Source organism: Ambystoma mexicanum, chromosome 10, assembly GCF_040938575.1.
Source record: "Ambystoma mexicanum isolate Mex_15411 chromosome 10, UKY_AmexF1_1, whole genome shotgun sequence".
Taxonomy (NCBI): domain Eukaryota; kingdom Metazoa; phylum Chordata; class Amphibia; order Caudata; family Ambystomatidae; genus Ambystoma; species Ambystoma mexicanum.
Window position 1 is genome coordinate 1,545,358,732 of NC_090932.1, and position 72,089 is coordinate 1,545,430,820.

Here is a 72,089-nt window from a genome sequence, read left to right on the forward strand (position 1 = left end):
AAATGTGAAATGGACGCAGGTAAATCCGTCATGCTAACAAATTGGCAAAGAGACAACAAAGACCTACTTCACCTAATTGCAGCAGACGAGGAAGAACTAATACACAATCCGTGTAAAGTTCTGAACAAACTAAAGGATAAAGATTGGATAAAGACCCTAGACACAGCGGCAAAACTACATCTGACTTCACATCTCCCACCCAACACGAGAAAACGAAATGAACTGCAACATCTATTAAAGAAATTTCCGAACAGACAGGCTCGCAACCTAATACTGAGAGCGCGCCTCAATCTATTCAAAACAAACGAAATTCTATACATCAGAGGGATTACGCAAACCGACAAATGTCGATTTTGCCATGATATAGCGCCGCCTGCACAAGAGACCATCCAGCACCTACTAATGGTATGTCCCGCAACTCGCACAATAAGACAACGATATCTTGCAGACTTTGCAGGAACAGACATATTACAAGAGGAAGAAACCTGGTGGTGCAGGCTCATCGGAGGCGATAGAACAAACTGGCAAATAGCAACGGCAAAAATTCTGGAATACATCACTGCAAATCTACTCGATATGTAGCCGTGTTGAGAAACTCAAGTCTATTGATCAATCATGTGAATAGACTACAATATTGTAAAAATCTCTTTTTGATTAAACAATAAAAAAACAAATTATGTTCAGAAGTCCAAAATTGGGAGTGTAGGCTTTGGCAGGAACCAAAACACTGTCCTGTGCAGCGCCACATAATTCATGTTACAGTGTTTGTTTGAACTAGAATGGGTTTTATCGTATGCCCCGCTGAGTGCCGTTGTTTCAACAATTCCCATGATGATTATTTTTGGGAGCTGTCCCAGAAACAGTTTGTCTTCACTGGTACCACGGTTACCGGTAAGATTTAAAAGTAACTCTCTCCTCAGGATACTTTATGTTAGATATCTGAAGCACTTCTGCATGCGCCAGTCTACTAGTCGGAGAGACGCTTACACGTTTAACAAATAAACTGGCCGATATGATGACTAGTTTGTATTGCTCAGCATCCCCGCTCATGAGGCAAAAAGCGTCTGTGTTTCTGGATAGTTTCACTTTAAGATCAAGGCTGGTGATCAATAGTTTATCCTGGAAGAAAAGACCAACGTGTAGATGGCCTAGCATATCGAATTCTCTACTGGTTCTGGCATGAAGGGCTCTCTTGGCGAACCCCTTGTTTTCGCCGTCCAGAGCGGTGTTGTCAAAATGCATTGTCGCAATAAAAGAGGCCTGCCGAGAGCTGCTTATGCAGGACATTGTGGCAATTATTTAATATGCTCTCTGTATAGGCCCGGTAGGCATACATATTATCACCCAACGTGGTGGAACATGGTGGCTATCGGGTGAGCGATTGTGCATGCTCGTGCAGTACCCGCAATGTCAGTTCCATCCGCCTTTGCTATTTTACAGGTTAGATGTAGCAGCGTATTGTTCAAATTTAGATACATATGGGGTGAGCCCGATGGGGGCTAGTGGTGATAGAGCCGCCAGAGGCGAGACCTCGATAAAGAAACTGTTATCGATGCTGGTTTGGGTCAGGCTATGGTAAAGAAATCGAGCTCCACCTTTACACATTCTCCGGAGGATCCGTGTAAGAAGGCGATTGTTCTTTAAAAAATATCACTGTCCTTGTGTCTTTTAGAAATAACACGCTTCTTCTATTTACTCGGCGTTGTGCATCAGGCTTTTGATCTGTTTTTCCTGGTGGGTTTCGGGGGACCGTGCAGCAGAGATGCTGACCTCTTCCTCTAAACGCTCCTATGTGGTTTATAAATAAGTGGTGACAACCGCCAAAGTTACGCTTCGCACAACGTCTTTTGAAATATTGATGGCTGTTATTTTCACATGCAGTTTAGCTAGTTCAAAGCCATGTCATAGAAAGGGCATTGCATGTCTAAAAAAGACTTTTAAAGATACCACAAGACCCGCCCCATACATTACGGGTGTTCTGCTAAAATATGGCTGACCGCCATAACCAGCCTGGTTCATATAATATTCCATATAGGCCTCGGGGTCTCCATAGTTCTTTACCACAGCCATTGTACCGCTGTTTTATTAGTCTTCCAGCTGGAGCAGTCTAAAGTGCAACCACAGCCAGATTTTTCCGTATTTAAATGATACAAACTTTCCTTTGTTGTCTCTTATCTGTATGTTGATTCTGTCAAAATGTTTTTTGCACACAGGGCAATAATCGGGTTTGTTGTATTGAATGTTCACAATATAATTGTTGTTCCCTGTAATCTCTATGGTTCTATGTAGCGGAGGTAGCTATCCCCCACCCTTTAGTACTCCACAATATTGCTGTAAAGCAATAAGATATAAAAATCCATTTTAATGTCGGTGCATGTTTTATCCCATGGTTCTTTACTTCTAATGTGTTGCGCAGTCCCCAATATGTTGCACAGTCTCCCCGCTGTTGAAAACCTAACAGATGGGTCTGGTCCCTGAAAAAACATTCCTCTGTTGTGTGTCTAGGTGTAGTGTTGTATCGCCGTACTTTATTTGATACAGATTTGTTGATGACTCTCACAAGTTCCTGTATATTTGGGTAATGCCCTTCGGGAAATCCACCCAGCCAGAGCTGCAGAAGGTTTGTTAGTTTTATGATAACGGTGGCTTCTCCCAGGGCTAGAGTATGCCACGATCATACGTCCTGAACTTCAGTGAGTGGCACCGCCCATTGACCATCCAAATGTATGGGCTTGGACAGTTTCACAGTAAAGTTGGATATTTTGTTGCCTGGAAATGTCTTGGCTGAGGCGTTGCTGGGAAGCATAATATAAAAAGCTGCAGATTCCATTTTGAAACCATCGTTACACACCCATGGTCTCTAGGGATCCGGCTGGCACCCAACTGTTGAATTTGGCAGGCCATACAAGCCATTTAACTAGATAGTGCGTCTTGATACCACAACATTTACGCTTTATGATTTTTCTGATTTTATAAACTTGTTGCTGGTTTTTACTGACTTTTTGGATCTCTTCCCTGTAAAAAAACACCTTGAACAGACTACTCCGAATAATCAAATAATCTGTGTATATAAAGACCCTCCAGGTGAGCCACTCCATCTATAATAAAAATCTTGTCGCTGGAGTTCTGCTCATACCCTTTTGAAAAGACTGCCTTGTGTTTTGAGATCTGCACATGATGCCACTTTTGAAGGTGTGTACAATTTGTCTTTTTAAAAAGTCTTTCGCTGTATAGTTTTTTCCAGACTTCCAAAGAATTCACAGGCGTTACACCAGCTAGGGTGGTTTTACTAGATCTATGATGCGTGTTGTTATATACATTTATAAATGCGGGTAGCACCTCCACATATCTATGGGTGTTTTAAGCTGTAACAAAATCGACAGAGTCGTGTTTCAAAGTTGCGAATAAAATGTTCTACAATAGAGGCTTTAACTTCAGAGTGTTTAACAAAGTGTTGCACCCAGTGCTGCTTTAGAAGATTCTGCAGCAGCTTATTTAAAAACTCCCGACCAGCGTCCGTCTGTAGTTTAGTGGGGACTCTGCCTTTGTTAAATATGTGCTTATAAGCCATCGCCACGCTGTGGCCCGTCTTGTTCTTTGAGGCTACAATATAGGCTTATTTTGATAGAACGTCAATGATAGCAAGAATATAGAGAATACCATTGTTATCTTCGCTAAACTGACTCAAATCTATAATATCTGCCTGACATTGTTGATTGATATCACATACCACAGTCATTTGCCATTTCAAATGTTTGTGGGCCGGTTTATGTAGGTTATACGCTTCCTCCCCTGCCAGCCACGTCTTGATGGCTCCCCGTGACACCTTCTCACCATCGCTTGCAGTTTACGGCAAAGTCTGTCAAGCCCTCCATAAGTACAAGCACCTCCTTCATCATAATATATTTCTGACAGCTCCAGGCCAGGCATGTTTGCTCATAACATCTCAACATAAAGACACAATACATTTTTTTAAACGACAGATTTTTATTCACATGTAAAACAACAATCTGTATTCAAAATATATTCACAATAAAACACTAAAGCAATCGGCCCTGTTCTAGATTTCATAATACATGTGAATACCGCACAAGCAAGCATGTTACACTCCATTAGGTGCCAATTTATATATACTTTATCCCCGGTCAGTTGGGAATGTTTTTTTTCAATTATGTTTCTGACACCAATCGGACACATGCGTCTAAACTGCTTCTTTTTTAAAAGAGGTTTAATCGCTGATGCTATAGCCCATAATGTTTTAGATATGCATCGTTCAATTCCTGCACTGAACCTTATCTCTGTCAGCAGTTGCGTCAAACACATAATTTCTACAATGCATTTAGGGAGAATGCAAGACATATTTCACATAGAGAATTATCTGCATAAGATATTGCGAAACATTCATGAGCATCCTGCTGGGGATCATTAATTTTATGCCCGTAGCACCATCTGTAAAAGTGGTGTTTTAAACACGCCCTAGACACCAGGCCATAATCCCCTGGGTGGCACAAATATCAACATGAATAGGAGCCGTTGTGGCCATATCAGACTCCATTAGCGTAATACATTCCTTACACAGACTGTTATCCCCCGGCCTTTCAATTCGTTTGAACAACAAGCACGATAAATAATAGCAGTGCCTTGAAGGCAATCGGTCTCCATCAGTGAAAGACAGGCCATACACAGACTACTTTCAAAATACCCAGGGTTTTCAAGTTGGTTTGAACAGCAAGCACAATAAATATTAATAGTCTCTGCCGTAGTCTGGTTCTCCTCACCCCTGCACAGATGATCCTGTTTTTCATCAAGGCTCAAGGGTGCGAATCAGTCTCTGTCGTCATCGCTGCATCCGCCTGTAGAACCATAGCTCCTCCGTCCTTGGACCTCATTACGAGACCAGCGGTAAACCTGCCGTACCATTTTACCAGCACCTAGCTTCCCCATGCCACCGGGACATTACAAGCCCCGGCAGACCGGGAAGCTAGGTGCCGGAAAACGTCAGTCCCCATTCCCGTGTCGGAGTCCACGGGAATGGGTTCACAGAAGCACCAGCACTATTAATAACTGTGCCAGTGCTTCCGTGATGAGTCTGTCTAACGGGGCCGCTGTCAGACCAGGGTCAGACCTGTCAGGCGCAGCGGCCCCGGTAGGCAGACTCGGAGTGTGATGGTCCGGAAACAAGTAAGCTTACCGGCACCCTTGTTACTGGACCGCCACACGCCCTTTGTCTTCAGAGCTTGCATCAGCCGCAAATGGCTACCACATTGTCATTGTCCCACAACTCTTCGGGTTCACAGTTGGCCATCAAATCCTCAGCATCCTCCATCCCATCATGCACCATAAAATCCACAGGGCTTTCTGGGGTTGTTCTCCCCTCGTCGTAACTGTAGCGGTTCATAATAGCTGTTTCCTCAATAGCCCCTGTTAAGCTCAAGAAGTGCTGTTTTCCAGCTCACTGCAGAAAGCTATATATCCGGGTTGTAAAGCCTGTCCTGTGATGCCATCACAGCCTTAAGTCGGACCTTTCAAACAAATATTATATCAAAATTATACAAACATTATTAAGATCGTATCAAATGCACGCTAACTTTATATAAAAATATAAAGTTTATATAAACATTATACAAGTTCTTATCAAAATGTGCACCAACTTTGTATACAAATAATATAAAGTTTATTTAAGCATTATTCAAAGTCTTATCAAATGTACGCCAATTTTATATAACAATAATATAAAGCATATATAACGTTTAAATAAAATAATTAAGGTTCTTACCAAATGCACTCCAACTTTACGTACAAATAATATAGCACTATTAAAATCCATAAAATAAATATCAAATACTTTAAAGGGCTTATCAATAATATGTACAAAGCCAAACCCACTCCCGTGTCATCAACGCATCACCACGACAAAACACTAACATTCACAGTCTATCTCCTCACAACTCACTTCGACCTCCAACATCAGGCATCAGCACACATGCATGCTCACAGCCCACATTTTTATATAAAATTTATATTCACTTTACATCAAATTATCTCAACATCATATCAAACTATGAAAACACTTTATATCAAGAAATATACATAGATATCATCTTTGATATACATTTTATATTACATTTATATTAAATTGATATAGAAAATTATAATAAAAAATTGGAAGGCGGGACTAATGCCGGAAGCAAGGGGCGTACCCACCTGTCAAAAATGTAAAATTGTAAAAAAGGGGGCCCCATATACTACTAACATGACATACTGCCCAATATGCACACGATTGATCACCTGTCACTGCATCACAAGACAGCCAACCAATGTCCTGCTTTTTCACCAGATTTAACCCTATTTGCTGCTTTTACATATTTTCATGGATGCAAAACATACATCCTACATGAGTTTACACATTCGAAATGCTACACATGTAGAATATTGCACACTGCTGAACAACACAAGACACCCAGGACCCTGCAGGTATTTGGCGGAATGAAGTCTATGTGAGCTGATTTGTTTACTGCTCCTGCACTGTAATTATGGAAGTGGTACCTGGACTTTGCTGTCGCTGTACTGTATGTTGCACTTAGTGCTTCTCAGCTGCTGGGAGGGGTTACAAATGTGTTTGAATTTTGTGGGGCAAACGGAATACTCTGCATAGAGAGCAATGCAGGGGACTAATCTATCTACTTCTCCTTCGTGCTCTGAATCCCCCCATACCCCTCCCTTCTCTAAAATCTATATAAATTGTAGATGTTTGCTTCTGAAGTTTATTATGGAGCATACCTGGAAGGGAAATACAGATTATGGGTCTTAAATCGGGCAAGCAAATGATGAAACTTCTGTCTTTTCAGAATCTCCATCTATTCAATGGCCGGGAATCTAACAGCGAGCAAATGAACCCATTGATAAGTGCCGGCAATTACAAAAGGGAAGGTGGGCGCCATTCACAGATGCAACAATATTGCTACTTGCTAACAGTGCCTACTTCCCTCACTGCACTCACCTCCCTCGGAGTGACCTTTGCTTAAAAATACAATTAACTTTCCAAAACTACTCAGTAAGAGCTCTGTGCCTTGTATTGTTGTGTCACAGAGGGAGTCTGGATTTATGGCATGTGTGCTTCGAGCACACAGTGAGCTTTATGGAGGAGGCACACAGTTTACTGTGCATGAACATATGGGAGTGCGCTTTGTACTGCATCAAGTAGCCCAGTCAGTGTGAATAATATGTCAACACAGTACGAAGTGCGGTGCTCAGCCCCGCCTCCAAAATATGTGCCGGCAATGCTGGGGCTGAGTACCTCCAAACATTGGCACAAATTAAGGACTGAACCAAACACGGGACATACGCATGTGATTTCAGGAGCTTTCTTGGGCAGGCGGGATGTTTACAAACAAAAGCATGACATTACTTTTTTGAAACGCTGCCATGATATCCCACACAGCACCTTACTTAAATCAGGTGCGGACACTACACAGTGGAATAGAACACCTTTATTTCTCCATGCTCTCAACGTAACTGAACTCTTCCCTACTCCTTCCAGCCTCTCCCTTTTTCCGCCCGCCCTGCACCCTGTGCTGGTAGGCTGCCTCCATTGTCACATGACTCCCCCCGGCTGGGCTCCTTTACAACATCACAACTTCCCTCCTTTTTAAACATAATTTCACATTTCACTCATCAGTCCATTTCCTCAATTAGCCTATGTGGTCTATTTCTCGCTCTCCGAGACCTGCCAGTGCCACTCACTGGCCCAAGTCAGGGCTCGGTCTGCTCAGGGACAACCCCATCTCATAATTCGAGCCTTCGCTGTCACCGTCGTACAAAGTGTCGCCCCATTCCGAATCTCCCTGGGAGTCTTCTCATTATGATCTCTGGCATCCTCTTGAAGCGTGAGGATATTCAAGTCATATTTCTTCTTTCACCCTCTGCAGTGATGAGGGACCCATTTACTTTGGTTACTGTCAACGGGGCACTGTCAAAAGCAGATGTGTGTTTGTGAGTCTGTGGTGGTCGTACTACCACAACGTCCCCAGGCAGTAAGCCACCTTCACGCCACTTCATGTTCTCCTTGGCTGGAATATCTTGCTCAGGCATTTCTCAATCTCCCACGTAGGCTTATTCAGGGACTGTGAGATGAGGTAGCCTTGTCCAGAGTTTGCAGCCAAACATGACCTCCGATGGGGCTTTACCTGTGGTGCTGTGTGGGGTGTTTCCGATAATCTTGCAGTAGTTGATAGAGTATCTTTTCAACTGGCTCTCCAGTCAAATGGGCAATCTGGAAATTGTGCTGGATGTTGCTCATGGAACGTTGCACTGTCCCATTGGTCTGTGGCCACAAAGAAGTCACTCGCAGGTGCTTGAACCGCATGTATTCAGCGAGTGTTTCAAAGTCCTGTCCTGTGAACGGGGGTCCATCATCTTATTTCGCTATTCTTGGTACCCCATGAGTAGTGAACATCCTATCTAGTGCCGATATGGTGTGATATGAAGCTATCAAGCTCACCAGTTGGAGGTCCAAGAGTACTCGTCCATAGCTACTAGTATGTATTCGTCGGAAGCGGCTGTAATGCTTTGTTGCAGTGCGGCTTGATGTGCTCTGTATGTTTTTCGCTGGGTCATTTCCTCTAATCTGCTTTCACGCCAACTGACTGTGATGCTTGAGCTAAAACATGGCGCTGGTGTGCAATGCAGTCTGGGGGCACTCAGAGCCATACTGGATATTTATTCCATGCCTCAGTGGAAGCTGCACTTGCTGAAAAACATGTTTTCAATGTTATTCGTTGCTGAGACTCGTATGCATGCCTCAGGCAAGGACACAGCACTGGGAAAGCTAGGATCCACAGGTGGCGGCTGGTACCCGATAAGGTTTGTTATGCCCACGCCAAGGTTTCAAGATGAGTTATGGAATTGTTTTCCGTGGTGCTGTAGGAGAGAGAAGCGCTTTGCTCCTTGGGGTTACTGTCAGTTGACCCGGCCGGCAACCAACGGTCACTCATCAACGTGCAAGCGCTAATGCCAGAAGGTTCGAGAAATTTCCACCCGTTTTGAGGAGGGCATATATGCAGAGCTCTGGAAAGGTCAGATGGGAAAAAGCACAAAGACCTCAGTCGGAGGGGGGACACCTTGTTCCGAAATCCCTGTGGGTTGTTGTGCTCTCGGCCTGGCTGTTACCGGGGTCTTTCAGCCGCTTCTGGCGAGATGAGGAATTCAGTTACGCCCATGGTGATGTATTCTTGCTAACTTACTATCTTTTCTGTGATTTATTTCTGTGTTATCACTTATTGGTTATGTATGTTTAACTATGAATAAATAGCCGTATAAGTTCTACTTATCCTCTAATTTGCACATGTGGGTGTAAGTCATTGCTTCGACTATCTGCGTTCAAACTATTTGCTCTGCAAATGCACTGGTGATAAATAACTGTCCGTGCACTCTTGACGAGCAATACATTTGGCGCTGTGAGCAGGGTATTTGTGATGAATTACTCCAAATATTAAAGAATCTGTTTGAACGCAGATAGGCTTCGCTTACATTGCAAGCAAAAGTTTGTTTTCATTTGGCAGTGAGTGTCAGACTGTATTAATCTGTTTTTTTTGTGTGTATGTGCTTGCGCGAGTGAAGCAGTGACTGCAGAGGAGAAACAAAAAGAAAAGAGGTTTTGCAAATGATTGTAATGATGAATAGTTTGTTCAGAAAAAAGGGCGTTCCCGCTGGCGGTGAATGTCCCGATGTTATGATCCCAGGGTGGGCTAAGGGCCCATATGATAAGTTGGCCCAAGTGTGGGCATGTGGCGCTGGCTTGAGTGAAACATGGGATGATGGCTTAGGGGAAGCCACTCCATCAGAAGTAATGTTTTGTTTACAACAGATTTCAGTAGAGAGAGGAAAGGAATGCGCCGCGTTAGGCAGGCGGGGTTGGGTTCTCCTGCATACATACAGAAAAATACATCAGAAAAATGTGGAAATGAAAGAGCATATTTTGCGATTAGAAAAAGAGTTGGCTGCTGAGCAGCAGATTGCGTTAATGCAGCAATTACAAATTAAGCTTTTTAAAGCCAAGGCTGATATCAGGCTGTGGCAGAGAGGGCAGCAGTTAGAGTGGCCCGTTATAAATATAGGAAAAGATGAGGGGGGGGGTCAACCAAAGAAAAGTGGCAGCTCTAATTGCTACCAAAGGTGTGGATAGGGACCCTGATAAGTGGGATGGAGACATTTTTGACTCAACAAGCCCAGAGAGCAGCTCGGCAAGTGAGTCAGATTCCAAAGCAGAACTTAATCAAAAGACAGTGGCGGCTAAGACGGTTAGAAGATGGCGTGCCAGACCCCACCCGCAGAATCCTGCAGGCGGGGTTGTGGATTTAACCACACTGGAAGATTACACTCAGCAGGAGGTTGTGGAAATCATTACTCGTTTGAGGCAAAAGTCAGGGGAACCTTTACTGACATGGATGATGAGATTGCTAGATGGGGGTGCCGCAGGGTTGTTGGTAGATGCCACAGACTCACCAGGCTTTTTGCCTTTGTCAACTGACACCAGTATAAAGGAGGTCTTAAGGGCAGGGCCACCCCCTGAGGATGATGGGCAAGCTTCAAAGGTGTCTTTGTTGCACCCAGCAGCCCAGCCATGTAACTGCAAGTATCCTATTACCACAGACTGTCCCAGTGAGGAAAAGAAGTGGTACACTTTGAAAGAAGCGATTCAAAAGGTCGGATAGCATGCTATCAAGGAGGCAATTCATGTAGATGCACCAGGACACATGGGGGCCGTCCCGCTTTCAGTTTCAACCAGGAATATGGTGATCAGAACTGCCCCACCCGCATACAAAAGTGTCTTTATGTCATTGCTAGTAGGTATGACGGGCAAACCCACTGATGAAGTAGTGGATGTCATCCGGCAACTGGCAGACTTAGGGGAGTGGGACAAGAGTGAAGACAAGCCAGTGGAGAGAGAGGGGCGTAGTGAGAGAAGAACTGAAGGCAGGAGGCAAGATAGTAGAGACTCCCTAGTGTCCAAGAAGGACATGTTTTTGGCCTTGTTAAAAGATGGTGTGCCACGAGAAGAGATTGATAGCATTGAAACCAGGGTAACGTATGAACTGTACAAAAAGAGACGGCTTGCAGCCAAAGAGTGCTATAAACAGGTCAAGAAACAGGTGGTGACTAAGCCACAGAGAGACACCTCACCTTCAGCCACTCCTGAGGAAGAACAGGAAGAAGGGTCTATGGGGATTCCTTCCCCGTACCAGCCAACATATGCTGATTTGAGGAAGGTGGTGAGTACGATGTTAGATGCAGAGTCAGGGTACACTCATTCAAAATTTGACTAGGGTTATGGCCAAGCTCCGGCAGCGTCCACTCGCATAAAAGTTGACAGGCGGCCCCATGTTAATGTTAACATTTTTTGGGGGCCGGGAAATACGCAGGGGGTGCGAGCATTGATAGACACCGGGGCGGAGGCCTTTCTGATTCATGGAAATCCAACACGATTCAAAGGTAGACACTTTACCATTACAGGTCTAGGGGGGAAAGAGACCCCCGCAGTACAAACTGAAGTGGAGATGAAAATAGGCAATATGACTAAGCAGAAATACCAAGTGTTGATTGTCCCGATACCGGAGTACATAATTGGCTTTGACATTCTAGAAGGATTGACTTTGGGACTTGGAGGTAAAACGTATCCGTTTGGGGTGAGTCCATTGACCTGCACACCCATTACCGTAGGCAAATTGAAGATGCCCCCAGTGCAAGTGCCTGTGGCGACCAAGCGGGTAGCAATGAAACAATATTGCATTCCCAGGGGGGAACAAGGACATTTCAAACACCATCAAAGGGTACGTGGAGGCGTGTGTTATGCCCTATTACTGCCGCGTGGAACAACCCTCTCTGGCCTGTCAAAAAATGGGACGGGTCTTGGAGGATGACCGTGGATTACCACGAGTTAAATAAACACACTCCTCCCTTAGTGGCCGCAGTCCCAGATGCCATTACCTTAATTGAGAATGTCCAAAGGTTTGAGGGGACCTGGTATGCAGTGGTAGATTTAGCCAATGCATTTTTCTCTGTGCCAATTGCTGAAGAGTGCCAAGAGCAGTTTGCATTTTCTTGGAGCGGGTGTCAGTACACATTCACGAGGTTACCTATGGGGTACATACATAGTCCGACTATCTGTCACCGGCTGGTTGCAGAGCACTTAGACAAGATACCGTGTAAACCTGACATACAAATCTCTCACTACATTGATGATATTGTGATTCAGGGCAAGGATGAGCGAAGTGTGCAAAACCAGTTAGAAATTATTATGGAAGGATTGAAGAAGGAAGGGTGGGAGATTAACCCGAACAAAATTCAAGGGCCAGCTCAGACAGTGATATTCCTAGGGTTTCAGTGGCATAATGGGCATCGAGAGATGGTGCCGAAGGCCCGACAGAAAATACTTGAGTTCACCACTCCAATGAACAAAAAGCAAGCTCAGCAGTTCATAGGGCTGCTTTGGGTTTTGGAGACAGCACATTCCCCATTTAGATACTGGCCCCCCTCTGAAACGTGACACGAAAGAAATACGAGTTTCAGTAGACGGAGGAGCAGCAAAAAGCATTTGATTTGGCGAAAGACACCGTGCAGCAGGTGCTTGATTTATGGCCATTGAAGGAAGTCGAAGTGGAATTGAATGTGTCTGTGCAAGGCAATCACGCTAACTGGAGTGTGTGGCAGAAACAGGACAGAAAACATGTGCCATTGGGGTTCTGGAGTCGTAAGTTGCCCGATGCTGGTAACTCATACACTCCGTTCGAGAAGCAGTTGCTGGCATGTTACTGGGCCCTTGTCGATACTGAGCAAATGACAGTGGGGCATGATGTATTGATGAGGCCGGAAATCCTGATTATGCAGTGGGTGTTGAGCTCTCCTAAAACACACAGAATAGGACACGCTCAAGAAGCTAGCATAACTAAATGGAAATGGGAAATTCAAGACAGAGCTAAATCAGGGAAGGGTGGGGTTGCAAAATTACATGAGCAAGTAGCCAACATACCAGCCTCAGATTACATACCAATGGAAGTGTCTGAGAAACGTGAATCTCCCATGAAATGGGGAGTACCTTATGGCGATCTCACCGTAGAGCAGACAGAGCATGCCTGGTTTACAGATGGCTTGGCTAGATATGTAGGAACTGAGCAATACTGGAAAGCGGTGTCATACAATCCCAACACTAAAAAGATTTAAACAACGTCAGGGAAAGGGAAGAGTAGTCAGTTTGCAGAACTTCACGCAGTTTACCAAGCATTGAAAGAAGAGACCCCTGGTCGATATCACTTGTACACAGATTCATGGTCAGTGGCGAATGAGTTGGCGGTGTGGCTGCCAACCTGGCAAAATAATGGGTGGAAGATTAATTCAAAAGAGTTGTGGGGAAAAGAACTGTGGCAAGATATTGCGGAAATGTTATCACAAAGTGATATCACTGTGTATCCTGTGGATGCGCAGTGTGCTACGGATTTATTAGAACGCTGGTTTAATTCTGTTGCAGATGAACACACCAAGATTTCTTCTGTGGATGCGGAGGCTCAGGAAGACGATTTGAAGAGTTTGGCCAAGTGGGCTCACCGGAAATGTGGGCACCTTGGAGAAAAGGCTACTATCAGGAAGGCACGAGCTTGACGAATCAGTAATCCTTTAGAGGTAGTGAAAACAATCATTTTGCAATGTCCGGTGTGCCAACAGCATAGGCCTATCCCTCAGATTGTCCAGGGCACGTTGCGAAGAGGAAAGTTACCAGGTTAAATTTGGCAGATCGATTATATCGGTCCTCTGCCAATCAGCAAAGGCTGTCAGTATGCATGCACCATTGTGGATACATTCTCTGGATATATGATGGTTTTTCGGTGCAAACATGCTACACAACTGAACACCATTAGGTTGTTAGATCAGATCACGTTGCATTACGGAGTGCCTTTGCAAATCCAAAGTGACAATGGTTCACACTTCAAAGGCAAATTAATTCAGGAATATTGTCAGGAAAAAAGTATTGAGTGGCTTTACCATGTCCCCTATTACTCCGAAGCGTCAGAATGAATTGAAAGGACCAATGGGTTGCTCTTGGTGAGCAATACACTGACGGAAAGCAAGCTTCAAAGACTGAAGTTGCAGCATCCCGCATCCCTGGCGCCATGTTTTGATACATTGGTGTCCGGTTACTTGCATGCTCTTTGACCTGGTGAGGCAAGCATTCTGGATGGTAGAATAATTGGCTTGCAGGTACTCCTTGCTCTGAATAGCGAAGTGTTATGCTCTGCTAAATTGTTACCTTAAAAGTGGCTGTGTTTTTTACACAATATGTCCGTATCGAGTATGCCTGTTCGAAAAAAGCCTTTGAAACACTTAATTAATTCCATACCTGTTTCGACCTCTCCAGAGTATGGTTCTATGACATCTGCTCCAGTGGCTATATCCCCAGTTTCTAACAGGGATCACTTATCTGAGGTTTTGGCGCTAAGCTCAGGGCGCAGAGACACCATGTTGGGAGAATTGAGATGCTTTTCTGATGCGAGCAGAATCCCTAATGGGGTCACTGATATGTATAAAATAAGCAAGGAACCAGCTCGACAAGTAAATAACCTGCCAACTGTAGGGGCCATTAATCCTGAAAATTATTCGGAAAGTAGTCACGACTTAATTACGTCTGGTGAAGAGGGGACTATCTATACTACAGTCTTTGTTAGACTCAGCGAGAAACTCTGGAGTTTGGAGACAATTCAAGGACATCATCAAGCAGCTAAATAAGTGCGACAGATTCACAGATTTTGACATATAGATGGAACTTTTGGATAAATATGTTAAGACACATCGTCTGTTTAAAACAGAATTTTCAAACAGGCCCCCAAAATCCACCTGTTGTATGTTTGAATGCCGATAAAGTAGACAATTCCGGTCAAATAGATTCACTATTTGAGAAAGTTGCTAAGTACTCACAAACTATACTGGAAAAGTCAGATTGCTCAAGTTCTGAACTTACTTCTTCTTTGAAGGTAATGCCATTCTCTATATCCTCTGTAACGAGTGAGTGACTACAGACCTTTGACTTTGTACCATCTACTAATATAGATAAAGCAGTGCCAGGTCTGGTCGGTTTTCACCGGTCTATGAATACCATATCTAAACGGGCTAATTTATGAAGTCTGCGAATAAGGAAATCTCATATGACAGTACCTAAGGACAAAACTATCAGAGATCTCGTTATGGCTCATAGGAGCTTCATCATTACTAACATTGAGAGGCCACGTGAGAAAGAACCAAGAGAAGCTCTATGCAACATTTTTTGCCATGGCTTTGTCAAAGAACAGGACATGGGGTCATTAAAAGCTTGGATCTGAAGATTCTACGTAGGATAGAAATTGAGGATTGGTCTTTCCAGAAGAATAGGGATTACGTACTGGTGGGGTGTGGAATTAGTAATCTGCCTTCTATTTTAAGTATGTGTCAATATTTGCCTATGGATTCCTCAAATCTAGGATTTATAGTGGACTAGTTAGAGATCTAGTTGCTTGGCCGAATAACTTTTTACTGGGACTATCCGTGACTTTGTTACCCTGATCTTTATTTTTATGTTTGTTTGTTTATGATATGTGATTAAGCAGGGACCTATTGTTATCAATAGAAATGGAACCAATCTCGCTGCTATTCATGGATAGACCATTCACTCCAATAATAGGGAGGTCAGTGGGGGTACTCTTCGTGGGGGCAGTGTTACTGCCTTTGTATGTGTTGTCAACCACAATCGCACTCTCACCCACCTTGGCATCCCCCTTGCCATCCAATGTCTTGTTTCCCCATACACCAGTTAATTTGATCTGCGTATGTATACGAGACCCGTTTTTGTCCCTTCTATCTTTTTTTGCTTGCGGTAAGTTTTTGATTCCACCCATACCATGCGACTGCGAGTGCGTTTCTCCATGCGGATGGTCGCGCTTTGAAGGCCGTACCTTGGCTGCTTATTGATTTGGATAGGCATAGTAGTAGTACTCCAGATGGTGAGTTCGGTAAAAAATAAATAAAACTTGTTCTTGCTAACTAGGTGAATTTCCAAACCAGGAATTGGACACCTAATTTGGTTCAGTTATTATTAACCCACACTGGCTTCAATATAGATATGGGTCACACCACTTCACTGCTTTCTGTGTGTCTGCTCTCAACGATGCACTCACATGAATATGATATTATCAAGAATAGAATATGAAAACAGCCTATACCTAGGAATGCCCGACTACCTCACCAGGAAATTACAACGCATCGAAAACACAGTGACAAGACTCCTCCTCAGAATAAACAGAAGAGAACACATCACTGTAGCCCTAAGAAGTCTACATTGGTCAAAGGTCAAAAAACAAATCAATTACAAAAGCCTCTGCGTTGCCCATAGAGCAGACATGGACAGGTAGCTGAATTCCTTCAATCAAAAATCATCCAATATCAACCAAGAAGAACTCTACAATCAAGTACTGACTTCCACATAGAAACAAGGCAATATGAGTAATCTACATTTGGAGGAAGTGCTTTCTTCATTATCATAGCCAAACTACAGAATTCAATCTCTACGGTGATCAGGACGACAGAGGACCACCTGGTTATTTTGAATTTGGCTAAAAAGCTGGTTATTCAACTCACCAGGATAAAGGTGACCAACAGCAACCAGACGCTGATCCTCCCATCAGAGGTGTCACATCAACGCCATACAAAAGGCATATGAAACACAAACCCCTAAGAAAGTGAATCGAGAAGATCAGGGCAAACTAGCATGCCGATACTATTTGTATCGGCAATATATCAAGAAGTATGCTTCAACCCTTTTTCAGAAAATTCCCTAGCCACTCCACTATGGCCTTCCAAACCCAAGTGCACAATTCTAGTGGATCAAGAGGACCCAGGCAACCCATTAAGTCATATTTCATAGCAGAGTCTACTCAAGAAAAACAATTCCATCTGAGGCAGCTACAGACTCCGAAACAAACAACAATCACCTCAATACCAACTTTCCTCTCTGTTACCAAAACCCACACAAGCCCAACAGTGTCACATCAACTTCTGAAGGTATATAATCCCACACCCATGTGAAGGCGAGTGTCCCAACAAAAAAGAAAAAAGGAAATGCATAGTCTGGAGAGTACCCAGAGACTATCTACAACTCGATACCCAAAACCTACTAACCATCTCCTTTCTCAACCACCTTCACTCACCACACACCTACCATACATGACCCAGGTGGCTAGATAACCCTCCGTCCCCACCCTGCTAAACAACCCCAAACTGCACAAATTCCCCCTACTGGCCTCAAACACCCAACAACTCAGACACTGGATATTCCCCACATCTGGAAACAATATGCTTCCAGTGTACACAAAACACACCCAGACAGCACACACGCCAGTTATTTCTGGCTCTACACACACCAACAGATGAGCACAACACCTGTCTTGCAGTGCATTTTATAAAGCAACATAACATAACTATGTTGGCCATGATTTGCCATTGCGCACATTGAGGTTGGAATGCAAGCATGAACGCTGCAGCCGACTGAATAACCCTGTCTCAAACATCACTAGTGGTCCTTGACATTCGATTGTGAGAGAAGGCACATTTGATAGCACAGCTGTGTGCTTCTAAGTGTGGCAAGAATGCAAGCGGACTAAGGGGAGAACTCCCTCATCTATAATTACGTACCGTATACGTTAAGGACATTTAAAAAGTCAACGTACAAAGGGCTTCTTTTCTGGACAATCTGTGATAAGTATGTACAGGTGGTCATCCTAGTCCGTATCTTCCCAGACCTGCCTACATTTCACTAACAGAAACCTGGAGATGTATGTCACATAAGGCCACGCCCAACCCATATAAGACTCGGCCACCTGCCACACCCATAAGACTCCACCCACATGTATAAAAAAAAACACTATGCTGTTGATTGGGCCTGATTAGGATGCCACACAGGGGTGGGATTTGTGCACCATACTGGGTCTCCACCCACACCTGCATGTGATTGATCTGTTTTTAGCCAAACACATGGAGGTGTGGGTGCAGTTCAGGGCACCACCAGAAATCCCAGAGACTCTACGCTCTCCCACGGAGAAGAGCTTGGAAACCCAGAGTCTCTGGGCTAAACCTGGAGACTGCAGGTCTGCCTCTCCCTCCCAACATGGCTATGGCTTGTTTAATTCACTGAGAGACGTCAGATGTGGAGGTGGGTTATACTAATAGGGAGGTAGTGGGACAAAAGGAGAATAAAAGAAATAGTAGAGGGGTCCCTGGGGGAGGTGGGTCACCTCACAAATTAGTACTGTGACAAGGAAAAATTCTACTAGGAGTGATAAGGAATAGCTCTCAACCATTTGTGTCACAAAAGCAGGTGAAAACACCCGATTTTGTTTTTGGCGGGTGACGGCCCATTGAAATGAATGGGCATGCAGGAGGATTGGCGGGTGTGTCAGCTCTTTACGAGGCCAAGCGTGTGAGTTGAGAGCTATGGATAAGGATTACTGCTACGGTAAGTAATCCCCACATGTTTTAGAAGGTATTAAACTGATAAAGTGTGATCATTGCTGGATGTGTTATAGGGGAGAGGTGTGGGCATGCATGTTGTATTGAAAAGATAGAATGTATTCATACATGCCAACCCTCCCGATTTAGATAAAGCTCAGAGATACTTACCCCCTTTGACACCTGGGTTTCGTTTACATCTATCCCGACTATCAGTTGTTTGAGCGCCTTGATGCCTTGAGTGATAGAGCGCTATACAAATAAATTGATTGAGACTCCCGATTTTTCAACTAAAAATAGCGCTATTTTTTACAGTCTCCTGCCTAAAATAATTATATTGCCAATGTAATCCTATGGGGAAATTATCTTCACACAATTTCTGTGGGGAAATCTCCCTCTCAAAATCTTAAGAATGTTGGCATGTGTGTGTATTCCTGTGGGGAAGTTGGGGCTTCATAGCAAGTAAGGCGCTATATAAATAACACACCATTATCATTATTATCATTACCGTGACGAGGAATAGAGGGATTAAAATACAACGGGAGTAAGCAAGATGTGGGGACATCACATGATCGCGGAAGCGTGTTCTCGCAAGATCTCGCGAGACGGGATCTCGCGAGCCCACGCTCCGCAGGAAAACCTTCCCGCTTCAGAGTTGGCGCTCGGCCAGCTGAAGCGGTCACACAGGAGCGCTGCTCCTGATTACAGGATAAAAGGCAGTTATTGACAGAACTCACACCACAGCTTCTAGGGCGTAACACCACAGCCACAGGAGGCTTCATGGGGGCCCTAGAAGTCTACAGCGTGCCACCGGTGAGCACAACCTTTCCACAGTGAATCAACTGGGAAGGCACAGGACTTGATGGAAATGAACTGTGAGTAAGCGCCCAGAATCACCAGGCCACCTTAGAGCCTTTCTCCCTGTTGTCAGTCAATAAAGACTGTTAGAAACCCTACAGCGTCCTGTCATCTATTTAGGCCACAACATAACTGGCGACGAGGATACCAGAAGTCCCACGGACCCACCATGCAAGGCGCCACACCACCCCCAGCGTTTCTCCCCTTGCCAGGGACACCGGCAATTCCTTGGATGCAATGGGAACCCCTTTTTTCCACATACTTGGAAGCAGTGGGCGGCACGCGATATGCCCCCATCAGGAAGAGGGCGATGCTGTTAAATGCGTTAGGGGTTGAAGGTCAGCGCATCTTTGCCGGCCTTAAAGAAATACCTGCGGCCAACGATGACGTCGAAGACGACGATGTTTACGAAGAAGTGACTCGTCGCATCATGAAGAGATTCACCAATAAGGAGAACATTGTACTGCACAGGCTGAGATTCTACACTCGCAAACAGGAAGGGAGCGAACCCGTGGATGACTACATCACCAGGATGAGGGAACTCGCTTCTCTTTGCGCCTTTGGAGAAAATGCAGAACAGGTTATCTGCGACATGCTCGTTGTCCACACGAACTCTAGGAAAGTACAGGACAAACTCATCCAAGAAAAGGAGGTCACCCTCGATAAAGCCATCAAGATTGCCAGGGCAGAGGAAGAAACCTCCAGCAGACGCAAGGAGGCGGGAGGTCACCTGCCTGTGCCCAAAATGGCGGCGCTACAATGGAGAGGTCGCAGAGACAAGCATTCCCGCGACGGCCCCAAAGACAAAAGTCCCAGGAAAAAGGAGGCACCGAAATGTTACAGATGCGCCAGCTCCAAGCACATGGCGAACGATCGCGACTGCCCCGCCAGGAATAAGGAGTGCTCCAAGTGCGGACGCATTGGCCACGTGGCTCCGGCATGCATGTGGCGGGAGAAAACTGTTTCCCGTGTTGACGGTGACTGCACCTCAAATGACGATGATGAACTACAGGACAGACCCATGGTTGTCATGGTCAATGCCCCCCATGCCAGGAGAGAAAAGCCCCACTGCACCATTAAAGTGGACGGAATGGAAACGCGTGTCATGGCTGATTCGGGATCCGACCTCACCATTCTGCCCATCAACACGTACAAGGAGATGATGGAACAAGAAAAGGTGGAGATTAGATCAACCAGGCAAAACCCGACCGTGTTTGGAGGGGCAACGGTCGACCTGTTGGGCTACATCAAGGCCCGGATCGATTTTAAAGGGAGGTCTACCACCACCAAAGTGTATTTTTCACCCAAAGGTCCAGCCGTGCTGGGGTGGGATGACCAACACAAACTCAGCATGAAACTAGATCCCAGCACTCCGGAACAGGTGCTCATGATCTCATCAGGAGCAGCACAAAACTACAAGGAGATCTTTCCAAACCTGTTTTCCGAGAATCCGGGAAAAGTCAAAAACTTTGTCCACAAGATTCGGCTGAAACCCAATGCCACCCCAGTCAAGCACAAAGTAAGGGCAGTACCTGCCACCGCAAGACCAGCTTTGGACTCCCACCTGAGGAAGATGGTCGAAGAAGGAACCATTGAAACCGTAGAATCCTCAGAGTGGCTGAGTCCGGTAGTATTAGTAAAGAAAAAGTCCAGCAACGACCTCAGGATCTGCATCGACCTGAGAAGCCTGAACTTGGAGGTGATCACGGATAGCTTCCCACTCCCCAGCATCAATGAGATTGTCCTCATGATGAAGGAGGCGGCCATTTTCTCGAGGCTGGACATGCGTGATGCCTATCACCAGATTCCTCTACACAAGTCCTCCCGCCCCCTGACGGCGTTCATTACTCCTTTTGGCACCTTCCAATACACCTGCATGCCTTTCGGGTTATTGTCCACAGCATCCGCATTCCAGAGGATGATGAACTCCCTGCTTAAAGGCCTCACCAATGTCTCATTCTTCCAGGATGACATCCAGGTGTACGCCAAAGACAACGAGACCCATGACAAGGCACTCAAGTCAGTCCTGAGCTGACTTCAGGAGGAAGGCATTCACCTACGCCATGAAAAGTGTGTCTTCGGGGTGAACAAGGTAGAATATCTTGGGTACTGCATCTCGAGTGATGGGGTAAGCCCCAAGAAGAACCTCATGGAGGCCATTACAGAAGCACCGGCGCCGATGTCCAAAGAGGAACTACGCGCATTCTTGGGCCTAGCCGAGTACTATGCCAAATTCGTCCCCAGGTTCTCTGAGACCACGTCTCCCATGAGGGAGCTCCTGAAGAAGGGGGCAGCGTACTCTTGGGGCCCAGAACAGGATGAGGCTTTCGGCGAAATCAAGAAAAGGATTCTACACGCGCCGTGTCTTAAACCATACAACCCTGAATGGGACACCTACATCACCACTGACGCCAGCGCATACGGCCTAGGGGCCACCTTGACCCAGAAGAAGGGTGACACTGAGAACATTGTGGCGTTTGCATCCAAGGCACTATCCTCATCCGAGAAGAATTACTCTACGGTAGAAAAAGAGATGTTGGCATGCGCCTGGGCCGTCGACTATTTCAGATCATACATATGGGGGACAAGATTCAAGTTGATCACCGATCACAAACCCCTAATCCACATGTTGAGCCCGGGCGGCACCAAGACGGCCACCCCCAGACTGGCCAGGATCGCCGCAAAGCTCCAAGAGTACACATATGAGATACAACACATTGCGGGCTGGAAAAACGCACAAGCGGACTGCATGTCCAGGCTCCTGAACCAAAGCGCCCCCGGCACCACATTCCTGGAAGACGAATGTGTCGTTGCTTCTATCGGCGACTTGAGGAACGTCGAGTACATGGAAATGAGCGAGCGCCACTGGCAGGAAGAGTTCGAGCAGGACTACGCCCTAAGGCACGTAAGCACCTGGGTTCGAAATGGATGGCCCAACGAGAGAGCGATCCCCGAAGGCCTTCGTCCCTACTGGAAGGTGAACGAGGAAATCACTGCCATGAACGGTCTCATTCTCAGAGGTGATCAAGTCATCCTACCCAGCGGAATCCGCAAAGTCATACTGTGCAGAGCACACTCGGGCAATTTAGGGTGCAACATGACCAGACGAAGAATACGCGACGCATACTGGTGGCCAGGCATGGACCAGGACGTACGGCAGATGGTCGATAGGTGCCATGAATGCTCAAACAGCGACAAGCGCCTAGCCGTGAGGCAAGCCCCCATGCTGCCCACCGAAGTCCCCAAAGGGGTGTGGCGAAAACTGGGGTTGGATTTCATAGGGCCGCTAGACAACATGCCCCCAGAGCACAGGTACGGGATAGTCATGGTCAACTATTTTTCCAAATGGGTGGAAGCTGACTTCACCCCAGACATCACCACAGGAACAGTCATTGAAACACTCACCGCCATATTCCAGCGGGAGGGCCTACCCGAAGAACTCGTCACGGACAACGGAGTCCAGCTAGTCTCCAGAGAAATGGAAAAATTTCTCAAGCTCAACAACATCAAACAGCGAAAAGCAAGTCTATACCACCCACAGGCAAATGGCCTAGTCGAGCGGGCAAACCGCTTCATCAAGGGGGCGTTACAACTGGCTCACGCCTCGGGCCTGGAACCATACAAGACAGTCAAAGAAGCCGTAGCGGCCCACTGTCTCACCCCCAACGCCGTCACGGGTGTTTCACCTTTCCATCTGCTGAGGGGGAGAAGGGCAGCATCCTCACTGGTACCACCATGGCTCCAGCAAGTGAGGGCCGACGAAGACGTTGACATGGATGACATAACGTGCCGCATGCAGCGCAACAAAGAAGCAATGAAAGCACAGGGGGATTTGCGCCGAGCCGCTGGACACACACAAGTCAACAAAGGGGATCTGGTGAAGATACGACTTCCCGACAAGGACACCTCCACTGGGTCCAGATACAGCAGTCCCATAGAAGTCATGGAGAGAGGGGCAAACCACATCTGCACCAGCGATGGCAGGAGATGGAATCTAGAAAGGGTAGCCATGTACCGCAGGAAAGAAGACACTGTACACTCGCAAGGAGACACTGGAGGAGATCAAGTCTGCCAAGAGTCATACGAGAACCATCACCTCCCGAGTAGAGATACCATAGAGCCGCACCATCACAACGACTTCGCAAGCCCCATTTCCCCAACAACACCCAGGAAATCACAGCAAAGAGCTGGACAAAGAGAACCTGAATCACCAGCACCCTCCCAAAGATACTTCATCGATCCAGCTCCATACCCCGATCCTGGCAGACCCCAGAGAGAGAGAAGGAAACCCAGGAAATATGCGGACTTCATCATGGAGTGACCACCCATCCTTTTCCCAGCAAAGGAGGTGTGTGGGGACATCACATGATCGCGGGAGTGTGTTCTCGCGAGATCTCGCGAGCCCACGCTCCGCGGGAAAACGTTCCCGCTTCAGAGTTGGCGCTCGGCCAGCTGAAGCGGTCACACAGGAGCGCTGCTCCTGATTACAGGATAAAAGGCAGTGAGTGACAGAACTCACACCACAGCTTCTAGGGCGTAACACCACAGCCACAGGAGGCTTCATGCATAGCTCTCAACCATTTGTGCTGCCTAGGCGGGTGAAATCACCCCGTTTTGTTTTTGGCGGGTGAGACGCCCATTGGAATGAATGGGCGTGCAGGAGGCTTGGCGGGTGATTCAGCCCTTTACAAGGCGGGTGACACCCGCCAAAAGCGTGTGAGTTGAGTGCTATGTTCATGGGGGCCATAGAAGTCTACAGCGTGCCACCGGTGAGCACAAACTTTACACAGTGAATCAACTGGGAAGGCACAGGACTTGATGGAAATGAACTGTGAGTAAGCGCCCAGAATCACCAGGCCACCTTAGAGCCTTTCTCCCTGTTGTCAGTCAATAAAGACTGTTAGAAACCCTACAGCGTCCTGTCATCTATTTAGGCCACAACACAAGATTACTGGTAAATAACTTTCCAATTTCTGTTCTCCAGAAATATCTTCTGTGTTTCTAAGGGCAATAAGCAACGTGTGGGTCGCGATAGGACCAGCAAGGCCAATGTGCAGAGGAGGGCAGGGGGTGACCACGGCAGAGCAAGGATAAGAGGAAAGTCAATGTTCTGTAATAAATTAAGTATGCGAAGGGGAGCCGCGACCAGCAGTTGTCATTTAAGGTGTAGACACAGAGAAAAGGGTAAATGTCAGTGTTCCTGGCCACGGCGCTTAGTACCTCCAACATGGCCACCGACCTGACATGGCCATTTGTATGCGCGATGAAGGATTGCTTTCCCGTCTTCGGGAATCCCAGTCTCCGGAGGTGTAGTGCGCGTGCGCGGCTAGCAGAGATCGTATGCTGAGTCCTCGTTCCCCATCTGCGCGCGCACATCGCACTTCCGCATCTAACCGCCACCGCAACCCGAACCGACCTGTTCCACCAGTACACGCGGCGCCTCAACCAAGCCTGGTTGTGAGCCACGCCCGCTGTACCAGTGTCGAATCTTCAATGGCCCGAATGGATCTATGACTCCGCCTCATCACAAGAAAGTCGTCAATTATTCATAAGATGGTGTCCGGGGCATGGTTCCATTGGCCGGCCGTGGCGCACGCCTGGTTAGGCTGTGCCTCGGTCGGTGAGGGTTCTGGAGAGTGAATGAGCCGGGAGGTGTAGAGGCCAGAGTGCGGCATGGTGCCTGCACGGGACCATTAAGAGACGCAGATCCCTGGTCATGGCGCCTCTCGAAGCCCCCTTCCTTGGCCTCCTCCTGCTTATTGGGGCCGTTTCAGGAGCCCTCGGTTCCGGGTTTGCAGAGAAGGTGATCTGGGCTATTAACGCCGGTGGGGAAGCGCACGTGGACGTGCACGGAATCCACTACAAGAAGGACCCGCTGGAGGGGAGAGTGGGAAGAGGTGAGGCAGTTGCTGCCTGGGAGGGGGAGGGGCAAGTGCTATGGTGCCTGGTGGGCGAGGGAGACGTGGCGAGCGCAGAGACAGCGAGGTGGAGGTTAGGAGTTGCATGGAGCGGTGCTTGGCTATAACAGCAGCGGGGAGTGGGTAGCGGCTCGTAGGGGGTGTATAGGCAGTGGGCACGATCTGAACCCTGACAGGTGTCAGCCGCTGAGCCAGACTCGCTAGCAGCACCTGGTTACCAGCTGCTGATGGGGAGAGCCGTTTCAGCTTGTTGAAGATACTGGCCAGAGAGGCAATTTCATCTGCATTCCACTCTTGTGCTTTTATTATAGAAATCCAGGGCGTTCTTGGAGTTTGTCCAGCTTAACTTTATTTGGAGGAACAACGCATTGGCTGCATGATCCCATCGCCTTGCAACTGAGAGCCCTTGATTTGAAAAGTGGTTAAAATGCCTTTGTACGAAGGCTGAATACGTTTTAAATATCATGTTCTGTTTGAATGTGCATATTAGGGTGATATACGTTCTTATTTTAGCTTTCTCTTACCAGAGGCGAACTGGCAGCCTAGTCCTGCCACAAAATGCTAACCAATTCTCCTCTGAACAAGAGTGGCAATGTCCTTTTTCTTTGTTGGGTGGCAAAGTGAACCTGTGCCTACTCTTCATGACTTGGGGTTAAAGGATAGTTCCGGGACTTTTTTTTATTGTCCCTACGGTTCGGCCATGTGTTTTTAAGCATAACTCGGTAGATCGTAGAAAACTTTCCTATGGACTTTACCCGATTTTTCGTCCATTATCGCACTCGAAATCAGCCGCCATTTTCTGATAATCCTATCATTTCCCCCCATCGCCCTGGCTCACCTGCTTTTGCGGCACTAAATCAAATCCCCCGCCCCTGAAACAGACTTTATCAAAACATTCATATTCCCCGCCTCTATCCGTGACGTGACTGTGCTGCGTAGGCAAACGCGCCCAGGCGTCTTCTACGCGACTCCACACAGAACCCGGAAATCAACACAGATTAGCTCACAACACCGCGCGCCACAATTCGGAATATGAAACTGTACTTTTAAATCAAACCGCAAGATTGTAAATTTGGTAAAGTACATTTATTTGACATCAAATGTTTTGAGAATATTCAGCGATTTTCATTTTTATTTGCTCACGTTCCAAAAAGTTCGTTTTGAGGCACGCGATGTTCCTTTGCTGTACACAGGGTCTTAGATCATCTCACAATACAGCGCCACAATTCGGAATATGAAACTGTGGTTTAAAAGCAAACGGCAAGATTGTACATTTGGCAAAGTACATTTATTGGACATCAAATGTTTAGAGAATATTCAGCGATTTGCATTTTTCTTTGCTCTCGATCCAAAATAGTTCGTCTTGAGGCAAGCGATGTTCGTGTGCAGTACACACGGTGTTGGTTTACGATAAAATAAGCTCTTCGGTCACACTGATAATCGCATGGCTGTTCCAACAACGAGGCACTAGGCCACCACAACGGTCTGTATGTTGCATCTAGCCGTTAGTACCTCGTAAGGGCATACTTGTACTTGGCGATCGTCCCATAAAATGGTCAAGGTGGTAACGTTGTTCACGCGGAGAAGCAACTGGCGGTTAAAAAAGCCATCCGCCGGTGTCTGGTACTCGTGACACATACAATAATGAATGATGTACCTGTTTGAAAAACATAAAAAATGAAATTAGTCTCACCATCAGATCTTTATTAAAATTATTCATTTTATATATTAGGTCGGGAAATTATTTCATAGCTAGGACAGTGCAACTGGGTATTATACGTCAAGGGGGGGCTGTAGGATACTGAGACAGTCCCCCAGTGCAGGGGTTGACAGGGAGGCAGTGCAGGTGGAGAGTGGAAGGGCCCAGGACCGAGGTCGCAGACAGTGGACCAGTTGTAGCAGGGGAGAGAGAAAGCAGAAGCAAAGAGGAAGGTTTTGAGGTGCTTCCGTAAAAGGAGATGGTTCTCCTCAAGATAGTGCGCGGTACAAAACAATATGCCACATAGAACGAACAAGTACAACTAAACCCGTCTTTAAAGCTACTGTATAGTAATTAAATTGCGGTATAAACTCATCTAAAGAGTTACTTACATTATATTTGCATTTTCCATTGTGTCTGTGCGTAGGGCAGCCCCGAAATACCACTCCTTCTATGGCGACGTTATTTCTTCTAATGAACGAACATTAAATGGCTTTCGTTTCTGAAATTTTATTCATTATAGTTTCTTACGTTATTGCACCACACCCCCAAAAAGAAGTCTTTCGGGATGGTCCCGGCCTGTCAAGGTCAAATAACAATAGAACCTTATACTGAGTCGTGGGCCATTCCGGCACCCGAGCAAAAAATCAAAGCAGCTGACCTTCACTTTGAACGAGCACACATTCCTAGTTAGCTACATTCAGTGTAAGGCCATCTCACAGGACTTGAAATTTACACTCCATCTTTGCATTTTGTCTGCATGCTTTGCAGCCCCATAGAACCATAAATACGGATACATTCTATATTTTTTGAAAAATGACTTATATTACTGTTTGGTTTAATTTAATGCGCAAATGAACAAGGTTGGATAGACACATTGCATGTACACTGAGCAATCACTTTTATTTACACAATACATAGCTACACATATTCAATGGGCCTGCGACATGAGGAGACTCGAGAGCAAAGTCACAGGTGACACCCGGGTGGTTCGCACTACTGCACGGTGAAGGGAGGGGCAAGGGTGGAGAGACACATTGCATGTACACTGAGCAATCACTTTTATTTACACATTACATAGATGCACATATTCAATGGGCCTGCGACATGAGGAGATTCGAGAGAACAGACAATCAAATGACAATCATTTAAACCGTGATGTGTATTTCTCAATGAGCTCTGCTTTAGGTGGACATGGAACAGAGGCAATGTTGGGTGGCAATGCAGTTGTCCCCTGCACAGGTTCGTTCACAACTCCATGTATGTGCCTATCTAGGACATCAACAATAAGTCTCTCAATAAACTCATATTGCATATCCTCAAACACTGGTTTGATCACCCATTGTTTACTTCTTTTAGTGAAGGCCTTATTGTAGCGAAGCGTCCCTAAAGTTCCGGTCGTCCTACTTTGTTGACGGCCAACATTATGGTTATGTGCCAAGACCGCTAGAAGAGTCCGATTTATCATGCCCTCCATGCCAAAATGCAATCGTTTTGGCCTGTACTTTAGGCACATATTGTGGAACACCTCCAAATCTCCTGTGTGGCAGAATTCCGTGAGTCCCCTCAAATCTCTTGTTATAGTTTTATCAAATACAATCTTTTCAATGGCTTTGTGAGTGGGTGATGAAGGAATCAACCACTTCTTCTTCCGTGCCTCCTCTGTGGACAAATGGCCATGTTCACAATTGTGGAAATGTTGGTTTGTGGTCCAGTGGTGAACGTTGATACAGTGTAGCATTACTGACCGCCATTTTTCCAGTAGAATTTCCAACGACCCGCCACATGTTTTTGAGCTCCACCAAAGATGGTTGCTGATTGACTTGGACCACTGTGAAATACCTTGCATATCTTTTTTTTTACCTGCAGCCGACATTTTTTTATTGATTGTTTTTGCAAGATGCCAAAAGTCAAATTGGTGATTTTATATTTTTGTACTCTTCTCTCATTGTCTTGGCAATTGAAACGTGTCTGTCCGTGGCTATCAGGTCGATCACCATTCCCCGCGATTGTAGTTCTTGCAATGATGCTACAAAGCCAACTTTCTCCATGGCCACTGAGGATGTACTTTGTGACACCTGCAGGACCACCGAACTCACAATTTTCTTACTTTCCATGTCCTGAAAGTGGTAGGTGCAGTACTTGGCTGAAAATCCTGGGCTGTCGCACTGTCCATCACCGGCTAGCCTGAACCGTTTGCCCGCGAATGTACTATCAATAGACATTTTTTCCATTCTCCAAGCTTCGCTAATGGCTGGAAATAGATAATCGGTTTGGTATTTGTAGAACTGAGTTTTCGCAATGAAATGGATTCCCACAAACTGAAAGAAAGACTCTAACTTTTTAAAACTTGAACCACTAAAAAGTGCAGCCGCTGCACAAAGTAGATTGCCTGCTGGCAGTTGCCCCAGCATGGGTTGTGCAGACCATGAGAAAGGATGATATTTTGTACAGGTGGCATGTATTTTAAGGTTAGTGCCTCGAATTGCACGAGTCACATTAATCAATGGCTCCCCACATACTTCCCCACCAACCGAATGCCCACATTTCATCCGAATAATAATATCAATCAAACAACTATCGAATACAATGAATTTGGCCTCTTTCCTTATACTGTCACTCTGCATCCCAGCTGGTTCGGCCTGTAACGTTGAGGACATGTCACTCACATGAAAGGTAGAATCTCTGATATCGTCTTCCGCTATGTTCAGTGATATTGATGGTGTTTCATTGTCGTCCACTTCATTCTCTTCCATTGCAACATCTGTTCCTTCTCCGGCGATGGGTGAATAAAACAATTTCTTCAACTTTCTCGCAGTCTTAGTTTTTGCGGGTGTGGATTCTGTGAATTGATCTCCGACTGCATCCGAACTACCAGGAGGACATTCACTATCGATGGCTGGATGTGGTATAGCTCCGTTGTCAATCACTTCATATTCTTCCCATTGGCACGATGCATCTCAAGTCCCTGCCAAAAGGTTTGACAAGCAACATCTCTCGTTCGCTTCACTGTCTGTGTAGATCTAGTTCGTACACCCACTCGCAACTAGAGGACAGATTGGAAAAGGGATGTTCAGTTTAAACACAACTTACAGTATTGAACTATTAACAGTGAAAAACAACATAATATAGTGACCAGGACACTAACCTTCTTTTGCTTTCTTTTCTTTGAAACTTTCTTGCCTCGAACTTCAACATCGGGACGCTGTTGCTCCGACTCGTGTGTGCATGTCTCCACTTCCTCTTGCGCTGCAACGACTATATTTTCATGATAAGCACATCCATCACGCACTGACGCTCCATCGACTCCCTGAAACATAGAACTTTCATTAGTATGTATAATAATATTGAAAACACAAAATGTACTTGGGGACCAATACCCACGTACATCTCAATAGCAAAACACGAATGAACGCTTTGTGTAGAACATTCAAACGACAATTATTCACGCATTGTTGATCTAGTTAGATGGAACTGTCAAGATCCATACCTCGGGCTCCTCATAGACTTCCATTGATGATATTATTGAAGATGATGCTTCAGTAACTCTCTGAAACACAGTAATTGCATTAGTATGGTTTTCTATTTTGTTAAAAAGAACATACACTTTGTGCAGGCGTCAACGGCTCATCTAAATAGACCTGCACAAATGATCAGTTGTCTATAATAAATAATGGATATCTAAATATGATTCGATTTGCTCGATCGTTGGAAGTGTCACCACCCAGAAATCTGCATCACCTACTAGGGGTGATGTTCTTGTAGAAGAAGCTCCGTCATCTCCCTGAAACATAGTACTTGCGTTAATAAAGAAGGAAGTATAGCGGATGTAATCACGTCATATGATTTCGCTTGATCGAACTGTCAGTATCCATACCTCGAAATGCATAAGAACATCAAGGGATGATGTAACTGCGGTGCACACTTCTGCAAGCTGTTGCGCCGACCCGTAACTGCATGCTCCCCCTTCTTCTTGGACTAATGCTCCATCGACTCCCTGAAACATAGGACTTTCATTAGTAATGAACACAATATTGAAAAAAGAAGACACATATAGGAGGGCGACGACAGAAGGACATATCAATGGCTAAAAACGAAAGAAACATTGTGTGTAACAATCACGCTACAAGAATGCAAGATCTGATGATCTCCATTGATGGAACTGTCCGGAAACGTACCTCGAGCATCTGAGTGACATCAACGGTTGTCATCAATGCGTTGGACTCCTCAGCATCTCCCTGAAAGACAGTACTTGCATTATTTTGGATAACAATAATTATAACTGAAAACAAATACTAGAGGACGAGTACAAGGGTGTACCATTAGGTAAAATAATTACACGATAAATTAAAACTATTGATTTACATGCCTAAAACAAGTCAGTGGCAGAATAGCCAAGTAAGATTACCCGATAGGCGCTTAAAGTGGCTGATGACTGCAATAACGACACGGATGGAGAATCTTCCGCCTTCATATTGAGTGGATACATAAATGGGGAAATTATTGTTAGCTAATGCTACACACTACCGCAAGGCCGAGAGATAAATACGTAAACTTGACTCACCAGTGGAGGGATGTGGACGAATAGAGTGGGAATAGCGGTTGAGAGCAATTTTCGCCTCGCTCGCGGTGTGTTCTTCTTTATTAGCAATGATGTGGAGTACATGTCTGAGCTAAAGTGCCTGCTGCAGATGCGGTATCGATCACCCCTCTTGTCCGCAAAGACTTCTAGGACTCTACTTTCAAGCTCAGACGGTGGATATCCGCAATATCGGACCCATTCTCTTATCTGATCTATTGTCTTAGGGAAAACATGCATTATAGTACCTTCAGATTTATTATGGGTCTTCGAAGGGCAACCGCCAATGGAACAGGCAGGCATTGTGGAAAGTTCTGAAAAGTAAAGATCAACAATTCTCTATGAATACCAATGTGTTAAAAAATTAAATGACACATAAAAGGTTCAATGCAAGGATCATTTTCATTCTTGGAACTATACACGTTATTCACATGCGGATAAGTATTTGAATAACTTTAAAAAAATAGAAAAATAATTTGACTAAACTCAGAACATGTGACTAGTTCCTTGCATGTACTGTCTTGAACGAAAAGAAATTGGACGCAAAATGATTATGGTACATGGCCTTACCTTGACGAACAAACAGTTAGATTCCGGGATCAGAGTAGTTTCTTGTCGTAGAACAGGGAGCAGTTCACAGGTTGCAAACTGACGAGTTTCCTCGAAGTGGTCACGGAAGTTCACAGAGACGAAGAGCAGATAACCAGCACCTTCACGGGTTGACTAGCAAAGCGCAAAGAAGTTCTCATTAGAAATATGAAGTGGGTTATAAAGAATTCGAAACAGGGGTGTGTTTGTGAATGAATGACGTGTATATGTCGTGGCATTATGCGGTTTGCAGGGGGCCGTCCAGCGTGAGGGGGATGCTTGGCAGGAGACACGGGGTCTGGAGGTAGACATGGGAACAACAACCCATGCTCTATAGACCACTTTGAAGTGTACATGGTCTTTGGCACCTCTTGGCCTTTATTGCTCCCTGACAGCTCCACTTGCCAGCACAAGTACCCCGGTGCGAACTGCCTTTGATAGGGCGGGGGGTGGATTGGGGCGGTGGTCGTGCAGACAAGACACAGGAAGACTCGTGAATGGAGACACACTTATGTGGATTGCAGGGGGGCGTCCAGCATGAGGGGGGATGCTTGGCAGGAGACACGGGGTCTGGAGGTAGACATGGGAACAACAACCCATGCTCTATAGACCACTTTGAAGTGTACATGGTCTTTGGCACCTCTTGGCCTTTATTGCTCCCTGACAGCTCCACTTGCCAGCACAAGTACCCCGGTGCGAACTGCCTTTGATAGGGCGGGGGGTGGATTGGGGCGGTGGTCGTGCAGACAAGACACAGGAAGACTCGTGAATGGAGACACACTTATGTGGATTGCAGGGGGGCGTCCAGCGTGAGGGGGATGCTTGGCAGGAGACACGGGGTCTGGAGGTAGACATGGGAACAACAACCCATGCTCTATAGACCACTTTGAAGTGTACATGGTCTTTGGCACCTCTTGGCCTTTATCGCTCCCTGACAGCTCCACTTGCCAGCACAAGTACCCCGGTGCGAACTGCCTTTGATAGGGCGGGGGGTGGATTGGGGCGGTGGTCGTGCAGACAAGACTCGTTTGCCGCAGGGCCTCACCAAGGAGAGGCCATCTAACTGCATGTAAGAGGCAGGCTGCAGGATCTAGTACATGGAAGGCAGGGGGTTGAGTTTATAAATACCTCACCGTCCCAGGAGAATATATGGGTGCAGTTCACCCTGGAGACCCTGGATGCCTAGGCTTGATGCCAACCCGCAAAGTAACATATGTATGTCTGCTGCATATGGGTTCAACGGTTATGTGGATTGAAGGTGGGCGGCCAGCGTGAGGGAGGATGCTGGCCGGAGACATGTGGTGTGACAAGACAAGGCACAGGAAGACTATTCAATGGAGACACACTAGATTCATTTAAAAAATCAAAACAACCATTGTTAAAATATATGTTGGGTTTTATTTTAGATCTTAATTTCAATTGAACATAAATAATAAACATTACACATTGTAAAGTTCCGGTTGCAGCACATCCAGGGAAAATCCGCGGTATTGTCCACTGTCGCTGGGGAAATGTTGTCTAATGGCAAGTACCGCACAGGCAGGTATTACTCTCCGAACGCGGTGTCCGAGCCTCCCGTGAAGCCACCAAGTGAAGCAACGATAGGCCACCAGCCTGTACCACCTGTGAAAAAGAAAGATGCAAACTGTATTAAAATGACAAAACTTTCTTATCACTGTCGATTCAGGTAAAAAATGTCATTCTGCTTTGAAAAAAATTCTATCTAGAAAATGCACAATATGGAACCAATTTACATGCATTCGAATGATATGTAGATGTAATTTTATATGTGGGAGACGACCATGAAATAGTAGTGGCATCACTGACATCACAACCAGAGTATACTTACTCGTTACTCGGATTACGCGGACCAACAGTGCCGCGAAGTTCGTGCATAAGCACCATCATCATCCTCAACACGGTCCGTGAGAGGCAGGCTTCCCTGAACTCTGGCAGCTCGGTTATGCATTGCGGACTTGGCTCGCCTTCCGAAATGTAGGCCAAGCACCCGGAATTTTCACGGCAGCAGCAGTTCTCCTCAGTTGGCATTAGCTCGCACCGATTGCACGTGCACCAGGTGGAGACGCCGTCCATGCGACATGGTCCAGGCTCTTCATCCGTTGACTGGTCCTCCCAACTGCCGTCCGAATCCCCATCGTTTTCGCGTGCTTGCCTTTCCAGTAGTTCTTCCTCGGTGTGCTCGGGCTCGTACATATACGGCATTATTGTAGCCATTGTGTGGTAAAGAAAGTAAAATAATTTACAGAGATGGTACAGGTGTTCACAAGGCCTAGAAGCGGCAAAGGTAGCTGACCAGAGCACAGAAATGAGTCACAGAATACTCAAAGTAAAACAGAGAGAGTAATGGAATCGAAAATCTGCTGCTGTGTATTGTGAAACGGTGTGTTTATACTTATTGAGGAAAGAGGCGTCCTGCCATTTCCATGGCGATACTTCATTAGCTGAAGCGCAGCGATTGTTGACACGAAACGTGCTTTGGCGTTGGGAAATGGGCGGTACGCGTCTGCTGATGTCAGGCTCAGGGGCGGGGGATTTGATTTAGTGCCGCAAAAGCAGGTGAGCCAGGGCGATGGGGGGGAAATGATAGGATTATCAGAAAATGGCGGCTGATTTCGAGTGCGATAATGGACGAAAAGTCGGGTAAGGTCCATAGGAAAGTTTTCTACGATCTACCGAGTTATGCTTAAAAACACATGGCCGAACCGTAGGGACAATAAAAAAAAAAGTCCCGGAACTATCCTTTAACCCTGAAGTCTTTTACAAACCGAAGTGGTGCCTAGGTGACATTGGTCTCCCAGGGGTACATTGAAGGTGAAAACTGCAGAATCGCAGTGGTGGACGAAACGCAGAGGGGATTGAGGTGCAATTGGGGGCCTTATGCTAAGGGTAAAGAGACTATAAAGAACTTGTTAAATTGAGCGAGTGGTTATCCGATACCAGTTTCATAAGAGGGAATGGTTGTGAAAAGGGTGTTGCATGTTGCTTGAGACAGTTGAAGGAGTGGGTCATTGCTGAGGGGTGTGTGTTGTATGCTGACTGAAGAGGATTGGGTATGCAGAAGATTTCATTTACTTGGGTGGGGTTAAGAGTGTGGCATTTAATATTCGTACAGTGGGTTGCTGAGGATGGGATGTGTTGTTGTGGAGTGGGCGCTTGTTGAGGTTCAGTTGCTCAATCGCATTGAAGGCGGTTCAGGATTTGGGATAAGTTGCTTAAGGATTTGAAGACTGGTCCAGGTTGTCAGGGGAGAGTTAATGAGGGGGCTAATTTCTCGAGGGTAAGTGATATGTAGTTTGAGTGGAGGACGCATGCGGGAAAAGTCCCGGTTGCAAAGGAGCGGTTGGCAGATGCTGATAGGTGAGAAGGTAGGCTGAAGGCAACAGTTGCATATGTCTGAGCACTGCTTGCCATAGGATATGTATTTGACAGATGTATCTCACAGAAGTTGATCTAAAATGAATACCTAATGGTGCCTTTTTTTTTTTTAAGAGAAAAAATAGGGCTGGCTTGAACAATATATGATGATTGCCTAAATTGCATCCACAAAAAGCGAGCAATTTTCTCTACTGTGGTGCACCTCTTAATGTATTTTTAGGGGTTTTCGGTTGGGACTGGTGGAGGGTGGATTTGTTTTATTATTGAGGTGTAAATATTTCCCACAAATAAGCCAGTGTGACCGAGCCTAGCCTCCCCACCTCCTTGAGAACAATTTTTGAGCAATAGGTTAACATGGTGCATTTTACGTTCACTCTTATTGTAAAATTGAGTAAAACGCCAGACTGTTTGCAGTTGGTTTTGTAAGGTAACTAAAAAAAAAATAGATTCAAGGCGCCAACAGTGCAGAGGAGCATTTCCACAATGCCTTTGCCCACAATATATACCAGTACAAAAAACACGTCCATGCTGGCTGCATCAATATATGCTAGTATTCATACATAAGAGCATACTCCTCTTTGCTGTGCCCATAATGCCAGTAATGGTACTATATAAAACCTGTCCATGTTGGTTTTGTCAATATAAGGCAGTATCCCTGCCGTAAGAACATACTCCACTTGGCTTTGCCATTAAAAATGCCTAGAGCAATATGAAAACATGCCCAAAATGCCAGTCTAGCCACTTATCATGCCTGCTTTATCAAAGATGCCGAGTAAAAAATGCTGCCACCATGGCATTGTATTTTACTGGGCATCTTTGATTTTACCTTCATATGCACAAACACACGCGTACACCACATACATCAAGCAATATTCACTCTTATCATTCACACCGCATTTCTCAACTTCAGTCCCAATCTGGACTCTGCTCCTCGCGGCGCACTGACCCCCCCCCCCGAGGAAGCACAACAGCTCCTGCGTCAATGGAACCAGGAAGCAGAGCGCTTTGTGCACATGGGCGCAGGAGCCAGAGCACCTGAACTGTTTTAGTGTGTGTGTGGAGGTGCGGGAGCACTAGCGTTCAGACATGCAATTCCCTAGTGGGCCGTGCAAGGCTGGGGAAGCGGAGGTCCACCAGCCTTGTCTATTGGACATGCATGTTGGGGAACAAACACTTGCAAAGGGAAACCATGTTTCCCGTTGACAGCTTAACCCAGCCCAGGAGCTCACTTAGCTGCCGGAAGCAGCTGTGGGAGTATTCATTCTTGACACTGGGCTGCTCGTTGGCTCCCCCACAGTGGGCAAGAGTATGACATGTCGGCGCCCCCTCGCACATTATGGGCAAACTGTCACTGATATTGGAGTTGGTCAGCTTTGTATTGCATGAGTCTCACTTTTTTGCAGAAGTAGTTTGATCTGAATTATGTAGGTCCTGGCGCTTCATCTTTTAATTCATACTAAATAATGGGCCAAGTTATGGGTCCACTTTGACGTAACTCAACAGTAATGGGCGTACTCTTAATATTTGCTGTGTGAGAACAATATCTGAAGTTGTCACCTCTGTCTTCTAAGTAATCACTTTAAAAAAAATATATATAATTAGGGGGCAGCTCCCGGGTGCCTTTTTCCCGCCCCCCAAACCTCGCTTGCTCGCTTCCCTGGCGGCTGCTGTGCGTTTAACTCGGCGGCTTGGTCGCTTGTAGGGATACTACACCAAGGGCTTGCTTCTTTCACACCCCTTCTTGGGTATTTGGAAAGTTCAACAGTATGCCAGCAAAGTTGGAGAAATATGAAACGGCATGACAGCAGACCCATATATTTAGGGCATACAATGACCCCCAATTCAAAGCGTTATGGTACCATCACTTACATAAGTTCAGCACACAACTTCATCCGTTAATAAACTTCAAATGCCTTAGGAATTGTAGATATGGACAGTATACCATCAAAGTTGGATGCATGTGGAACGGAATGCCACCAACTCATGTCATTTATACACCATCAGTGAATAAACCTCAAACGCTCTACGGATTGCAGATTTGGACAGCATACCTCAAAGTGGGCCAAATATGGAACGAAATGACACCAGGACCATGTCTGTAAGACATGGGATGAACACAATAAAAAAAAAAAAAAAAAAATTAAATAAATAATAATTGTTACATGAAATCCTCACTTATGATTTTCAATTATAGGGTTGAATTAGAGCAAATAAGCAAAACCTGTACGTTACGAGACTGCACTCATGCTGGTCTTCAACTTTCTCTCTGATGCTCACCACTCCAAACTCTCTTCTATACGCCTCCCTTCGGACTTCTCTTCTGCTTTCAACATAGTATACCTCTCCTCACTGTTCAGTACATCGGATTTTGCAAATCTGATCTTTCAGAGAACACCTCCTACGTAGAAGGACAATCATTTAAAATATCATGGAACTCTCAAACATCTGACACAACCCTTCTCCCTGTCCGTGTCCCCTAAGATATCCGTCCTCAAATCCCTGCTCTTCACCTCTATACCTCTGCCATAGGAAGGCTTGTCTCATCTTTTGGCTTCCACAATCACCTAATTTCTGATGGCACTCAAATATGTGTTCCTTCCCTCCTTCACCTCGAACCATCTCGAAGGATTGCGAACTTTCACTGTAATTGGTCACTGATTGGCTCTTTGCTGCCTCATGCTAAATTCTTTAAAAAACAAAGTCCTCTTTCTCTCTGCTTCCAATGCCATTGCTATCTCCTCCACGCCTGAACTTATTGCTCCCTTGCACGAAACTCGCAATCTTGGGGTCATCTTTGATGGTGACCTCAGACTACTTCACAAGCCTACTCCTTGGTCTTCTTCTCTACTCCTTTCTCCCTCTAGAGAAAGTCCTCAACTTTGCTACCCACACTCTATACAACCTAGCCAGACCCTCACCCACTTCTGCCTACTGACAACCTGCTGGTTGGCTCTTCATGCACAACCCCTTTCTATATGTGTATATATTTTTTTCCACTGTTTGTGTTGTCCCTGGTACAGGTCTCACTTTTTTTACCCTCCATAAACTCATTCACCGGTTGTTCTCGTCTTTGTGCTATTCTACGGACACCCTTTGCAGGAATGCCCCTGCCTCGATTGAAATGGACACCCCTGTTTTTCAAATAAATACAAAATGCTCCCACTTGGCGTTCATTTGGTAACTTGTTTAAAACATTTTTTAATCACCATCTACCTTTTTTGAGGCATATTGGAACATAAAGTCCCCGTGCGGTGTTTATTTCTTTCTGTTCATTGTCCCTTTTTATATACTTAAAAAATGTTTTTCTTTCTAGTCGATGTAGACTAACTTTGGTTGACCACCACTCGCTGTAAATTCATACTTTCATGCAACTCTCCTCACTTGGCTTTTAAAGGATTAACATCACACTTCCATATGGCTAGGTGTTGTGGTTGTGTCTCGGTATGGAAGGGAGATGTTGTTGCTTGAATGATGAGCAGCTCAGGAGAATGTTGTGTGGTTCTGTGAGTGAATCTTCCATGAGTGTCAGTTGGGGGCCTGAGCTGGTATGATAGGATGGCCGGTGGGTCTGCTCCTTTGTATGTAATGTAATTACCTGTCCAGTCTCATGTACTGCTGTATATACCAAAGAGAAACTGCTTTACTGTACCAATGTATAATAATGCTCCACCTGGACAAACCAATGGCTCCACAGCAGGTCTGTGTTTGAGTGCTGAGCCCTACTTGAATGACAAATTGGAGATTTCACAACACTAGTTTGCTTAAATTGATTTACATTTCCAATTCGCACCACAATGGACATTGCCAAAACATGTGTCCAAATGGCAGTACATGTGCCTTACTGTTGCGCAGGATCTCTTCGACCTAGGTGTTTTGCAACAGTTTGTTGGCAATGTTGGTGAGTTATTTACGGCTGGGGTGTAACGCATGTCGTTTTTGTGAAAAATGTGGTCGTGCCCCCCCCCCCACCCGTAATCGCAGCTACCAAGAGAAATGCAGCCCATGAGCAAGTACTAGGGGCCCCTAACGGCTGGTTGTCAAATAGGTCTCTGGCTGGTTGATTCGACGATTACTGCGTTTCAAGAACTGGTGCAGTTAATTTCCCAATGGGAGAGGCTGCAGGTCATATCAGTCTTTGTTTTCATAAATCTAATATCTCCCAGGAAATGTATTCACTCTGCACTTTAGTAAATGAATACTGATTTTGCAATTTCGAAGCTAGCCATTCCAGTAAGCAGATGGGGGGGGGGGAGGGGGTCAAGCGTGGAAGTTTTTCTGGCTACCTTGGGTGAAAGAGGTGCAGAAAGTTTATAGTACAATCCGAGTATGTTGAAGAAGCGCATGGGTCTCGCAGAGCAAGATGTAGGATAAGCAGTGCACATTTTTTCCCCACCTACATTACTTCCAGCAACCATAATTTTCCTTGATTACTGGTTGTCTGATGGAATGGATCCGTAGTAGCCGTACCACCAAAGAGAACGTGAGTATTTTGCAATAGGCTTATCAAGTTTCAAGGTCCGTTGTACAACACCGGGGCGTCCGCCTGGTCCACCATTCATTCCCCAACTGTCATTAATTAGAATACCCCACCCGCACATACATACAATAACATTCCGGTTAGGAATGCACCTTCACGCGACACAACAACTTCATAAGGGCAACACTCGCATCCAGCTCACACACCAGAATACAACAACCAGTGTTTGCGTTTCCCGCCCAACAACCTGCTTTGAGAGCCGCATGCTCAGGCAGAATGCTTTGCTATTCACTTCTTTTACCCCTTCTGCACAAGAGAAAGGTCGTTATTTTTATCAGAAGGAGCTAAAACCAGCAGCTAGGTGTTGGGCATCACCCAGTAGGCAGGGGCTACTGGCTGGGAACCATGAAATACACAGTGCACCCACGAGTAGCACGTTTTAAACGTGTGGCCATTATTTGATACATTATGTTAAAATGTGTCCAAATTCTTTTACATTCAAACACTCAGTTAATGTCATGTATGCATGTTTGTCAGGCACCAGTGGGCCTCGGGAGCTAAAAGTAGCTCTTGGCAGCTATTGGTTTTAAATTAACCCGGCTCTTCTAAGGTAGAAGCAGGAGCTTAATGGCTCCCAGCGATTTTTAACCCGGTTTGCATAAATCACACATTTCCTAACCTCAAGAATGATTTGATGAACCAAAGACTAAAGCAGCTCTTGGGTTTCAAACACCACTCGGTGTTGCAAATACAACTCGTGAGATGCAAATTATAACTTTATCTGATATGTGTCCTAAGGCTCCTTTTTAGAGACATTAAATGTCACAAATGGCCCGGGAAGTCAAACATAGCTCCTGGTAGTTGTTGGTGTCAAGAGGAGCTAAACGACTCCCAGCAATTTCGATCTTTGTTCACACGGATGTGCAGAGCTTTCAGAATTTTGGTATGTTTTTTTGCTGGAAAGTGTGTGATGGTGCCCCTTTGCCCAACTCCTACATTTTGTAAAGTACGTACTTTCATTTACAATAATAGTTTTACACAGGTTGCATTTTGCAAAATGTACTCTTCCCCAAGCGCTGTTGAGAACTTTGGTTCGGCGTGACCAGGCAAGGGTATATGGTAAATGCAGTCAGTCCAAACCGCACCCTAGGGCACAATTGCGACAAATGAGTTGCGGATGCACTTAGTCACATTCTGGTGGGCTCTGAAAGAAAGCACGAGTATCGACTGCAGAAGAAGTGCATAAGGGAAATGTCTTTCTAGCAAACATCATTTGTTGTGACACTTCCCTGAACGCCTCCCCTTCTATGGCTTGTAGCCAGTACCCCGAGTGAAGACTTGGCAGTTACTTGTTTTAAAAAATGTAGGATTTGTATTGACTATCTTGGAAGCGTGAAATCTCCGCTTGAGTTACCAATGTACTGATTCCACCATTTCGTGTACGCGTATAATTGGGCCTGTGGAAGAAGGCACAAGTTGCTCACTGCATCCAGAAAGCTTTTCAATGGTGGAAACCCTGACATTTAGTAAACAGTATTTCGGGCAAGGTTATGATTACACATATTGAATAAGTTATTGATTTTATTTACACCACTTTCAGTAATGGAACAAACCTTTTTGAGAATGGCTTACAGGCCTACTTTTTGGTGTGCTTCATTGATGAATGTAGGACCATGACAGAGAAACATGGTGGCTTCCTTTGAAACTGCACTATGACCAGACCAGGTGGTAGAAGGCTGTCGAGTTTTTTTTTTTTCCCCTTCTGGCATTGGGCACTGCCTTCTGACAGTTTCCAGAATCCGCTTTTTATGTATATGAATACCGCTGACTGTCAACATCAAAAAAGCACTTTAGGCTTAGTTGGAAGCGCTTTGTGTTGCAGTTTCATTGCTCGTTTACCAAATTCATACACAGTGATGTTAAGTCGGTCTTCAGTTGCGGGTGTTAGTGCACGAGTTTAGTATGATCAGGGTGGTCCTGAACACTGTGTTGAGTTGGAGGTGCAAATGGCCAGTCCGTCTCGGATCCCTCTGGGTTCTGTTAAGTATTGAGCGAGTTTGACATCCCAGAGATCGTAATGTGACCTTTTTATTCTCTGCTTTTTTTTTGCAGCCTCAGACTACGGGCTGAAGCTCCCGATTTTACGGTCCAGTCCTGAAGACCAGGTCCTATACCAGACTGAACGGTACAATGAAGAGACGTTTGGCTACGAGGTCCCCATCAAGGACGAGGGGGACTACGTTGTGGTGGTGAAGTTCGCTGAGGTTTATTTTGCACAGTCTCAGCAGAAGGTTAGCCCGTTCACTGACTTTGACTGTTATTTTTAAATATCCGATATTGGCAGTCCATCGGCCATGTTTTGTTTGATTGTGTAGCGCTTATGCTGCATGGAACAGCTGAAGGTGAGAGTGAGGAAAGAAGGGGACCAAAACATTGATTGCTTGAGTGCTGCGCAGCATCAAAGCAGACTGGTATAAAGTAAAGGAGCGAATGAGTAAAATAATGTATTTTGGTAGTTCTGGAGACTGCCCCATACAAGCTGATGACACTGCATCCATGCCAGGAAAGGCCAATATTGCTCTTTGCATGCCGAACGGAATACTTTCTTGTACAAGGTAAGAAGGTTACTTCAAAAACGTTTATTTTTCTCTGCAGGTTTTTGATGTTCGTTTAAACGGCCATGTTGTAGTCAAAGATTTGGACATTTTTGACCGAGTGGGACACAGCACTGCCCATGACGAGATCATCCCAGTCAGCGTGAGGAAGGGTAAACTCAGCGTGCAGGGCGAGGTGTCCACGTTCACTGGGAAACTCCAAATAGAATTTGTGAAGGTTTGTGTTGCATGATACTGCTATATAAATCCGCAAAGTCCTCGTTTATGTATACATGGTGTGAAGCACATCGAAATGCTGTGTACACAAACTAAAATGGAGGGAGCTCCAATGTTCTACATGGACAAAGCATGTGTTGGTGTGACAAGGATGGTGTTTTAGCCCCAAAGCTTTTTCTTTGCTTGAGTCCCCAGGTCGGGCCTTTGTCGCCTAAAGATAATCGTCCAGTTAATTGTCTTGGCTGGAACACAAAATTAGTGTAAACTTATTTTTGGTGTGAGATGGTCGTTTTCCATAAGTCTGCTTCCAGGAATAGCTGCTTATTTGTGGGACTTTCTGATAGTGATATCAGGTTTCCCAACCGCTTTGGAAGCCCCCTTTGTGAGTTGTTTACTTGTTTTATCTTGATTTCCTGTACTCCGTAATGTAATTTGGTAACTTTTTATTGTACTAAATGTATATCTTGGCGGTTTTTGGAGCTCGCCATCTAGTGTTTTCCTTGGCTTCGCCCGAGCTTCATAAGCCTGTAAAAAGGGCGAAGTGTAGGCCATTTTAGAACCTGCACTGCGCCACACCATCTTGAAACCTAGAATTCATAATTTCACAACCCTGATTGGCCCCAGTTGAGTTTGTATTTTTACAGGCTCGTGTCTAGATACACTAGCCAAAGAGAGATTTTTCGACATTCTGCTTCAATGCATATTTTTTCTGAACAAGAAGTGTCTCTTCTGCAGCTTTAGCGAGATTTCTTGCTCTGCCTCTGCATGGCAGGTGTGCTTGTGGCTGGGCTGTGGGAGGATTTTGGTTTCCTTTAGTCAGATGTGATTTGTATTCTTTCTACATGACAGCACTTGTGTAACCCTCACTTTAAAGGTAAACCTATTTAGACTCTTATGCACATTTAGTAATGATATTGGTTTGTCTCTCTCTCTCTCTCTCTCTCTCTGTAGGGGTACTACGATAATCCTAAAGTATGTGCCATACTCATTATGAAAGGCACCCAAGATGGTAAGTGGGGGCTGCAGTATCTGCTTAGAGTATTGTGTGCTTATACTGTTTTGGTGTGGGGGTAAAACAAATCCTTTCAGCTGATTGCAATAGGCCATTTAGTCATTTTGAGCACTGCCTAACCAGGCCTCAGAATGTCCGCTTATCGATGGTGATAGTGAATGAACTCGTAACGAGTAAGACATGGCATACTGTCTGTGTAGATTTGAGAGACAGAATGACTTTATTCCTCGCTAGTAGTTTGCAACTTGACCCCTGGGCTTACTATAAAAGTTACGATCTATGATTTCTAGATGTTTTACTACACTATGATCTAGTTATAGACCACTCTAAGCTCAAGAGTATGCAGCCACAAGCTGCACTGACCAATATTTTGTGTAGCCTAAGACTTCCCTTCAGTGACCATCTGTGGGACGCTCACTTTTGTCGGTTCATATCTGCAACTTTTCGGAGGAGTTCACTCCTTGCCCTCCTTTTACTTCTATACACCCTTTTTTGTGCCCATGTTTTACTGTCGTTCAGTTTGTCATAGCCTGCCCTGTTTTGGGCCCTTTACTGCCCCTAATTCCCTTCCATGGCCACTGTCCCATTGCATGTTTGCTTTTCCTTCTCTCCCATATTTGCATCACCACCCACCCTTCTGCTTGCCATTAATGAATGATTGTCTGATTGGTGGTTCGGTCTACCTTCATGTTTTTTCTTCTCTTTATAGATGTACCAAAGCTGCTGCCTCACCCTGGCCTGGAAAAAAAGGAGGAGGAAGAAGAGGAGGAGGAATATGAGGAAGGTTCTAGCTCAAAGAAGCAAGTGAATAGAAACCGAGTGCAGTCTGGCCCGCGTACCCCGAATCCCTATGCTTCGGACAACAGCAGCCTTATGTTTCCCATTTTGGTGGCCTTTGGGGTCTTCATTCCCACACTCTTCTGCCTCTGTCGGTTGTGAAGACTGCCTCCCCAGCACAGTTCACCAGCCTGAGGGGAGGAGCCCAAGGGCTGGGGAAAAGAGAACCAAACACTTTGGTTCTGAATTCTTCATATTTTCGTAATTTATAAATGAGAACAGTAACCCTTTGGCAGTGTAAAGGGTGCGTACAGGTACGAGTTGCAGGTAGCAGTAAGTCATCTGTGAGTGGTACCTAGCTCTTGGGTCCCTCAGGCTGCATAGTTCCTCGTCGGGTACACTGGACACAGCCCGTTTCCTACTAGTGCAAGCCTGAGGACACATTACGTCAGAAGGATTTCCATCTGTGATCTAGGTGCTAGCATCCCAGCAAAGCAAGAATGAGAGAGACTGAACACAGGGTATGGACCGTGCGGCAGATAAATGTTTCTCTGCTTCATTGGAGAAATGGTTTAGGAAGGATCTCCTGTGATATAGGTCCTACAAAAAAAATCCAACTTTGGCTATATCATTTGCTCACAAGCAGACTTTTTGGGAACGCCTATCATCTGCACATTGTGTGGGCTTTGTGAGAGAAGGAGTGGCCAGACTTTAAGTATGTAATTAATTTTGGCAAAGGCCAGCCTGGCTTGATTCCATCTGAGAGAATGTGCACTGCGTAAGCAGATGTCCCCTGATTGCGGTGTATGTGTGAGAAACCGTTGGAATTTGGTATTTGTACAAATTGATTCTTTTTTTAATTTGAGAATGGATTTTGTTTTTAAAGGTGTTTATTGTGTGCTCAACATTATATCCCACACTTCCCCAGTGTGTGATGGCTACCACCCCATATTGGCGGGCTGCAAACTGATTCTTACACTGTTTAACAAAAAGGTGCTGCCAGCATTGGATGTATGTGCCTCTCCGCATATGTTACCCACCCTTTCCCCTCCCCTCCTCCCACACTGCTGATGTATTCATTACTTGCCCAAAATCTCAGTTTTTTCATTTACCTGGATGGACTGGAACCTGGATTGCAGTAAGCTGGGCTATGTTTTCCTCCTGTGCCACAAGCCCTACCTGAAGTTTCCTTCTGGTGATGGGTAAACACTATGTGCATGTTTTCTCTACATTTTGTAAGTCTTCTGACGGTGTGGGTGGAGTTATCAAGCCCCATTAATCCTCCAGTACTGGACTACTCACTTTAGACCATGCCTTTACCATGATGGGCAAGGGCAGCAGTGCCTATAGTGTGCATATGCCTCTAGTTTGTCCACACTATGCTCAAGCCCAGGTCTACTCAAATGGAGGCAAATTGGCCTGCAAAGGAGTGCCCTAAATGTAGGTGCTCACTTCTGAGTCAGTAGGTTCTACCAAAGCTCCTTCAATATGATCAGGTACCCTGGGCTTGATTAGTGGGCTCATCTGCTTTCAAAGGTCATGTATATGCAGACCGTGGATCTGATTACAGCAATTGTAATCAAGGGTTTAATATACCCTGTTCTTGTGTAAATGGCACGACCACTAAAGAAGGTTTCTGCGCCTGTGCTGCCTCTTGAACAAAGCTATCCCTCATCTCGGTGACAATCTCAAATAAACCATAGCAAAATAATTGCAAGGCTTGGTACGCACTTGCTCTGTCCTTGGTACTGTCGCCCTATGTGTCCAGACTTTGCAGTTTTAACTTTGCTCTTAAGTTTCACCTGAAGGCTCCTATAAATGATATCCCTTAAGCCATAAAGTGTAAGGTTGGGATGGCTTCTGTTGTTTTTTTTTATTATAAATTTGTTTTTTTGGTCCTGGATTCTCTTTAATTAGATTTTTCACTTGTCTGTGTCTAATTTAGGCAATAGGAAACTTCGGTTTCCTATGGCCTGACCAAGCACCAAGGCGAGTTCTCCTCCCTCCCCCTCTTGCCCCAACGTTCTACTTTAAGGCTCTTGCGAGTCTTGGTTGCCAGCAAGGACTGGGTATGCAATGGAAAGGCTGTGGTCTGGTTCACACAACACGTGTGTGCCAGACATCACAGTGGCCCATCAGGCACAAATAAAATGATTTGAACTTTTTGCACGTTTTTAGTAACTGTTTATGAAACAGTTAAGGACCGCTCAATAGTTGGATAACCTGCCTTCTTTGCAGCCTCTTCTCAGTCGACCACCCTTCCCCCCCCTATGATTCCTCAAAGAACATAGCAGTTGTTTGGTTGACCCTCATCTAATAAAACGCTCAAGGCAAGGGGTAAAGTGCCCCACTTATACTGTGGTGTATTCATGGGGGCATAGCCTTTACATTCTGCACCAGCAACCACCAAAAGGATGCGTGTTAAGCAAAAGTGGAAAACAGGACCGTCCCTCCAACAACTGTTGACTTTACGGCACCTCTTCTAGAATGCCCATTCAGTTTCAAGGTTGCATCCTAAAGTGGTCATTTTGCTTAACGTTTTGCATAGGATTTCCAATGCTGATTTCTTGTTTCACATTGGTGTGCTGCCCTGGGCAAAGGTAAGTGCCTGTTCTCCTTCATGTGGAGAATGTTGGCAGGTTAATACCACAGCATGAGGTGAATACATCCTATATCTGGGATGTAATGGGCTGGGGCATAGCACCTTCTGTTAGAAGGCACAGACCGTCTATTGGACTGGTGGGCATTTAAATAGCATTGCAAGACCTTGCTGATGCAGTGCGGCCTGTCTCCAGAGTGTTGGCTGTGCGCCATGCTTGACTGCATCGACAGTCAACAATGTTACCAGCCTTTTGATGAGGGTGATTTCCTTCCACACTGTGTTTTCTAAACTGGGATAGTTGCCCCTCATTGGCCCTCGGTTGTTTCAACTTTTTTGTGCACTCGGTATGCACAAGCGTAGAAACGAAAATGGATGGCTATCATGAAGTGGCCTAAAAAGATGTACACAATTCATATCAACTTGCCGTGGACAAATATCGGAAGACCTCTGCTGGAATCCACGATGGGCATGGCGACTCGTTAAATTGCTCATGCTTCTGCAGTCTGTTCAACATTCACCATCGGATCGCATTGATAACCTAGTACCTTGGTCCAAGTTTCATTTCTGTTTTTTCTCTGTTCTGCCACTGAAGCGGCTAGAACACTGAAACATCTCTAGCTCATGGGTGGAGAATCAAGGGGAGCATGCTAGGTGTTTGCAAACATTTGTGCACACGTTTACCAAAACTAGTCACTGCTGTGAATGCACCCTGCATTTCAAGTTATGATGTGCATTTAGAAAAAATTCAGTTCCTCACTGAGAACATTCAGGAGGGTTGCCTTGAGTGACTACTTGGCATCAGTGAAATTTAAAGGATGCCTACTTCTGAAAGCTTGAGGACCCAGTGTGCAACATAGTTTACATACAGGAGTGAGCACTGTCCTTTGAATCAACCGCTCACCATTTCATTCTGTTTCTGTGCAAAGAGTGCCACTGTACTTTCCACAATCCAGGTTATTTACATCACCACACATTTAGTTCTTGCCTTGAATAAATTGACTTGTTCCACAACATTGCTTCATGTTGCTTTCAACCATCACTTTGAGATTACCAATGTTCTATTCTTGCTCAGTCAACCCGCCGAAGTGGAGATTGCTGAAATGGATAAGTGGCACAGTGCAATGCTAGATGTTCACCATTAAAAAAATATCTTGTTCATGGTCTCTTGCGTCTGGCTAGTATCCTTGTGCCATACTGAATACGGGAGACCACACAGTATTACTTTTCTTTGGATCTGTACATGAAGGTTCAAATTCTTCCAGTTCTCATCTCCTCCATGTATTGGTGAACTCTGGGTTCTATTGTTACCGCTGGATTCTTGGTGTTCCCATGTGTAGTTCCCTGCACTGCTACACTCCATAAACGATTTCACATTAAACTTCTCTGGCCGATAATTTGTTTCCTGACACTCTTGCATTTCCTTCCAGTCCTTCAAGCAAAGCTGGGAGAGCAATTGCCAGGGTCTTCAAGTAGTAGTGCATTGAAAACCTCTAAAAACCATCTATGGCTAAGAAAGGTCAGTCTTGCAAGAGTGAAGAATGTGGAGTTTGGCGCTTGTTTAGTTTGACCTGCGACCCCAGTCTAAGTGGGCCTTCATTTCCAAATGGCACACCATTGTGTATACCAAAATGTGCCTTTTTTATTTTTCTTTTTTACATCCTGTATGAGTTATCAAATGACTTCTAGGTATATGCCTAATTAGTTGAGAAAGCTCCCTTCCTTTTTCAATTTTTATATAACGTTGCGGAACTATTAATTCTTCTCATTAACTAAATATTAAAAACCTAGCACTAGAGCTTCAACATTATAAGAGGGCTGTGGGCCTTTTTGTTGATGCACGATCCCTCTGTTGCAATTGAACTTGAAACAGATTCTTGTGGAGGTGCCCATGTCCACACACACACGCACCTGAATGTCTTCCAGGCCAGTATTGGTATTTGTACATCCTGGAAATGTTGTGCCAGGGTGCAATCCACCATTCCAATGATTAAGCTTTTGATACTCTGTGTTAGAGTCTGACTAGTTCTTGTAAAAATGGTGCCCCATAATTGGAAAGTAACCCTTTTTCTTTGTTACAGGATAATGATGCACAATGTTGATAACCTTGTGCATGTATTGTATAATTTGGTAACTGTACGCTACTTGATCTCATTTTGGATTTCATAATATTTAAGAAGATTTTTTAAGCCTGGGACAGCCTATTGTGGTAACATCTAAGTTTTCCACCCTCTTTGTTTGAGCCATGACTGCTTTTCTTACCTGATGGTACTCCACGTCTACCTTCTGCTTTCTGTATTTTCTTTGACTATCTTCGTGGAAGTTTGCAGCAAAGTTTATTTTACAGTGTGTTGGCCTGATATGAGCTCCAATTCACTTTAGAAAGGACTGGCCATTTAAGACTTTGTCTTTTTGTCACCTGTGTGTAAAAACTCCAAACATACACGCCTCTTGATAAATGGTTGGAATCCTGCAATATTGGCTTTCAAATCCTAGTGTGCTGCAAGGTTTTCATTCACCTGCTTACGATGGCTTTGACAGTATCTATGGCTCTTTAAGGGACTGTGGGTGATGAGTATTTCCCATTTGTACTCCTTATACTGTGAATCCTCCTCTAGCAACAGTACTCAAATTACTGATGCTATCCTTTAAAACATCGTTTCCTTGAGCCATATGGGAACTGGAGTCCTTCCCACGGGTCTGTTTGGGGACACTGGGTGTGTTTCAAGGTACACAGGCCCTTCCACCTTTTCAGTTCTGGATTCCAGCACAAGTAGTATCGTGTCCCCTTTTATAACTAACTGTTGAGGAGTAAGAACTAAGTGCGGAAGTGACAATGATTTAAAAAAAAAAAATAATAATTTAAATAAGTGTTCTGTTTGAACTGGCATGCAGGGTTTCTATCCCAGATCTTTGTTCTAGCCAGTTTCCCCTTCAACTTATTCGATACAAATGAAAAACGTGTGATGGCGGAGGCTGTAGACTCGAGCCATGCCTTGACTCCTTTTTGTAGTAGTCTTACTTGTTCGTTTCGGTTTTAATTAATCATCTGTGCCTGTTGATAGACTGGATCACTGTGGTGCTGCCATGAAGTTGGCAAATCTTTGTGCTTTTGTTCCCCCCCCTTTTTTTCTCTATTTGTAATAAATGGGTGGTGCCAATCCCTTTTTCCATGCTGCTTCAATTTATTGAGCTCTTCTGGCAACATTGCCTGTTGGCTGGTTCAAGTTGGGAATTCCAATTTCACATTGTTGTGCTAGTTTTCTCCACTCATTCACTTCCTGTTTGTTGGCAGAGGAGACATGAATTGCTTAGATGAACATCCTGTACAGCACTGAAAAAATGCCTTGCTTGTCCTGGTGGGGAATACTTGTGTTGTCTAATTTTGTTTGGGTGCCAGTTCTGAGGTTGCCGGCATGGTTTGTCACATGGTGAGCTGGAAAGTATGGAATTGTAGTCTGTGGCAGTTATTCCCTCTCGCTGGTCTGTGTTGTCATTATTCCGCTAGGAATATTACTGCTATGTGCTTTTGTTGTGCTAAAGGTACAAACTGAACAGTTGATTAATGGAGATTCTTGTATTGTTGCATTTCTCTGCCTTTTTTGTTTCCATATATGTACTTATTGCGGCACACAGCTATATATCTTTACCATAATCCCCTTTATGCTCCTTTTCATATCTGAATTCTTGGTCTCTGCTTTAATTGCACTTTCTCCTATTTTGCAATATAAACTCTTCCCCTCTTTTGAGTGGGTGGTAATCGTGTAGCAGAAATACAAAAAATGTGCATTATGGGCGAGTGGCTGGTGCAGTTCAAGTCTTTGCAATTTTTTGATTTAGTGTTCCCCTTTCCATACCAATTCTTCTTGGTCTATCCTGTCATAGCTTTACTTTCTCTGGGGTATTAAGATGCTCCTATTTCTGTAGTGGCTACATCTACCTTGACCACCGTTATTAGGATTAACTCTTGTCTGTAGTCCGTATGGCTGTTCTATATTTTCGCTTTCCCTTTCGTTTTGTACCACGTTGTTTTTTGAGTCTTTTAACTGCCACTAGTTGTGTCCAAATTTGCTCTGTTCTTATATACACTTTGATTACCTGCATTCAGGCGTTGGGCTTTTTCCAGGTCTGTTAGTTTGCTGTCATCTATATTCTTTTCTTTTTTCTGTCACTGTGCTTCTTGTTCTTCTGATATTTTAACTTGAAGCGATTGCACTGCTCAGTGTCTGGTAATTTTTAGCCAAGCACTCAGTCGGCAATACTCCTCGGACCCAAGACTTCATAAAAGTGTTCCTCACACTTTCTTTTTACATATGTGCGTCTCACTCAGATAACTATTCCGTTGCTCACTTGGTTAAAACAGTGGCTGGCTGTAATTCAGCTTCTCCTTCCATGCCAGGTAAAATGCATATGAAAATTGGGTATTGGTCCTATCAAAGATCCTTCTCTATTTTGAGGTTGAAAGGTGTAAAAAAAGATCTATATTGCATATTCTGCTTTGATGAAGACTCTCTTGCTGTAACTTCTCCATCACACCAATCTTATTGGAAATGCACTCCTAGTTTGCGTTCAACTTTGAGGAGTGGGACGGCTGTGTCCCAAGTGATATATCTGCTAAGTACATTTTTTTTAATTTTATTTTCTCATGATTTCACACTCCTTCTCAGGCCTGTTAGGGCAGCTTCTCTGTATCTGGGGTGAATTGTCTTCTGGAACCCATCAATGGTCCATTTAGTAATTGTGCCTTTTTAAGTAGTTTCATTTTCTTGCACAGCAGTTAAACGGGATGGGTGGACACCCACTTTTTTCCTCCCAGGAAACCCACTGGCACCAAACACTTTTTTCATTGGGAGGAAGTCAATTTTACTTTGCCTTGTTTCTCGTAAGGGGCCTCCGATACCTTCTTGCTCTGTGCCAGTGGGGGCCACCTATAACCTAATGACTGCACCATGTCTGGGTTTGACTTTGGTTAAGTGGGGACTTGAGTGCTGACTTAAGCACCCAAACAAGGTTGAAATGTTTTTGGTACCTGGGTTTCCTGATGAGGGGTCCTTAAGATCAATCCTGCCTTGTGTTGCATTTTATTTATTTAATGGGGGGAAATGGGCAAAGTTGTGGAAAATCGGGTTGATCTTTGGTTACAGTGTTTTTTTCAATTGTGTTGAGATTGGCTTGGTTGCCTTTTTAATTGTGATATATTTTTGATTTAAGTGCTTTATCTAAAGGAAAGTTTACATATGCTCTCCTCCCTGAAATTCCCACTTGAAGAACAAGCCTGCCATGACATTTACCGTGTGCATCGAAGAATGTAGGTGGAGTTCCCAGACAGCAGATGCAATCTGCAAAACGGGACTGCTCCTGAAAGGCAGCTAGTGAGTGTGTGCGTGTGTAGTCCAACATTCAAACCAATTTTTGAAAATGTTTAAGGGTGAGCGTGGAGTGCCAGGACACTGGGGTTTTTTTCATCCCAAAGAGTAGAATAATTGTATCTGCATCAATGAAAGAGCCGCCTTCTAAACTACAATCCAACCCATTGGGCATTAGTGATGGCCTAAACTCGTGTTACTAACTATCGTAAAAAGAATAGGAGGGCTCCAGGCCGAGGTCAGAACAGGTAAGCTTTCCACATATTGAGAAAATTAGGTTTGAATGTGTCTCTTGCGATCCATGTGCTTTTGTGTCCATTTTTTCAAGAGGAACAGGTTTGGGTTAGTTACTTTTTCATTTTTCAGGTACTTGTAGCTGGCTTTTTTATTTTTCCTGAGATGTTTTGCTTGAGGGGAATTGTTCTTTAATGACTCGTACTGTACTGCAAACTGAAATTATGGACGGTTTGTTAACAGAAAATAAACAGAAATTATATTGTCTCTTTGACTGAAGTGTGTTCGTTTGCCTGGCTGCTGCCTTTTTTTATTTTTAAAGGATCGCAACCTTTCTCGTCTAAAGCATAGTTTAATGGTCGGGGCTTGCGTTCTTTCTATTTGGATGAACGCGGTGTTGGTTGGATGCCGATACTTTACACTAGAGTGATGCGTACAGGCACAGGACTGTATTGCCTGTCGGAAGATGAGCACTGTTTTCGCTCCTCCCTCCCTCTCTCTCATGTCTTAGTCATAGAGAGTACCTTCCTGTGCGTATCGGCTCACTGATGCATCTCACCCAGGTATTCAGGAAGAGTGAACGCGCAACGTTAAACGAACTAAACCACAACGAAAAACCCCAGCCACCCTCGAGTACCTGACCATTCTGGCAGATTGTGTGTGGACGTATGAGTATTAAATATCGCCCAGAGTGATTCGACTCTGTGGTTTCTCACGATTAGGAATGTTGGAGAACAGGCCCTCACTGACCACTTGCAACCACGTACTGTGTAACCTGATCACCCTGCCAAAACTCGCTGCCATTTCAAATCCCAATCTGGTGCCATGGAAATGTGACCATCCTCTTTGCTCCTAGAAGAAGCATGCGCTGATAAACCTAGACGCCTGAAATTCTGTACCCCTTAGTGGACATAGAATTCCTCTTTGTGCAGCTGGAAATCGGTGCAAAAAGGTATTACTGCTGGGAACATTGTAGTGCTTCCATTGAAAGAAATTTGGGGCCAGATAACAGTAACTTTGCACCAGTGCAAGTGCACATTTGCACCGTATTAGCACTAGGGTTTGCCTTTCCCTATTGCAAATTTTTCTTTTGCAACGGGGCAAAGTTGCAAAAAATTACACTAGGAGAATGTTTGCCGTATTACTTATGCCATGATAAATGGCACTTGCCACAGTGCAAATGTTTTTGAATATGGCACCAATATTTTTTTGCACTGGGGCAATCTTTGCCCTGGTGCTACTATAGTGCAATTTACATCAGTGCAAACATTCGGTAATCTGGCCCTATTCGGCGTTGCCAGAGAAGCGGCACATCTCGTGCTGCCCATCACAGCTAAATATATCTTTAACTGCAACCACCACATCTGGTACTGCATGTTTGCAACGCCAAATATGGGCTTACCCTGGTTTAATCTCACTGAGTGGCGGGGTTAATCCAACCTTTTATTGAAGTTTTACTAATTTCAGTAAGGTTTAGCAGTATTGTCGCTTTCATTACCAAGCGAGACTAGGGAATCGTTGAGCTATTTAATAGAATGTTAATGTGTATTCCGTTTAGAAACGTATTTCTTTCCTGCTTGCGATCTGCTGAATTTGGAGTCATGTTAATATATTATTTTCCCCTTTCTATGGTGTCAGTCCCACCATTGTCAACCTCCAGCAAACTGTCTCACAATCTGTCTCCCAAGTAGTTATGTGCGCCCTTGCATGCCACCACACTGGCTGTGAGGAATTTGACCATCTGCATGGTGGGCACGCGCTCACATGGGCTTACGTTTTTAAAAGATTGTACACTGTGTGGGGCTAATCTGCACACATTTTTGTATGCTCGGACTGCAACGAAAGCATAGACGTGTGTGCTCGGGCATGGACACAACCTACAGGCAGTCCGCCCTGTCATATTTAGTTGGAATGTGACAGCCGAGGAGGGCCTGATGTCACAGTAAAATGTTCACATTCCTGTGCTGATGTGGTCGCAGGCTACTTATTAGTAAATAAGGTCTTGCATCGCATCTGGACAGATTTATATCTGTCTAGAAGTGACGTAAACTTCATTTTTCCATCTAGATGTGTCACTGGTTGATATATTTCTGTCTAGATGTGAAGCACACTAATACTCACTTTCCTGTCTGGATGTGGTGCAAGCTAATAGTCACACTTCTGTTTAGGTGTGACGCAAGCTAATATTTACAGGTTTGTCATGATGTGTGACACAAGCCCTTATTCACAGTTCTGTCTAGATGCGACACAAGGCTACTTTTGTCTAGAAGCGCTCCTGGATCTTCAAAAGCAATCCTGACACTGAGTCGCGTGATGAACTAGAGAAACAGCAGGTGTCCACACAGTTGTGGGACACTCGTCCCCTGCACACCTATTTGTGTTGTTAAACAACCAATATGTAATTTGTCTCTTTACATTTTTCTTAAAACAATCTTGGAACACTTTCAGGTGACTCAATAAAAGAATTATGACAGAATGATTTAGTATGGATAAGGAAGTGGACATTGATAGAAATATTTTTCTTTTTTTTTTATAGATGAAATTGACAATGGAATATAAAGCAAGGCATTTGAGCAAAAAGCTTCTGCTAAAGGGATGATACTTTCCCGAAACGTGTAGAGCAAATTCTGAGAAATGAAGATAACTATTTCCATAAGCACTAGAAATATATTTGCTCAAAGATTAACTTGTTCAATGCTAGTCTGCACATTGTTGAAACTATAGTGAAATGTGTACAATTTTGGTGAAATTTGTATGACTGCACATATCAATGCATAGCCTTGAATAAGATTGTTTTAAGAAAAATGGAATCTTGTGTCATTAAGAGACAAATTACATATTGGTTGTTTTACAACACAAATAGGTGTGCAGGAGACGGGAGTGTCCCACAAGTGTGTGGACACTTGCTGTTTCTCTAGATGTGACCCAAGCTAGTATTTACAGTTCTGTTTAAATGTGATGCAGGTCAATGTTCACTGCAGTGGCTAGTACAGCTAGAGCATGGTTCATCTAAGAATGAGGTATTGCCAACCACCTGTTCTTGTAGATGTGAGAGATGGCCAGGCAACACAGTTGAAACTTGGAGGATATAGATGGGGTTAACTGTTGCTAAATTGAGATCGGTACATGCAGGCTACAACTTAATGGGGAAGATATGCTTAGTGAGAGGTGGGCCAGTTTAGCGAGGAGCGGTGATTCATCCTTGGACTCTGGCTGAAGGTACAGTCTGCCTTACAGTTTCCACCAGAGAAGGAACGCAAGGTGCACCCAAAGAGGGAAGCTAGTTTCCTCCCCTTAACCTCTGCCAGGGAACAGAGGTGTTAGTCCGGAAAACAAAACCCCTAACCATCGTCTTGCCCCCACCCCCTCTTGAGGGAGCCTGCTCCGGTCTCAGACAATCCTCTAGGGGGTGGCGGGGGCGGATCCCCATGCCCCCCCACCATCTGTATCCACGGGCCCTACGTGCACTGTTACTCCTTACTTCTAACAACAAATTACCTATACTCCTATCTTACTACTGTGGATAAAAACCACAAGATGCAAAGAAAACACATGAATCAATTCAATTGTAACAATGGAATACATTTATTTATGCTAATACTAAAGCATAATTCAAACAATGCTAAAACTCTATAAGCCTATATCGAATTTGCACCTTTTATGCTTCTGGTGCAAATCTACCATGCAATAACTATAAGCCTTTCAAGTTCCTAATGCAAGCCCGTGATTCTAATGCAGTCTACTGCAAGCCTGTGATTTTAATGCAGTCTAAATGCAAGCGTCAAACATCCAGCAATCCTCTCCTCTATGCAGAATCAAACCGCTCCAATCCACACCATGCTTCACACTCGCACTCTTAAGACAATCCCTATCTGATCTCCCCTTTCCCAAACTCAAAGCTCTTTGTGTGAGTGTCTGACCAACGACTAGATGGTGTTGCATTCTAATCATGGGGGTAATTCTAGGGGGATGGACAGGGATGCCCGTCCCCCCCAACCTCCATGGCACACAATTTTGTTCCCACTAATTTTGCTCGGGCACCTTCCCTTCAGATGCCATGTCCTTTCCAAACACATCAGCAAAGCCACCCCACTAAATGTGATCAATCAGTTTGTCTAGCCATGAACCATACTTCCCATTTGCTTGTCTCTCCAGCTCTGTCTTTGTCAAGCCAGGTCTCCTCTTCCCGCTACTCTCTGCAATCAGTCAGTCAGCAGTGGCACGCCCCTTAAGATCTGGTCACTCAACTGCTTCTGCCACGCTCCCTCTCCCAAAGCCATCGGATTCTGCTGCACCAAGACATCTCTCCCTCATTCTCAGGATTGCATCCTCCATCCAAACTCCATCAGAACTAGCTCGAACAAACTTCATCAGTTTCTAACCCCATTCTCCAACAGCGACTCTCAGCAACTAGCAAGAACTACAGCACTCCCTCACAGCAACTGCTCTGTCGTCTCTCGGCTTCTGGTTATACTTTCCAATGACGCACTCATTCCCATGGTTACTCACATTCTCTAAGCTAACAATATCTGTCAGCGTATAGCAAATGCCTGCCAGTCCGTGTTAGTTCTTACGTGTTTTGGTCACTACGTGTGCTGTGTCAATCTGACATAGGCATATCTCTGCCTTGGCCTTCCGTGTCTGCGGTGCAAAATACCATCTAATTCCATCTATTTCTCCATTCACTCCACTGTTGGCTCTCTCTGCATTACGAAATGCTCTCTTAGTGCCCATTTTCAAAGCAACTCCTTGTGCGAAAAGGCTTCCCTCCTCTCTCCCCATGTCTCTCATGCCCCCACCTTCATTGTCTCTGCGGCACACCAGCAATGCTGATTAGCCAGGCCGTCTCCACTCGGACAAAGGTAACCTCTTATCAACCAAAACTTTACAAATTCCTTCTATCACAGTGTACCGTAGCATCTCCGTACTGAGCCCAGTGGCGCAGGCAACTTCTGTGTGTCTCCATCAGAAATGGCTTCAAATGCCAGCTCAATGCTTCCTAGTGTTTACGCTTTCTTCTCGCAATGCAAGCGCTAACATAATGCAAACTCATTCTAAGTGCACACTCAACATGCATACATGTGTCAAACATCTCTAAATGCGTAACTCCAAAGCATAGAAATGAGTCATTCTAAATGGCTCAACACGACATTTCAAATATGGCAGTGTGTCATTTCCAGGCCTACTTCGTTCTCTCTCCTGCAAACAATACATTTCTCTCAGCCTAAGCGCTACAATGCAGACATAGATACGTAGCATATCATTCTCTACATGTCATGCTGCAAATCTACCGTGTCTCTAAAGCACTACATGGCATTTCAAATATGACAGTGCAAGTGTCATGCTATTGCAAACTCTAGTGTCTAGCATGTTTCTCTCCTAATGGCAAGTGCTAAAATGCAAACATATCATTCTAAAAGCATCTCTTTCCGTCATTTGACAATATCATAACTAGCAAACCCTTCATACAACAGGGCCTATTTCTCTCTTCAAATGCATAACATGTCAATGGATAATGCATAAAGTGGCAGTCTAATATGTGGGTTAAATAATTGATGCTACTTCTTCATGTACTACTCAGAACTGGAAGCAATAATGGATAGCTAAACATGCATGCAATCATGCCTAAAGGAATAATACTGGGTAACAATGAGTAATGATTCTCTACCAATGGGTCTTATGAGTAGTGGTTCTGCAACAAAGAGTACTGATTATCTCATATGATTCTCTAATGAGAACATTTCCAGGCTCCTCATTTTATCAGATTCCGCAGAGGGAGGACATAAAAGGATCTTCCAGCCACTTCAGAACCAGTTCCCAGCCAGCACACAGCGTGCCCTGCTAACCTCTGCAGCAAGCTTCCTGGATAGTGACTGTGAGAAGGTCTCTGAACATACAACCAAGGACCAGGCAGCTGCCTGCAACACAGGCTCCGGGCCGTACACCTTAAAAGACGACATAAGCCCATTGAAGAAGCTGAGAGAAGTGCTCTGACCTGCATCTACCGCAGTCTTCCTCAAAGGGCATTTTTGAGCCAGCCGAGTTCCTTGATCTGCAATGCTGACCGTTGTCAAGCCGCAGTCACGTAAAGAAATCTGAGATGTCTTGACCAGTGCTTCTGAACTGCTGAGCAGCACTGAGACGATGATTCCTGACCATGAGCTGCTGTGTAGGCCAGCCTGCAGCTGTTTGTCAAGCTTTGTTTTCAAACCATCTTGCTGCCTTATTCCCGGAGCTGGCTCCTGTTGCGAACTCTTGTCACAGAAGGCTGAAAAGCGACCTGAAGCCAACTTGACCCTGTTGCGCACCAAGAACACCAACAGCAAAGGGTACATTGTGGTTCTGTCCCCCTGTTCCTTCCCAGAAGTCCCCTAGAGATAGTTATAGATCTGTTTACATTTTGCTAAAGCCAAGAAACCCTTAAATTTGTGGTTATTAACCATACTAAGTACCCTCCTGTCAGTATTCAGAGTGCATCCCTCTGCATTCCTTTACAGGGTGGGATGTAATTTAGTAGTGTTGTTAGACTGTCTATTGTGATAATAATAAACTAGAATTTTTTTTGGATATAACATTGAATGAACACTCCTTTTTATCATTGTGTAATAATTGTATTTTTGCTGTGTTGCAACTAAACAACGATCCACGACCTTAGCGGAGATAAGCCTGCTGTTCCATCCACGTTACCAAAATTGGATAAGGAGGTTAATCTAATCTGTTCGGATCCATGCTGGTGTTACAGGTATGGAGCTGATTGGTTTAGAAACTGATATTCTGCCCTGGACCACTAGTACCCCGAATTTGATTTGTTACACCGGCATACCAGCTCAGAGTACAACTTGTGAAGACTGGCACATTTATTTTGATACTGCTATGGTATAAGTTACAGTTGCAATTGAACAAATTCAGTAAACAATTGATGTATTGTTTCTTGGTAGCATAACGTAAAGGAATTCAGGTGGATAACTTATCAATAGTTTCGTTATATTTGTTGTAACCTTTTGAAAGCAAATTAGGTGGTCAAATGATGTCCCCTGACCAGATGAATATGGAAGCTTAGGTCTCTATAGTGCACAGAAGATCTTCCTTAATACCCTGCAGGAGACTTGTACCTTTTGGGCTGCAACCATCATGAATGCAGCGCTAAACAGATTTAATGCATTCTGTCCCATCTCTTCATAATCCCCCCACACTTTGTGGTCTGTGTTGAGCTGCAGACACATGAACCTTTGAGGCAAGCATATTTGCCTGGTCAGTCTGCTGCCAGCGCAAAACCAATGATGGTTCTTTAGATGCTCATTGCTGGGCACCACCTTGCCCTCCGCTGCCCCTCCTTGCTAGGGGTGACTGACCCACTAAAGCAAACTAGCAGAATTAAGAAGCAGTAATTGATGTGCTTTACCATGTTTCCACTTCTGTTGTTGCTACCTGCTTACAGCAGGGTCCCTGAGGCAAAGAAGTCCCTGCATGTTCTAAATTTGCTGTGGTGTTTTCCATCCTCCAACCGTGCAGGTAGCTCACAAGGCTATGCTGCTCTCCTACTGCGGCTATTGGTGGTATAGCATGGCTCGTGGGAGTTGTTGGCATTCTACGGTGCACTGGAGTCTGGATCAGGACCAGTTTGATCCTGAAGATTTGTGATGGCCTTGGTGGCTTTGCCATTTGCTGGTCTCCATCGTAGAAGCAGTTTGTTGATTAGGTTAGGCAGACTTTGATGTCTCCTCTTGGTGTCAGTTTCATGAGACTGTACTGTGTGCAACAGAAATGGCCTTTGTTTACTTTTTTGAGCAGGGCTGTAACTTTAATTACATGTCACTGTTGGGCCAACGAACTGATCCATGTTGAAAGTCTATGTAAATGACAATATTCACTCTTTCCTACCCACTGCTCAGAGCTGCCCCCTTCAACTGTCTTACCCACAGTGACCTCTGGACAGTGACAAGAGTGTCATAGTAAACGGCCTATACTTGATTCACCAATCATACAGACCTGTAACCTCTCCACCACAGACCAGTCTGCCAGTGATCACCCAATAATTCCATCAGTTGCCATTTACATGACCTTGTGGCAGTGTGCCTAATCATCCATAGTGTCTGTGTGGAGGGTTTTTCAATTAATTGGTCAGATCAATTCCTGTATGCTTTTCGTCCCAATCTTTAAAGGGGTAGTTCAGTCAGAAATATTATTGGCCTAATGGATCGGGCATGTATTTCAGAGCACACATCAATCGTCCTTAAATTTCCAATGCAACTTACCTTTTCTCACTTTAATAATGACGGCTCGGTTACTGCCATCTTGTGCTATTCTTATCTGTTGATCTATTGCCATAAGTTCAAGCACATTTGCAGCTCTGATTTGGTTCGCCTGCCACTAAGCTGACATCACGAGACACTCAGGACAAGCTCCACCTATTTGAATGGCGTAAGTGGGCAGTGTACCCAAATGTACCCTGTCATCCCAATGTCATAACATTATCCAAGGCAGTACCAGGAACTTGAACACACACATCCACAAAAATTGCAAAACATTTGTTTGTTTTTACAAAACTGATAAAATATTTTATTTTGAAGAAAACAGCAATCGTCCGGAGTATTAACAAGTAGTCTTCATTTTGACACAACAATGAAAATAGTAAATTCCACGAAAACAAACTCCTTTCGAGAATCGTTCATAGCTAGTGAACTTTCCTTCGTTCTCATTTTTGGTATAGTTGTGAATGGTGATCTACAAATGCCGAATCCGATCATCAGTCGATGAATCCAAGTCTTTCTGTTCTTCACAGAAGGTTATGTTCCATGACTGACAATCTACGCACATGGTGCTCCATTACAGAGGAGTAATTGGTGCTTTAAAATTGAAATAAATGCAACACTTTCACATCTGCACGTGTCTGGAACCTATAGGCTGCCTTGTTGCTCCTTGGTACTGCAAACGTAAAAGGACGGATTGTTGTCTTGGAATCGTCCCAGATGATGGTTATAATATATTCATTGTTACTGTCCAAATACTGTTGAAGAAGCTGTCGGCAGGTAGGCTGTACCCATGACAGGTGCACATCGGAATCAGATAACTATGTAAAATCGAGAATGCAAAAACATATTTCAGTACCCACTTTAATTGAGTATACACAGTAAATTTAAGTTACAATTAACACGCACCATGTCTCTTCTTTGTGTCAAATTGAACATTCATCCGTCACGACGTTCATCATGTAGCACACTTTCCATCCACACTTGGATAAATATTATTTAAAATGTTGCTTAAATTGTGTTTTGAGATTCCATTCTTCCAATGTGATGAAGGACCAACCGTTTTACTTTCCTGTGTAAGCTTTCAACATAGTGAATATTATCATTTCTTTGTGGATTTTTGAAACATTTGGGCCTTCAAATTCCTAACAATGGGAACCTTCATCTAGCCTTCACAGCGTACCCGAGTCGGTTTCGTTAACACATGCCACAAAAATGATTCTCTCTCCTAAAGATGACGTGAGGTGCGGTGCACACAGACACGGATTTCCTTATACTTCAATAGTCTGCCCCCAGCTCTCTGGTTGGAGAAGTGTTTTCCCAGCAGAGAGTTGGAGCGAAAGGATCAAACGTATCGTGAAGGAGAGAAGTTTGCGAGAGAGAGCTGCAGGTAGTGTTCCCACACCCCAGACAGCATTGTAGAAGATGCAAAGGGTCTTGAATTTGATCCCAGAGGCAACCACAGAGGCATCACAGTTTGTCCGGCAGAATGGTTGGAGCCTGACCACGTTGGGAGGTGCTTCTCCCAACCTGTTAATTATACAAGCCCTGAAACAACAAGCCATAAGGAACAAGAGACCACTATATATTGCATCTATTGACTACAGATAGGCTTTTGACAGTGTCACATACTCTATGGAGTAAATTGAAATCAGTGGGATGTCCATCTCACAACAAATCTAATCCAGCAGTTTTACCTGGGAACATCTGTTTGAGTAAAACTGAATAGAGAAGGCCTATTAACGTGACCATTATAAACAAATAGTGGGCTTAAGCAAGGGTGCATTTTGGCCTCCACCATCCTCAACATTTATATTCGTGACATCGATAAACATCTAGATTCTGTAAGAGCTTTCACCCTCAGAATTAACAAAAACACAGTTGGCCGATTGCTTTATGCTGATGACTTAATAATAATAGACCAAACTCCCATTGGCCTCCAAAGATCTCTAAGTGCGTTAGAAGCCCATGCACGAGAAAACAAACTACAAATAAGTAAGTCCAAATGAAATATTATGATAATCCGAGGCAGTAAAGCAACGGGTAGGAAATTGGGAGACCGCTGGACTATTGGCGAAAGTCTGCTCAAAATTGTGAAGGAATATAAGTTCTACAGCATGGGGTCCGGCATGGATTCACATGCTTGTGAATATTCCCCGTCGTCTGGCCGGGAATCCTCAGTAAAAGAAAAGTTTCACTTTCGTTTATGAACTGTCTTTCTCCTACAAACCAGTCGTGCTGCCCCAAGTCAATGTCTGCCCTCTCCCTAAGCCCCTCCTCTGGCAGCCATCTTGAGATTTTTACTGCATGTTTAAGTGTTGGGAGTCCTCATGTTTTGCTCTTCGAGCTTTGTGAGTTTTCCATGCTTTTTTGGCTTGGAAACCCCTATTTTTGTTCAATCGAGCCCGTGTGTGCCATCGTGTATTCATCCAATTAATGGGGATCCGTTTTTCGGCATCCTTTGAAGGCCATCAGGCCTACAGCGTCGGATCATTTCAGAGGAGGACGACGACAGGGCTTCCATCTTCAAGCTTTGCACCAGCTGTGGTTTGCGGAATGTTTTCACGGACGACACACATTCCCAGTGCCTGTATTGTCTTCACCTGATGCACAAGGTAGAAGATTGCGATATCTGCTGTGGCTTCTCCAAGCACACGATGAAGGATCGGTATGTCCGACTAGTGGCGTGGCTCAAAGCCAGGGCCCCTACCCTGTGTGCTCCACAGGGACATGCCTCATCCGGATCCAACCAGCCTTCTAAGTCCTTTGAGGGCACTCCATCTGTGGGGGCCCAAGCCAAGGCCAAGCACTGCAAGTCCACTTACGTCGGGGTCGCCACGCAAGCAGTTCCTGCCACGTTCAGGGTGCGTTCATAGTCTCCATCAGCCTCAATCTCCAGCCATTGCTCCAGTTCTTCGTTAAAGAGAAAGCCTGCTACCCTGGGGAAGCTGAGAGAGAAGATGGATAAGGCGTGGCAGGACAAGGTGTTGATCGTGCCAGTTAAGGCCCAGGTGATCCAGGCCAACGGCCAAACCAGTGGAGAAGACTATGGAAAAGAGGATGCTGAACCTTGGCCTGAAGCCGACCCCTCAGCACCCAAAGACGGGGCGGTGGCATGGAGGAGCTGCAGGGCGCGGGTATTTCTTTGTCCTACGAAGAAGACCTAGTTTCTGTCCGCACCATCCTGGAGGAGATTGGCAACGATGACGAGTACGTCGAGGAGTTGCACTCCGGAAGTGACGACAACGACATAGGTGCTGGGCCCAGTGACCCTTTATCCCAGGCACCCCCCCAAGATCTGTTGCAGGACATTCTCCCGACCCTCCACACTCTGGTGTTGGAGATTCAGAAGAGGATGCCAATGGCGGCACCAGCGACGACACCGGGGCCACCACTGCCAAAGAAAAGTAGAGACCCTATGCCTCCACTCAAACCGTTACTGCCATTCTCCCTAGGGATACGAGGACAGACACAGCAACAACAATGGAATCTCTTTGCCACCAAGGGCTTCTCTGCCGGACGAAGTGGGATCCTTTGACTCCATGATTGCCTGTGTGTCGGAACTCTTCCAGCTCACCCTGGAAGAGAAGAAGGAAGGCTTCCTATATCCGCGCCGGGAGGCGAAAAAGACCACCATTCTGTCGGTACTGCTCCTGGACGATGAGGGGCTGGTGCTGCTGAAGAACCCTGCCTTGTGCCCGGTTAAGAGGGACCAGCTAGAAAAGAAAAAGCGGGTGCCAGAGTCTGCACCCAAATGTCTGCGGTCACAACCATTGGCGGACTCAGTGGTCTCAGCTACGGCTCGGAAGAAGTCATCCAACCCGCCGTCGTCAACCTCTGTCCCTCTGGATGGGGAGGGGAAGCGCTGTGGGATGGAAGGTCATTTACTCAGCGGCAACGACATTCAAGGCGGCCAATTCCTTAACGATCCTGACCAGGCATGACAGGGAGCTATGGTACAAGATGGTTCTGATTCTGGATTTCCTCCCCGAGGACAAGTGGGTAGAGACAATGGAGATCCTTCAGGAAGATGAGGTGGCCCTGTACATTGCAGATACAGGGTTCTTCCAGATAGGCAAACAGGGTTCGCCTCCGTTGTGGCTGACTAAAAGCCAACTTAAGACGAGAGATCCAGATGAGGTTCCTGGACATGACGTTCGACAGACCATTTTTGCGCCAAGGCCGTCACTGAATCTCTTCAGGCCATCAAGACAGACAAAGAGATGGCCCGTGCTCTGAACATGCTGCAACAGCACTGTGCATACTTTCGTCCCTCAGGAGGGAAGTCGGGTAGATCTTCGAAGAGTTTTGGCGGTGGATCGTCCTTTTACCAACGCACCGTTCCACAACCCAGGAGGCCTACAGGTGGCGTTCCAAGGCCTTCAGAGGTGGCCACCATCGTGGTCAAGGTTCCAGGGAATGTGCTGGCCTCAAAGCAGGACTGAACCGGCTGGGACATCGAGCCTGCACCTTGGTAGGAGGCCAGCTGCAACCTTCGTCAGCGTGTGGGAAAACATCTCCACCAATCGATGGGTGCTGGGCGATCTTGTCCACTGATACACTTTGGAGTTTCAGCAAAGTGTCTGCGAATACCACCGGTGGCCCGACCGCAACACCACATCCCTCAGCTGCTGCTAGAGGTTCGGGCCATGTTAAGAAAAGGGGCGATAGAACTGGTTCTGAAGCGACTCCAGGGCTCCGGTGTTTACTCAAGATACTTTCTTTTAAGAAAGAAGAGCGGGGCCTGGAGGCCCATTCTCGATCTACGACGACTCAACAAGTACATCAAGTCCCAGAAGTTCAGGATGGCCACGTTGCAGCACATGCTAAAGCCAACTGGAGGAGGGAGACTTTCTGTTGTTGTTTGATCTAGAGGACATGTACTTCAATGTCCCATTCATGTAAAACACTGCAAGTTCCTGTGTTTCGTTGTGCAATGGAAGCACTACCAGTTCAAGGCTCTCCCCTTCGAACTGAAGTCCGCCCCCAGAGTCTTTACAAAGTGCCTGGCTCTGGTGGTGGCCCATCCGCGACTACAGGGAATTCATGTGTACCCATACTTCAATGACTGGCTCGTCGGGGCCAAGTCAAAGGACACCGTTGATCACACAGGGTCAACCATCCAGCTGCTGACAGATCTGGGGTTCTCAGTGAAGTATGCAAAATCCTGCTCAACTCCATCGCACAACGCGCTGTTCCTGGCACCCAGGCTCAACATGGCGTCCTGCCTGGCGGCTCCATCGGAGGAGAGGATAGTGGCCATTTTGGGCAAGGTGCACCGGCTGTCGGCACTGAAGATCGCCACAGTGAGGACCATCAAGTTTGCTTGGCATGATGTCCTGTATCTACCTGGTTCAGCTCTGCAGGTTTTGGATGCAACCTCTCCAGGAATTCCTGGACTCCCGTTGGATCCAGGTGTCCGGAAGCTTCAAGGACAGGATTTTTTTTCGACAAGAGTTCCGTCGAGCAATAAGGTGGTGGGGCGTGCGCTCCAACATCACCGGGGGCACAGACTTCCAGAGCCCTCCATACCAGGAGATGGTCACGACAGACGCTTCCCTGGAGGGGTGGGGTGCACACACACCGGACGTCTCCACACCAGAGGCCTGTGGCTGCCGGAGAAGAAGGCGCTACACATCGACGTCCTGGAACTACGCACTGTGTTTTGGGCCCTCGAGTCATTTCTTCTATCCCTCAAAGGCAAAGTGGGGAGGATCTTCACCGACAATACCACCACAATGTTTTGCATCTGGAAGCAGGGGGCACCAGATCCCCGGCGCTCGAGAGAGAGGTGCAGAAGTTGTGACCCTGGGCTGTCCCCAGGTGGGAGTCAAAAACTGTTGCCGGCTCCTTCAACAGGGAGCTATGCTCTTGCCACGAATGGGAGCTTCAGCAGGATATAGTGGACAATCTCTTCCTCAGGTGGGGGCAGTCCCCATATTTTTATGCCGGCGACGAACACCAAGTGCTGGAGGTTCACCAGCAGGTTTCCCCAGCCGAGGACGCATTCTCCTTCCCTTGGGCAGGCCTGTTCCTGTACACGTTCCCTCCGTTGTTGCTGCTGCTGCTGCTGCTACTACTACTATGAGTCATCAGTCAACTCAGACTGTGCCAGTGCAGGATGATCCCCATTACGCCAGCATGTCTGAGGCAAATCTGGTACCCGGACCGTCTCGGCTTGTCAGCGTCCCCTCCAGTCAAGCTACCCGTGTTGCGGATCTTCTCGCGAGGGAAGGAGGCGCAATCCTGTACCACAAACCAGGATTGCTGAGCTTGAAGGACTGGCTCCTGCAGCATTAGAGTTTGGTGGTTATGAGCTGCCTGCGGACTGCTGGGAGGTCCTTCCCAAGGCCAGGGCGTCATTGACTCTGAAGTGTTACGGACGCAAATGGAAGCTTTTCGCAATTTGGTGCAGGTTGCAGAAGATTAACCCTCTGAGGGTCACGGCCCCCCCAAGTCCTTCCGTACTTGTTGTTGGCTACGTCGGGGCTGGCGCACGCTTCCATCAAGGTGCATCTGGCGGCTATCTCCCGCTACACCAGGTCTCCGGGACTGTCTTCTCTCTGGTCTCGCTGTCTAGTGAAGGAGTTAATCAAACGACTGTTCTGTTTGTTCCCGCCAGTGAAGGCGCCTGCACCCGCGTGGGAACTCAACGTGGAGCTGACTAGGCTCATGGGGGGGGGCCATTCGTGCTGATGTATCAAGTACCGCTCAAGTTCCTGTCTTGGAAGACAGCTTTCCTTGTGGCTAACACCTCTGCCAGGAGAGTAGGTGAGATCCAGGCTCTGTGCTGCAAGCAGCCTTACTTGACTTTCCACAAGACTAGGGTGGTTCTGTGAACGCACCCCTCCTTCATGCCCAAGGTTCAGTCGGAATTTCACCTCAATGAGCCCTTGGTGTTGCCTGTGTTTTTTTCCCGATGCCTTCGTTGCCAGCTGAAAGGACTTCGCACTCACTAGATGTGGCTCAAGCGCTGAAGTTTTATGTGGCCCGCAGGAAGAGTTTCTGGAAAACGTATCTGCTTTTTGTGAATTTTGGTCCTGTGAACCATGGGAAGGCCTTGTCCAAGGCTTACATCTCCAGGTGGTTCTCCGGCTGCATCACTTGCCACCGGTTGGCGAACCCACTGCTGCCTAGCCATCTGAGAGCCCATTCTACCAGAGCGATCGCTGAGATGACGGCGTTCCTGTCTGGTGTGCCCCTGCTGGACATATGCATGGCTGCTACGTGGAGGTCTACGCACACCTTCAAGAAATTCTACTGCATTGACAGGGATTCTAGGGAGGAGTCCGGAGTCGGCCAAGCAGTGCTACTCAACCTGTTCGCTTGAAGGGGAGCCTGGTGAGGCGGTAAGAGTAATTGTTTCTGTTGAGCCTTGCCATGTACTGCTGTGTATTCTTTATTCATGAGTATGTGAATCCATGCCAGACCTCATGCTGGAGAAGGAACAAGCTACCTGTAACTGTTCTCCAGCATGGGTCTGGCATGGATTCACATGCGAACCCTCCCTCCTGCCCATCTGCGGCTCTTCATTGTCATTCTGCCACTTTACGTGCTACCAAATCTGAAGATGGCTGCCAGAGGAGGGGCTTAGGGAGAGGGCCGTCATTGGCTGGGGGCAGTATGACCCAAAGCTCACTGATTGCTTGTAGGAGATAGTGAAACTTTCTTCTTTTACTGAGGATTCCTGGCCTGATGACTGGGAATATTCATGAGCATGTGAATCCATGCCAGGCCCATGCTGGAGACCAACAGTTACAGGTAACTAACATGTTCCTACTTGGGGATAAACTCGATGGAGTGGATAAGCCATGTGAAGAAAAAATGAGGCATAAAATGCTTATGCTATGTTCCCAAACAAAAATGTGAATTGGGCCTTACCTCCTTGAGAGCGACAGTAAACTGGAATTTGCTTCTATCGTATGGCAAATGCATAACGAAGGGCACTTTTAATTGCTCTATAGTGAACGTAATTTCACAGGCATTCATGAAAAACGGATTATAAATTCATAGAAAACACGATGCAGAGAAAATATGGTTGAAGCTGACGTTGGCGAAATCTTTTTAACAAACCCAACAGTGCAAAACAAAGGTACTGGTATTTTGATTGAACTAACACTGTCAGAATGTGAGAAATATAAAATCTCTGAAACTGGTATCTTCATCATTAAAAAGTTATATGAAATCCCTAAATATATACAAACCTTTCCAGATATTGGCTATCGTTCAATGAGATGTCGATTCAATGTATGGCCTACAAGAGCAGTAAAATCACAAGACAAAACATTGACGCATGCAGGTTCTGTAAAATAGATACTTAGATCGGGACTTTAAAACACATCATGGTCCGCTGAAAGGCTCTATGAAGACTAAGGCATGAGTGTTTTTCGAAGTACTTCGGTGAGTACCAAATGCTAACTTCCAATATGATGTGGTCTATGATATTGAATGCCCAATATATATCTCAGAATCTTACAATTAGAAAAAAAGCAAAGCAAATTAAAGGGAAATCTCAAATAGAATACCAGTAATTACTACAGAACAATGTTCAAGAACATAAATATGGAAGTGATTGCAACTAATGAATCTCTTCTGTCATACAGACTTCAATACCAAAATAATGTGAGTGAGAGAAACTTGGAAGTCTAACAGATCGGCTTGGATTAGTCTTTCCTTTGATTTCCACAGATATAGGCGTGGGTATAGGCTTGGATTAGTCTTTCATTTGATTTCCACGGATATAGGCATGGGTATGGGCTTGCATTAGTCCTTCCTTTTGATTTCCACGGGTATCAATGGGCTGGTAAGGCTATATGTACCAGCATTTGTTTTGCATGGATGTGTGAGCAATCCGGAGATGAAGCCCTACCAACAAAGCTCTGGGTGCCTTTCTGCCTTGTAGTTCCATGTTTTCCTCCATAAGAACTCTAAGTTGCAATACATTATATTTCGTTAACGTCAAATGACTAAAACGAAAATTAAATGATCTGGCATTTGTAACTTGCCTATACACAAGTGTTTCAAGGTGCGATGAGGCAAGGAAGGGGGAACAGAGGGAGGACAGAGACAACGATCTTACTAGGCCAAGTGACCTTGAGATCGCACAAGTGCAGGGGAGGGGGAAAAGTGCCTGGGGAAAGGGGAGGGGCCAGTGCTATACATAGGATCAAAACAATAACAAGAAGTGCTGCCAGCAGGTGCAAGGGTAAGTGCAGACAGCAGACATCCAAAAGTGCAGTTAGGGGGACTGTGGGGTTACAGATACAGACCCAATTGCAAGGGTTGGCGGGAGGCAGTGCGGTTGTGCTACTGAGCGGGCAGAGACCTTGGCCCGAAATCAGAGGATAGCCAGTTGACCAGTGCAGTATGAGACAGGAAATCAGCAGGGGAGTGGAAGAGAGGAGGCAGAAGCAAAGAGGAAGATCTTGAGGTGCTTCCGGAACCGGAGATGGTTCTCCTCGAGTTTCAGAGGGGCAGGGAGGCCGTCCCAGAGGGAGGCCCCAGCCGAAGAAAGGGATCTACCACCAACTCGTTGCTTGGAGAAGCGACTGGCACTGAGGGAGTTGGAGGAGCGAAGAGCTCGAGTAGGAAAGTATTTACGAAGAGAGAGTTTGAGGTATTGAGAACCCAGACCCCAGAAGGCCTTGTGGACAATGCAGAGGGTCTTGAACCTAATCCTCGCAGGCACTGGGAGCCAATGCAGAGATTTCAGTTCAGGAGAGATACGATCCCTGGGCTTCAGGCCAAGGACAAGTCTTGCAGTCCTGTTCGGGATGAGTTGGGCGGAGAGTAGAAGCAGGCACCTTTTAGAAAGAGGCTGTTGCAGTAGTCCAGCCTAGAGAGAACCAGAGCTCTAGAGACGGTGAGCTTATGGGGGAAGGAGAGGAAAGGAGGAATACCTCTGAGAAGGTGCAGTTAGTAGTTTGACTTCTTTGAGACGTCAGAGATGTGAGGAGAAAAGGAGAGCAGAGTCGAAGATGACCCAGAGGTTCTTAGCCTCACAGGTGGGAGCAGGAAGAGGCCCAAGGGAGGCCAGCCAGAGAGTGACAGGAAAGGAGGGTCCAGGTGTGCAGACGAGGAGAATCTCTGTCTTATTGGCATTAAGGCAGAGATAGTTGGTGGCACATCACTCCTGGATAGCAGGCAGTCGGAGATTATCGAAGGAGAAGATGTGGCAGAGGGGAGCTTGAAAACGAGCTGAGTGTCATCCGCAGAGCACTGAAAGTTGAAGCAGAGAACGGCAATGCAGTGGGTGAGAGGTGCCAGGTATTGGCTGAAAAGCCAGGCAGAGAGGTTAGACCCCTGGGTAACACCACAGATGAAGAGTGAGATACAGGAAAGGAAGGACCCAAGTTGGACCTGGGAGTGTCCATCAGAGAGGAACGAGGTTAGCCAGGGCCTGATCGGTGATACCTAGGCCATCACAGAGAGGATTGGGCAGGATGGCCTGGTTGACCCTGTCAAAGGCAGAAGAGAGATTGAGTAAGATGAGGACAGAAGGGAGATTAGAATCAAGGTTAGAGAGCAGGTCTTCACGGATGTTTAGGAGAGCAGTTTCTGTGCTTCTGGCAGCTCTGAAGCCAGACTGATGGCCATAGAGACAACCAACATATTCAGTGTGAAGATTAAGCTGGGAGATCACCAGCTTTTCCAGGAGTTTGCCCAGAAAAGGAGTGATGGAGATTGGGCGATAGTTTGCCGGGCAGGAGGGGTTGGCTTAGGTTTGTGAATCCGATACATGTGAATCGGAATATAATCCTTATAATGAATTGTTGAGGGAAAAGGTACGATTTAGATGAAATGCAATGTTTTCTCTTTTTCCTCATTTCAGTTTTTTTATTCTTAAAATCAATTGAAATTTATTGTTAAATGTTTGCGAAGTTGCAACTAGAGCAATTTTTTTTTTTAAAGGCATAATTTTATTTGTTTTAGTTGTTTACAGTTCAAAATAACCTTTACAATTGTGCACATTTCATTACATAAA

General features: G+C 45.5%; 1 protein-coding gene across 1 annotated transcript; it reads left to right on the forward strand.

The window, feature by feature from the left end:
• Positions 1 to 24,972: 24,972 nt before the first annotated feature.
• Positions 24,973 to 48,422, forward strand: MLEC (malectin). Its single transcript, XM_069619778.1, has 5 exons — positions 24,973 to 25,277; positions 42,150 to 42,328; positions 42,693 to 42,869; positions 43,820 to 43,877; positions 44,590 to 48,422. The coding sequence occupies exons 1-5, from the start codon at positions 25,097 to 25,099 to the stop codon at positions 44,817 to 44,819; spliced, it is 825 nt and encodes a 274-aa protein (XP_069475879.1). The 5' UTR covers positions 24,973 to 25,096; the 3' UTR covers positions 44,820 to 48,422.
• The last annotated feature ends 23,667 nt before the right edge of the window (positions 48,423 to 72,089 follow it).

Excerpts from the sequence above, each read along its gene's own strand:
- MLEC (XM_069619778.1), top strand. The coding sequence starts at position 25,097 with ATGGCGCCTCTCGAAGCCCCCTTCCTTGGCCTCCTCCTGCTTATTGGG. Across the intron at positions 42,870-43,819 it reads TCCAAATAGAATTTGTGAAG|GGGTACTACGATAATCCTAA; the intron begins GTTTGTGTTGCA and ends CTCTCTCTGTAG. Across the intron at positions 43,878-44,589 it reads TATGAAAGGCACCCAAGATG|ATGTACCAAAGCTGCTGCCT; the intron begins GTAAGTGGGGGC and ends TTCTCTTTATAG.